The following is a 65,610-nucleotide window of genomic DNA, read 5'->3' as shown; positions in this document are numbered from 1 at the left end:
TAGTAATTTATCCTCTTAAAGGCCTTACCACCCTATTGAAACTTAAAATGAAAAAAGAAGAAAGTAAGAGAAACTAAATAGAAGAACCCAAAAAGAACTTAATGATCACAACTGATCACTACATTTTGTCCTTGATTTTGGAGTTTTTGGAAAAAAAATCAATTTCGAAATATCAGCGCTAATCCTACGAACCACCTCTTCCTTTCACGGAGATGTATATCCGCCAGATATGCCAATGGCAGGATTGCGGAGGCGTGAACGTAATTAGCGGAGGTCGAGGAAACTTGTCCCATTTTCAGGACGCACATTTCAATTCGTGACTAAATTCTGGAAATATATTTGAAATCAACAACTCATATGCTTTCGAACTTGCTTTCAAAGTTTAATTTTACTCATTCTCAAGATTTCCGACGGATTGCTACGGATTAATCCGTCAAGAGCGGATTTCGAGACAGAGATCAGGGTGACGGTGTTGTTTCCATATTTAAGGACTATCCTCACTTAGCACATGCACCTTACTAACTTATGTTTTTGTTTCTGTGAACTCTCGTTTTAAAAAAATGATCACAGGTAGCGAGAAGTGCAATGAAAAATTGAATATAAAATAAATTATTGAGCAAAGAATAACATTTTCTTCCAATTTTTCAATATATCAAAACAAAAGAATCTGGTTCGCTTGTTGACGAAGATTTATGGACGAACAATACGATGATGACTTCAATTTGTCACATGTCATTGTAAAAAAAAAATCAAAAAACGAAACGAGATTGCAGATAAAAGTGAAAATTTTGTCCTTCTCTTCTGCACACCATGTATTTTCCCGGGATTTTTCCCATATAGGTTCCCGGGATTTCTCTTGTCGTTTCATCTCCTCATTTCAGACAACTATCCACACATCCAAAAATGAAATTGCTGAAAAATTTCCATTTTTCCAAAAGTTTTTTTCTCATATGGAAGGAGAGTATATTCGTGATCCAAAAAGAAGAGTACTAGTATATCTAATTACACTAAAATATTAATTTCTCCTATTAATTATTTAAGCTGTTTTAGCTAATGTTAAAATTGAAATTTTGAATTGAAATTAAAATTTGAAATTGAATTTTATTCAAATTTAAGTATAGATAGTTTAAATTATTATGACATATTATTTTAGCAAATATTTTAGCCAATTATTATAAATGTCAACGCATTCACTGAGGTGATTAGAAAAGGTAAGACATCACCCTACGAATCTGAGGTGGTACGGATTTCAGGTCGAGTATTCTTATACGGGGTCGTTAATTAAGGGAGGGGGGTGATTCCGTCCATTTCTTTCGCCGTAAAAAACGGCCCGGAAGATATGGCTTCGAGCGTTCCGGCGCACTATTTTTTTACAACGAGTTCGATTGGGGCGCGCCAGCCTTGCGCACGCGCCACATCTTCCGCGCCGTTTTTTTGCGGCAATTAGGAAGAAATTGACGAAATCACCTCCTCTCCATAATCCACGATCCCGTATACGAATACTCCACCTGAAATCCGTACCACCTCAGATTCGTGGGATGATGCCTTTAAGTTAAGGGTCCCAGAAATAAGAGTTAAAATAACTACTTGAGTTAGGAGGAGTAGTGTGGCCTTGAATGTAATGTAATTGAAAACGATGCACTGATATCCAGGGATTGAGGATCAGACACAAAAAAAACCTTTGTTGACGGTCCGGCACAGAAAATCTTTGTTATATCTATTGCAGGTAGTTCACGAGTTATTTCTATGTGAGATAGGTATTTCAACGCTTTCCAAGAACTTTTCAAGCTTAAAACCTAGAAATATAGGGTCCGGTGGAGAAAAAAGTCAACGAATCACACAGAAAACTCAAACCACTGAGGTATGAGAAACGTACATAGGCGAGGCACCGGTGTCTCACCGTAAATCACCCTTAAATGTACTGGAAAAGTTTGCAATATTTTCTATCCACACATGTTTATCACTAGTGTAGTTTGACAGCTGGTTTTTTCTCGGTAAAAATCTCATACATACACAGGAGAACGCAGATAGATAGTCCTGTCTTAGCCGAGTTTTTCCCGGAAAACTCGGCTTTTTCCCGAAATCACGCCAGTTCTTCGTTGTCCGGGGAACCAATCTGATGGTGCTAAAATAGAAATAGCTGCACTTTTCTATCGAATAGGGGTGAGAAATACTTCGAACCGTCCACGACGTTTGGGGTATTACAGAAAGGAGTTTTTTTTCTGTTTTCAAAACTTTTTCGTATTACGTAACAGTGAACGAAAAGAATTTTTTTTCAGGTGTCATTATCCACTTTTTTTAATGAACGAACAAAAAAAGAACTACTTTAAAAGAAGCGATCTTCGAGTTACATAGTTCAATTACCACTGGGAAATTTCCCAGAGGAAATTTACAAAGAAAGACAGTGGCAGGAAAGAGGGAGAACGAGAGAATGTTCACTGGAAAAAAAAATTGAAGCCATTTCGAAACCAAGCGAAGAACTGCTAGAAATTCTAGGATGAAATAATTAGGAAATTGTAATAAATATAAAAGACGGAATAGGGAAAAAAATCACAGGAGGTGAAGAGACCTCCATTTCTATGGGGATTTATGGATTTGTCGACAATGTGTTAAGAATTTGAAGTGAAAAAATATGGTTCTTCAGAACTTCTCCAGTGAAATCACTTTTTTTTTTCTGAATTCTTCCAACCAATATTCCAGAAAAAAAAGAGAAAAGTAAATAAATAAAAATATTTGACTCAACCGGAACCTGTTTCTCGAAAAGCTTTCAGGGATCACCGAATAACACAGAACACTTCAAGAAAAGCCCACCAACGGAAACTCTGGAATGTCATCTGAATGTGGAAGGGACGTTTCCTTCGGTGGATGGATGGAGGTGAATGGGCGGTGTCAACCTGGACGAGTGCAACCCGACTGAAATGGATCTGAAAATTGTTTCTGCTCGTCGTCGGCGCATAACCTGGTCACATGATAAGCGAAGAAATATTTGCGAGTGAGTGTGTGTGTGAGAGTTAAGCTTGGAGAAGATTACGAGCATCGACGACCACGTGAAAAGGGCTTCGACCACAACAACAAAAGGATGATGATGAGGATAGGAAATAGTAAACGCCCCAACGACGTGAGCGAAGACAATGATTTTATGGGAACGAGGAAAGAAAAGGCAACCTTGTAGAGTAAACACAGAAAATGTGGTTTCAAATTCTAGAAGTTTCCCGGGAAAAAAACACTGTCAGTTTCAGCAAAGAATAAATCCAAAAAGAAGTAAGCGGACTCAAGTCAAAGTGACGATGAGAGAAAGTTCTAGTGAAATTCTTTCTCGTTTTTTTTTTCTCCTACAAACCCTAGGGATTTGCTTGAAAAGAAAATTGTTTCGTGAAAATTCAACGCACCGCTGAATATTCGTCGGGGAATTCAAGTGTTTCCCAGACAGAAAGTGAATGATGAGATTTTTCCCGGAAGGTTCAAGACGCACTCCATATATGAGGTCACGAAGTAGCTATGTGAACTATCGGAACCCATTTTCGAGGAAAAAATGGTTAAACAGAGGTTTGGGCAGGTTTCACAATGTCACCGGAATATTATTCTCAAAAATATTTAGCTGCAATAGTAGACTTAAGGACCCACACCCCCTTATAAATTTAATGCGAAAAAAATGATTGAAACATGAAAATATGATTCCTGCAGTTCCCTTCGACAGGTCCGAATACGAGTTTAGAAAACCTCACAGTTCGACGGCTACATCATCGTTTTAAATACTTTAACGATCATGAAATGCACTTTTTTTCGGAGAAATCCACGTGATTTTGTGATGTTTTTTTTTCCCGAAGAAAAGCTTTTGCCTGTCACTGTGTTAGTGTTGAAAGTTAAAAGAAAAGACTCGCAAGCAAAAAAAAAAGAAAACTCTAGAAGATTTGGAAGGAAAGTATGATTGCTTCGAATCTGCATTAAAGGCAGCGTACCACGAAATTCCCGCGGTTGGAATCTCTGAACGAGTAGATGTGTAGATGTAGGATTAATTTTATGAGTATGAAGGAAATCAGCTTAATTTCCCTCCTCCGTCTCTCGCTGTCCATTTGAAGCCGTCATTTGACATCGGCGATCCAATCAATATAACTCCAATGAGCGAGAAAAGCTACCCCGCCCACCGCATAAACGCGGACGCGTTGCAGTTTGCCTGCCTTTTATCACCCGTAATAAGTCGCATCGTCAGTGAGGGAACAACACACATCGGTACTACATGGATTACAACTGCATAGACATTTTCGGGATTTTGTGAGAAAATTGAGTGAATCCTCCTATAGATATAAATGTAACACAACTGCAACAGAAGTCGTAACATCAAAAATTTCATGAAGCATGAAAACTTTAAAACAGAGAATATGTGGATGCGTTTTTTTCTAGGAAATAAAAACTATTTATAACAATTGTTGTTTCAGGCAGGTTGCATCAAGAAATAAGGTTGTGGGAAGCAATATTTTGGGAGAAAAGGATGAAATGATTGAAATACTATGCGGGGGAAGCACACGGATTCACTTGAGTATGTAACTCCTTCACTTACGAAGCTTACGCGTGTCCGTGCGTAAATTTCCTGTTACTGATTGTTATGAGGCAGATCTACACCTCATCTTTATTCCCAAGAGGAAAATTTTTCTGGAATGGCATCTCCAGAAAGTGGGTGAGTTCCGTGTTGTGCATTGCATATCACAGAACGTGACGAATTCTTCAATTCTCAGGTCCCCTGGATCTCAGGAATTTTAAGTTTAAATTTATTTGTAATTTAGGTTTTTTCAAAATTAAAGGAGAGAAAAAACGAGTTTTTAGGTTTGTACGATGGTAGTAAGTCTCTAATAGGCACAAGATCTTAAAAGCCCTACGTGCCGACTTCCGTAACATCTCATAAATTCATTATTATTCTTATACTATTATATTGATCTAGGCTAGATCACCTTGGTTATTTTTATATTGATCTAAAAATTGGCGGAAGTTAAATCAACATAAAAACCAAAAACAAAAAAAAATTCTAGAGAAACTGCTCTTTTAAATAGCAAGTTACACATTGCTAAACTCTTTTTTATTGCGGGCGAAGTCAAATTTCAAAAAAAAAATCGTTACTTAGGTGTCAATTCTTATACAAGAATTCAGAATCAGACCTTGTATAAGAATTCGGAAAGAGCTGGGAGATCAAGTAGTTCATAAACTAAGATGAGGTCGTGCTTTTAAATAGAGTGCAAATGTTTGGATAAACAATAAAGGCAGTTAATGTCGTACTGTCGGTCTCGGTTCCACTCGGTGACCATGGCTGACCTCGGCAGGTTTTCGTCGGCGTTTTGCGGCCCTGAATCCACGAATTCTCAAACAAATTAGTCGCCGATTAAGATAAGATCGCTGGGCGCTGGAAGTTCTGCTGCAGCGTCGTCGTAAAAAGTATTCCCATCGCATTTTCGAACACGAAAACTGTAATAATTCGGTAGGACAGACAATCCATGGAAAAGACAGTAAGAACGGGAAGACAGTAAGCAAGGAAGACAACCCATGAAAAAGAGGTTCGACAGAGCAAATTACGGTAATCGGGACTATTTCAATGGTAAAGGATCGTCGTTATCGTTACCAGAGGATATATTGGAAAAAAAAGTTGAAGAGGTACCGTATCTTCACAGTAAGCTGGTGTCAGGGACAGGATTCTAAGTTTAATTAGGTGAAAAATACTGTATTTCGAACATTCTTTAGCTTAATTTTCCCTAAGCCTATCAAAAACCTAGGTTCCAATCTTTTGAAAATATTATTTTATTTTATTTCAGTGAAGAAAGTTTCAATTATTATTTTATTTATTATTTCATTATATATTTATTTCATTTCATATTTTATTGATTATTATTCAAATATTACACTATTTCAATTATAATTTCATTTATTATTTATTCAATTATTTCATTTATTCGAAAAAAAATTTCTACAAAAAATTAATTCTCCCATAGTGGTTACGAGAATGGAGCAATGTAGAAAAAGATGTATAGCTATAGAAAATAACCGCCCGGGGCATTCTCTTGCGGTCGTTCCGCAGTTCTTTTGAACTGGAATGTTCTGGAAAAGTAGAAAAAAGTCGAATAATCAAGCAAAATTCTATCGTGTCTTGTTATCATCCATAGCGCTGGGAAGAGAATAGATTTCGCTTGATCATGCGACTTTCTATTTATTATTTTTTCAAGGACACGCCATTACGAAAGAATTTTCTGTTATTTTTCTAGCGTTACGGATCCCATAGCAAGACACAATATAACAGAGAAAAAAATCTACATAACGAATTAACCTATTAACAATCTATGGAAATGAAATAAGTCGATGACATTCTGGAATGTTCCTCGAAAATAGGGAATTCTGAGTGAAAAGGAGCGATAGAACTGTGAAAAGGTGATGAACGATCGCATGTGTTCTGTATTTCTGATAGAACAAGTTTATGTCAACGTCAAATTTTTAAATCGAAAACATTTTAAAGGACGACACATCCATATGTCAATATGGACGCAAAGAACGGCTACTTTCACAGACACGGCTACGATACAGTAATCGTTGCGAACCTTCGCAAGGTATTTACTATTTCTCACAAGGGTATTTTATTTATTTATTTATATTTTTTTAATTTACTATTTCTCATGGAACCAGAACTCTTAGAAAGAATGAAATCTTAGATTCACTAACCGCTCTTAACTCTAGTAGTTTCACGCCGCATGAAGATAGATTAGTTTCTAATTTAAATTTTTAAAATTCAAATTTTAAACTTTTGAATTTTTTTTCTGAAGATTTTGAATTTTTTCCCAAAATACATAAATAATACACCATAAAGTATAAATAACGGGGAGAAGCGAACAATTTTCCGTGAGAATTTAATTTATGAGAAATACACCGTAATCCATCGTCCACCAAAACGTTATCCAACAGAAATTTATCCACCGCTAAAGTTACCAGTTACTCTAAAGTGCCCTGAATTCACTAAATTAAATGCACTTTTCCTTCTGACCTAAAATCCGCGGAATTCATTAAAGTAAGAGCAATGAAACGTAATTCGAAAAAAAAGAAAATCTTGAACTAAGCCGAGCTGAACAGAAACGTCCAGAAACTCGAGAGGAAGGCTGAAGATTCACGGACAACACTCACATTTTCGGAGGAGGACCACGGATTTTACGATGATTACCGCTCGCTCCTAAAAACTTAGAACCAACGAAGCGAACAAGTGACCGGATGGACGGACGGACAGCGACAGGCGCCACATCCTCATCGCAGAAAACATTTGTCGAGCCGAGCTGAGACGAGCTGAGCTGAGCTGAGCTGAGCGCTCGCTCGCTCGCTCATCCACCGATCCCGTAGTGGTTCCGAGCGGCGGCGACAGGCGCCATAGCACGTAAACTTCCACAGATAACATCAGCTCACAGCTGACACTATTTGAATTGATTTTCAGGGGATTAGTAGGGAGTAAATTATTAGCCGCTGTCCTCTAATTTATTCTCACATATACTGGGTTCACCCGGTTTTATTTTTGGAAGTCGGTTTTTTTTTTCGTTTGTTTATTACGTCTCACATGACTCTATGAAATTCCAGAAAGATGGGGATTTTCTCACGAACTTTTCCCAGTGTAACATGTACTATAAACAAATGCAAATAAATGTTTATGGAAAAGAAATAATCATCCTGTCAGTCTTACTATGTACGTATTAGTCACAGACATTTTTGATTCCCATCGAGAAAGAAATTCCGGCAAAAGATTTCCGATCCGCGAAAATCAAGGAAACCGTTACCTGCAACTTAAAACGACACCGCTACTATGTAACTTCTGTCCCAAAATCCGTCACAAACCATCGGAATTTTTGGAAATGGGCAAAATTAAATTTTGAAAATACCATTTGAAAGTAAATGTGCCACTAATTTCAAATATACTTCAAGAATTTAGTTCTGTAAAAATATGTGGCTTGAAAATAGACAAAGTTTTCCCAAGCAATTTTCCCAATCAAAAAATATAATTCTTTTGAATTTTTTGACCATAAAAGTAAATTCGTAACAAGTAAACTTAAAGTTGAAGTTAGTTGCTAGTTGGATAGCTTAGGTGAAAACAATATAGGAAAATAATATTTTAAAAAACAATTAAATAAATAATAATAAGGCAAATAAAATAATAAATCGGTTAAAGGCATCAATCCACGAAACTGTTGTGGTACGGATTTCAGGTGGAGTATTCTTATACGGGACGGTAGATTATGGAGAGGAGGGGATGATTCCGTCCATTTCTTTCTAATTGCCGTAAAAAACGGCCCGGAAGATACGGCTTCGAGCGTTCCAGCGCGCTATTTTCTACAATGAGTTCGATTGGAGCGCGCCAGCGCCTTGTGCACGCGCCGCATCTTCCGGGCCATTTTTTACGGCGATTAGCAAGAAATGCACGGAATCACCCCCCTCTCCGTAGTCTCCCATCCCGTACACGAATACTCCACCTGAAATCTGCACCACCTCAGATTCGTGGGGTGACGCCTTTAATAACTTTCACACCTCCACAATCCTCCCATTGGCATATCCGGCGGATACATTTCGTTGGAAAAAGAGCTCTTCATGGGATTCGCGCTAATTTCTCAAAATTAGACGAAATACTTATTATTTTTGTAATCAGGAGATTATTTAGAAAATTTTGGTAGCACACTTAATATATAGGTTCGAAATTTCCATTCTTTTCGGAAATTGAAGAAAGTGCTGCATTGAAGGTCAATACAAAGGCATACATTGCTGGCTGTGGAAAATCTGCTCGAAAATTTTGAATAATTAACGGAAGTTACGGAAACCTTACCTGTTTTTCAGGCCACACATTTTTCAACATCAAAGTTTTGAAGCACATTTGAAATCAGCAGCTCATTTGGTCTCGAATTATGTTTTTAAAATTTTATTTTGCCCACTTCAAAAAATTTCGATGGTCTCCGACGGATTTTGGGACAGAAGTTAGTAGCGGTGCTAAATTTATTGTTTTTTTATTTACATTACATAAAATAAGTAATAAACATAAACTAACTAGAGAAATAAAAAGTGCCATATAATTAATTTAATTAAATTAAAATTAAATTAAATTAAATTAAATTAAATTTAGTCCTTTATCTGTTTTGCTTGATTTTCTCCTATTTTCTTTTGTTTTTGCTTCACGAAAATCCTAAAACCTCCTAATAATTCTTACTCATATTGAACGGAAATGGAAATTGTTCTCGGTAACAGTTTTGAAGGCTCCAATGGCTGTGAACGAAATCAAAATTTGTCGTTGTCGCGTTCATTTCAGGGAAATTTTTCGGATCGAAAAAAAATCCATGCGCCTGATATTTCCTGTAAAATTTCCTTTCTGTCCATGAAATTCTTCCCAAGAGAAAAAGTTCCAATCAAAACAGGATTGTTGAACTTCTCGTGGCTCACGATGAACGATCGAATCATGAATGTTCGTACTTTGTTGGAATCGAATCAGCGTTGTCCAGCGGTGCGCAAAATGAAGACCGGTTTCCATCACCGACGAATTGATGCATAAAGTTATTCGACTGCCCAAAACTCGGGCAGTATTCTAGGGGATTTCCCGTTATTTTACTCCTTAACCATCTTTAAAGGGATCACCTAACGAATCTGTGGGTGGTAGGATTTTAGGTGGAGAATTCGTATACGGGATCGTAGATTATGGAGAGGGGGGTGATTCCGTCCACTTGTTCCTAATTCCCATAAAAAATGGCCTAGAAGATCCGGGGCGTGCACACAGCTGGCGCGCTCCAATCGAACTCGTTGTACAACACCGCAGCGCCGGAACGCCCGAAGCCGCATCTTCCGAGCCGTTTTTTACGGGAATTAGGAAGAAATGGACGGAATCACGATCCCGTATACGAATACTCCAAATGAAATTCGTACCACTTCAGATTCGTGGGGTGATGCCTTTAACCGAGTTATTATTTTATTTACCTTATTATTATTTATTTAATTATTTTATTTAATATCATTTTCCTATGCTTCTTTAACTAAATTTAATTTTGTTTGTTACTAATTTACTTCTGTGATCAAAAAATTCAGAAGAAAGATATTTTCTGATGAAGGAATGGTGTTTTCAACAAGCAACCCACTACTTTTAGTAAATGCAGCTAAAAGTAAGATGAAGATGAATATGTATTAGGAAAAGATTATCAGTTGGATACTGTAGCCGAGAAGAAACGGCGAGAAGCCATAAAAATGGATTTAGCAAACGTGAAACAACTACGGAGTTGATTGAAAGAAACCACAAAAGAAATTATTATTCTGACTAATCACTGAGATTAACTGAGGATTGAATCTTGGCACACAGTGTCGAATGGAGGCCTTATTTTCAAGAAATTCGGACAAAATTCTCCAATTTAGCTATGCTGGAGAATTTTTCTGGAACAAAAATTTGATTCTATGCGTTCTTTTTTCAACAATTAAGCTCTGACCGAACTTTTTTTCTATGTCTTGACTACCATAAATAGATATCTTCTTTGTTTACACATTAAAATTTATTCAGAATAAAAAAGACAATTGTAAAAAAGTCTTAGGTATTGTAAATGAACAAACTTCAAGCGTTAAATTGCGTCGTCTTCGAAAAATCAACGAATTAATCAATGTTTTGAAATGTTTTTTTTTTGTTTTCCTAAAAGGAAATAAATGTTCAAAAAAGAAATAAAGAGAACGATTTATGATAGGTGACAAAATACTTTTGATATACCAGGAATATTAAAAGAAGTATGCGATTGGATTCATCTTCAAAAAAGAGAAACATTCAAGTGCAAGGGGATGTGGAAAAGGCTTTTTTTTAAAGAAAAATTATTGTTGTAGAAACGTCTTCAGTTACAAAGTCGCTTGCCTCAAATTTCAGTCAATTCTGATAAAAAAAAATTGAATAAAAAAGTACAACGACAGGGCAAACAGAAAAAGAATTTATAGTTGGTGAAAACTGCAAAAACCTTTCCAACACGCATTCGTTCTTTTACGTTGAAGAATATCGTCCGCAAAGCGAATTATTTTTTGGTGAAATTTGTGAGAATTCTCATTTTTTGGCCTCATTCTGTGAGGAAGATCAAATTCTGGAGAAAAAAGGATCAAAGTTGATTCAAAATAACTTCACATAATCTGGTACAATTGCGCCAGCGGCACAATGGAGACAGCGGTTGCGATCGCGTTGGGACCGCACCGGTAGCTTTCCAGTCAGAGTGAAATTAAAGGCATCACCCCACGAATCTGAGGCGGACTACTCGTATACGGGGTCGTAGATTATGGAAAGAAAGGTGATTCCGTCCATTTCTTCCTAATTGCCGTAGAAGACGGCCAGGAAGATGCTGCGCGTGCACAAGGCTGGCGCGCTACTTTCTAGGACGAGTTCGATTGGGGCGCGCCAGCCGTGTGCACACGCCGCATCTTCCAAGGCAATTAGGAAGAAATGGAAGGGATCAGTCACCTTCCATAATCTACGATCCCGTACACGAATACTCCACCTGAAATCCGCACCACCTCAGATTCGTGGAGTGATGCCTTTAACAACAGTTCCCAGCTTGACCACACATCCGGTGGCTACACGGCGGGGCCGCGAGCGCTGCTGCTTACGTAACTGCACCAGGATTCAGTCGTTTTGACACGATTATGAGATGTTTAGTCGTTTTTTTATCTCCGAACTCTTTTTTTTCGAATGATTTCCGATGCTCAGCTCAGCTGATCAGAAATATTCAATAACAAGAAAAAACCATGGAACTACCATGAACCAGTTCTATTACTCAGTAACACTGGCGCTCGTTCGGAAAAAAAGCAAGGACATCATTGGAGAAAAAAAAGCTGGAAAAGGTCGCCTGTCAAAGACAATTAATTCCTCGTCCATTTTTTTCTTCGAGTGAAGAAAAAAAACCTCAGCAGAGTAGAAAAAATCCAAATGATGAAGTTAAGTCGCGAGTGCTTTTTGGCTGCATGGGCTAAATGACGTTAGGTCCCACGTGATTAGAGCGAAGCTGAGGCTCAGACTGAGACCCAGGACGGTTCCACGTCCTCCAAGGACAACAGTCCTATGGCTTAGTGGATTTCCAGGAATTTTTGCCTGGATGACGTTAGGTCCCACGTGATTAGAGCGAAGCTGAGGCTCAGACTGAGACCCAGGTCGAGTCCACGTCCTCCAAGGACAACAGTCCTACGGCTTAGTGGATTTCCAGGAATTTTTGCCGCTGCCGCCTACACGGACCTCTAATGCTTGTGGGAAATAATGGGTGATACGGTAGTAGCGAATGCTAATGCACTCAACGACCCGTGGTTTGATCAAAGGGGAATTCCAGCAGAAATCAGATCCATGTAGTGACTAGACGGCTCGTTCTTTAAATTTAAATTTATCATCAAAAATCCAATTCAAAATAAAATCGAAGAGTGGTCGGCTTAAAGAACCATTGGAGTTACCTAGAAGCAGAGCTAGAATGGTCCCAGTGCATTGAGTAACTTGGGAAAAATATCTCCACATCCACACATTACAAATTTCATAGAAAAAACGAAAAAAAAGCGTCTTCAAGCATTTTTCTTCTCGAAAACACTCTCATTAAGCATAATCCGGATGTTGGAAATCACTGAGAAAAAACTGGGTAAATTTTTTGAGTACAAAGTGAATTAAGCTGAAACTGCGTATGTAAAAATTTTTTATAATACTGCTTCCGAAAGTATTATTTTCTGATTCCTTTGACAAAGTGTCACAGACGTCACAGTCGTTCCCAGTAAAATATTTCCAGCTGGACAAGAATGTCCTAACGGAGAAACGTGCCTTGGTTAGATACATTGCTATCCAATAAAAATTTGTCCGCAAGCAAACGCATCACATGAAGTGGAGATACGTTTCCGCTCGTCTTAGCACTGGAAATGTTCGTGCACAAGAACGTGCCAGGACCCGCAGCGAATGGTCCTTGCAGCCGAGTTTGCGCCAGCAAAATAACCAAATATTATTGGATAGCACGATTGGACAGGGAACTCATCGATGTTTTAATTCCCACAGTATTTATCCTCCAGAGGACAACTATATTGAATACGAGATCAAGGCTGTGACACTGTGCTGCGCGAAAAAAAACACCTCGTTTTGCATTTACTGCAAAGCATGAGGGAAAAGGTCCCCTGATTTCATGTACTAACCACTCAAGACTTCTAGATGTCTTCACCTCTCCAGTAAAGAGGCTTGTACGGGAGCAGTTCCTCACGAAGGAAGAAAAAATTCGAGGAAAATTCTACTCAAAGTTACACATTTCATAGCAACAGTACCGGTTATTGTACCTGCCTCGATGACGGCTCCTACTGTAGATTTGTGAAGTATTCGGACGAGCTACACCGTATAACTGTGCAAGCTAGATAGCTCGTTGGTCTCCGGATCAGATGACTATATGTTTGTTTAATGCGAACAGAACCACCACAAACCGGTGGCGACACCGAATACAGGTAGCAATCAGGCTCAAGTCCACTGTAACTACTGTAGGTACTGTAAATTTCAGAAAAAAGTTTCAGAAAAAAAAAGAAATTTTATTAGTTTTTTCCACCTCGGAATATCAGGAATTTTCGTATTCCGGTGGTCAAATCCAATAATCGAATAGATTTAGGTGAGCAATTTTAAACACAGTTTTTAATTTTTTGACATTTTTTATTCCAAGTTTTTAAAGTAATTTTGTTCACCGCACACAGGTACATAGTAATCAACTCACTCTCTCCCACTACAAGTACTGTAATTACTGTAATTTTCCGGAAAAAAAGTCTTAATCAATCATTTTTTGAGTGAATAATTTTCCTAGAAGTGATGGCATCAAGAATTTTCCAGAGTCATCGAGTCAGATAAAATTCTCCAAATCGATATCCCCGTTACAGTAAACCTTTGAGATCAGCGCCTTTTCTACCATTCTACATTAAGTGCTCTTAAATCCATTAACGTCGGTGCTTACTCGATTCGATTAAAGTAGGAATCCTTCCTCCTCCCGAAAATGTGCCAAAATTAGCTCCGTTTTTCAGGATTCAAGCATTTTTTTTCGTTTTTAAGTTCCTTGCTACCATTTTCTTATGAATACCAGTCTAAGCGGAAACTACAAGTACTGTAAACACTGGAAATTCCAGAAAAGAAATAATTACTCAATTTCTGAGCGAAAATTTCCCTATACAGTGATTTCTAAACAACTTTTGAAAAATTAATAAGAAAATCACATTTTCATGTACTTACTGCTGCCGACAACTGCAATTACGGTAGCAACAGTTAACTGCACAATTGCCGTATAAATTGACTTTGATCTCTCGGTAAGTTTTAATGGTCAGAGATTTTGATTACTCTGAAGTAATCAAGAGTCATATTCACTACAAGTATGTACTGTAAGTACCGTAAATTTCAGAAGAAGAGTAAATCAATCAATTTTTGAGCGAAGATCTCCCTAGACGTGATGATATCGAGAATTTTCTCGGTTCTGGCCATCAAATCAGATAAAATTATCCAAATCGATATCACTGTTACAGTAAACCTTTGAGTTTGAGAAAAAAAAGAGTATGTACACTCATTCCCTGCATAGATTACAAATAAATCGACTAACGATTTTTTTTAAAACAGTCCTTCATGCTTCCAAATCCAACAATGTGTCAAATTCAATTTTTTGCGTCTCAAAGGTTTTAGGTGCTGAAGATGAGCTCAGAGCGAAAAGTTCAAAGAAAATAACGCGCTCCAATGATAGATTGATGGCACGGAAACTCACACGACTTTGCCGAAGGACGATCGTAATGAAGCAGTGACGGCGGCCAAGGCGAACGAGGGAACTAGTCAGGATGAATAGCAATTATTCGTGATCATAGGGAATTATGGGCCGGACGGACTTTTCGACAAATTCCAACATTAACGTGGTGGCACTAAAAGCGTTTATGACTGGAAACTCTCTGAAACGCTTAGGGCCACCAGGAACAGAACTAAGGAAGGATAGGAAATCCAAAGAAGAAATTTCAGGATTTGAAGCTAATGCGAAACCTAAACCACCGAATAAAAATTTCTAATTACACAATTCTCCAGAAAAAAAGGACACATTTTCTGTTTTCGCTCAAATTCTCCAGTAATTTAACCCAATTTATTAGGACGTTCGGATAGGAATGGGACTTTTGTAGTTAAGCCCATTACGCAAGACAAAAAAAAATCGTGAAATGGTTTAACAGTAGAGTTTTTTTGGAAAGATTTAGATTCTTGCAAAGTGGCTACTGATTTTGTGTGAAATTTGAAAATTTTTGGATAAAAAGCCGGATTTCTATCCAAACATCCTAATAGATAAATCGTCAAGGTGAAGGTTTGGAAGAAAAATTTCTCCTAAATATTTCAAATTGCTTTCTCGTATATTCGAAAATCAAAATCATACTTACTTGAGAATTTGAACTTGGAGAAAAAAGCTTTTTTGTGTTGTGTTCCGCTTTTTTTTGGGTTACTCTGCTTTTTGGGTCATGCTAATCTTCCCAATTTTTAAGGACCTCTCTAATCTCTACTCTTTGATTCGCTAATTTTTTTTGCTCGATTTTTTGTCTGATATTTTCCGGCCTCTTTAATTTTAAGGAACTAGTTTTTCTGGCACCATGAACAACATAATGAAGTGAAATGAATGGATGAAGTGAAATGAATGGATGATAATGAAGTGATTAGAACGAAAAAAGGATGGTTTCATTAAAATCATGAAGCGAACCTGAGCTTTGAGGAAAAAAAAAAAGATTTTCAAGAGGAAAAAGAAAAAGAAGAAAAAAGAATAATCAGATTAGGAAGAATGATGGATTATTTCGGAAAAAAATCTTAAGTCGATTTATTCGTAATGTATGTAGGCAATCAGACCGCAAATGTTTCTTAAAAATTCTAGATAATTGATATTTGTGACCTGACACTTACCGAGAGATCACAGCCACTTATACGGTAATTGCACAGTCAACTGTAGGTACCGTAATTTGCAGTTGCTGACAGCCGTAAACACACGAAAATGCCAATTTCTGAGGAACTTCTTAATAACCGTTCAGAAATCATGGCGGTATTTTCCGTAAAGGCTCGCATTCATGAGAAAACGAATAACAAGGAACACAGAAACGACAAAAATGCTCGAATCCTGAGAAGCTGAGCTAATTTTAAGGAATCCAAGACAGATGAGAAATGAACGTCAAATCGAAGGAAAAATTGGCTGCGGTACTAATTCGTAAATCCAATCGAATAGAGTTAATGCAAAGTGAAAAAGCAAAAAGTCCTATTTGATCTGATTTACTGAGAGCAAAAATTTTATTTAAAAAAACTTTTCATGAACAACAACAACATCACTTTGCAATATAAAATTTCACATTTTACATCATCGCGAATTCTTCAATTCCATATTTTAATTTGTTTCATAGTCTAATTTTCTAAATCTAGCTACATACTCAACGCTTCTTTTCCCAGTCATTCTAAAATTCTTTTTCTGAGATGAGGAAAGAGGAAAAAACCGGAGAAAAGGATAAATAATTCGTATCTTATTTTAAAAAAATCCATTATAAATTATTTCACTGAAGCATCACATTACTGAAATATGGAAACATGCATATTGTAAACATGCACAGCCAAAATAAGGAAGAAAATATTAGATATAAAAAAAAATTAAAAAAAAACAGCACGTCAATGTATAGAAGATTTATATCGTTATATTTATATTTATTTATTATTTATGTTTATCTGTATCTTCACATATGATTTATGTAAGTCGTATAACCGAAGCTAACAATTTTTTGGGATCAAAGTCCTATTAGAAAACTCTACGGGAAATGATTAGTTCATTCAGTCTTCGCACATCCTGCCTTATGTGCACTATGGGTGTTATTTTTCAAAATAAAAGAAAAAAATCCGTAATAAGCTCTCCCAAAAACTGTTGAGTTTAAACTTAAGAAAGGGTTAGAATAAATAAAAGTTTACAGAGCCAGAATTTTACGGTTGAAACAACCCTGGAAAAAAAATTAGATTTACTATACAAATAGGAGAATGATCCCAACTACGTAGCCTGATAAAAATACCTTAACTCCCTTCCCAAATCAGAAATAAATTAGTAAAAGAATAAAAATATAATAAAGTAATTTAATTTTCGTAATTTAAAAGGACAGAGCAATTAAATAATTGGAGTAAATTTAAAGGCATCACTTCACGAATCTGTGCTGGTCCGGGTTTCAGGTGGGTTATGCCTATATGGTCCGGGTTTCAGGTGGGTTATGCCTATGTTTATGGTCGTAGATTATGGAGAGGGGAGTGATTCCGTTCATTTCTTCCCAATTGTCGTAAAAAAACGGCCCGTAAGATACGGCGTGTGCACAGGGCGCTGGCGCACTCCAATCGAACTCGTCGTAGAAAATAGCGCCTCGGAACGTCCGGAGGCCGCCTCTTTCGGGCCGTTTTTTACGGAAATTAGGAAGAAATAGACGGATCACCCTTCTCCTCCTAATCTACGACCCCATAGAGGCCACATGAAACCCACCTGAAACCGGCACCACCCTCAAATTCGTGGGCTGTTGCCTTTAAAGAAAACACCAACAGCATTTTTCCTTCTGTATTCTTCATTTTTCCCCCTCTTTCTTTCGTCCAGCATAATTCGGAGAGCTTAGATTAAATAGATTAGATCAAATAAATGCAAATAAGTCTCTCGCTCGTTGCTCGCTTATGTAAATAATATCACTAATAATTTACATAATGTTTCGAATGATTCAATCATTCAATTAATCATTGAACCACTTATTCCTATGTGATTCCCGGAGAAGAAAAAAAAAACGAAGAATAATTTCAAGAGAAAAAAAACCACTGAAAGAGACGTAACGTGAAGAAACTCCGAAGGCTACTAATATTTGCTATTTGCGAGCTGTACATGCTCTATTCGACGGGAAGTAGTAAACAAGTATGCCGCTCTTTGTTTGTTTTGATCAGAATCGCTATCGATCCAGGAATGGCCCCCATACATGTTCATCATACACATACACACACTAAAATTGGAAAGAGCAACGTCTCGAGATTACCGAGGGCTAAAAGAGAAGCAAAAAAAGCCAGGATGTAAAAAGGAGAAAAAAAAGAAAATTTAGGATAAGAAATAACTTGGCACTTTAGATTACTTTTTTAGTTTATCCATTCTTTATCTAATATATCTGGAAATAAATAAATAGGTTGTTTAATTTTTGCGCTAGGATTTCCATAGGAATTTCGGGAATTTCATACGAGAGAGGCAAAAAGGAAAGAAAAAAAAACTTTTTAAGGAGATGGATGAAGTAAGAGAGGAGGGGAGAAAAAGTAAAAAAAAATCCAGGATAAGGGAATCCTAATTTGTCTGAAAAAAATGAGTAGATCATTCGATCGTTGCGCTAGAAAATTGATCAAACAGCAGTGAGGCAACGCGACAAGAAAAAAAAATAGGAGTAAGAGAAGAGGAAGAGAAAAAGAGAAAATTTCAGGATAAGCGGATCATAATTTATCCGAGGGAAAAAAATGAATAGACGGTTTGATCGTCGTTGCGCTAGGAACCCATCAACGAAAGTTTTCAGATCAGATCAAAGCGGCACGAATTCATCTCGATGTCCATAAATCATCGGAGCCGACAGACACAATCAGGTGTCCTTGAGCGGCGACGCGAGATTAATGCGTCGAAGGACACGCATGCGTAACTGCAAGCGGATCGCAGTCGTTGCAGAACCAGGGCGATAAATTATAAAGATAGTACCATTGCATCATGAATACGATGGAGAAGCTTTTTTTTCTCTCAAGAAAAGGAAAAGAAAGACATTTCGCGATGTCTTTGAATTCATATTGCATTTCCAGTCAGAAGCGATTTTTTGGGGACTGGGTATTGTGGGTCCCGTACAATATATTTATGATTGGTGTCGCCTTTTCTGGTGTGATGCTTCTCCTATCAATCATTTTTGTTATTTGATTGTCTCTTCGCTTTTTTTTGAGAAAAAGGAAGCAAATTTTTTTTTTAACAAAAAGATTTTATTTTAGGATATCACATAGTGAGGAAATGTTTTATGAACTTTTTTGCGGAAAACAGAGTTGAAGGAAAACAAATACCGTGAATTTCAATGAAGAAAATTAATTGGAAACATGGGATTTTTGACGACGGTGAACAACAGAATGTCAGAAATAGGAATCTTTGTAGATCAAATCACGCCACTGTGAGTACAGCACGAGCATGATCGATATAATCGATACAAATCGATGACCTGTATGTAAATGATGAATAGGTAAATGAGTACATGTTAAAATAAATAAATAATTGTGTTCATGTAGTTTATTATAAATAGGTAGATAAATAAAGAGATAAATAAGATAAATAAATAAATTAGTAAATAAATAAATAAACAAGTAAATAAATAAATAAATTGGCAAATAAATAAACAAATAAATAAGTAAATAAATAAATAATGTGCGTATAACGCGGAAGAACACTTGAAATTTTGCGAATTGAACTTTTTGATGATTTGGGCAGTGTACTGGACGAATAATAATGTGTGTAGAAAAAAAAAATAAATTAACTAAATAAATGAAATAAAAAGTGTGTGAATAAAAATAGAAATTAGTATTAGGATTGAAATAAACGGAATTTTTTTCTTGAAATTATCAAATTTCACATTGTTTCGCATCCTTAACCAATTTTGGCAAATATTCAAACGAGAATCACATAGTAGTGGGCAAAAGCAAACAAAAAGTGAATTTCCTTTCAAATTTGAAAAATACTCGAATAATCCGCAAAAAAAAAAATTCGGAAAATCCTTTGGAAAAAGGACTTTTAATGGGAAGTGTGAAATTTAATTTAATGGGTCAGAGGTTCGGATTAGAAATCCAAGCACGCCGCGACTGATTCGAGTATGTACAAGAAGATTGAAATTCTAGGAATGTTTTAGAATTTCAACTCTTAAACACTTTGAATGAAATAAAATTTAATATAAATAAATTAAATAATTTAATAAAAATATATAAATAAGTTAAATAATTCAATAAAACTATAGAAACATGGATTTTGACACAGCGTCCAGCCTCCAGCTGTTCCTGAATCCTGACCAACAATTAGAAAACATGAGAAACCACAGAAATGGAATCAAAACAAACTATTAGAACGAATTTCTATTTTTTAAAATAATATTTTGCTTTATTTCTCTCGATTTACTAAGGAAACAGTACAAATGGTTGAACAATTCATTAATTCAAAAAAAGATTATATTCAAAAATTATGCAGCTCATCATCTCTGAGCTTAAACAGTTCTTGTAGCCTTTTTTAAAGTTGCCTGCCTGACAACAAAGAGAACAACGAAAGCCAAAGGTGTTTTTTCGAATTTTTAAATAAACTTTTAATTTCTGAATTTATGCAGTTGTTTTTCAGGGGAATGTTCGCATAAAAATAACCGAAAGTCACTGAAAAATCGAAAATCCGAGGTGCGTGCGTTTCACTTTGAAAATCGTCGGCGCAACTGCGAGTGTTGCGAGAATTTATTGCGTAGCGGTGTTTGTTCGAAGATCACATGAACGCAGACCTCAGTACGTGACGGTAAACAACAAACAACACTGCCGAATTCAACGATTTCGGTACATACCATAAAAATTCCCGTTCCACCTTCATATCTGGAACGGTATTCCGTCAAAATTCATAGTTACATACTTCCGAGAAACTCCGAAGTCTGTGTATCAACTGGAAATGGATCGAGAAGCTGTGTGTTTGTGGATAACGGAGAAAATGTTCCCATTGTTTCAGAGAATGTTATGTTTCAGAGGTTCAATTATTTTCTCCTTTTTTTGCAGAAAAAATGCTGCACTTGTTTTCTGCGCCAATAAAAGTCGGAAGATTTCATTTATTTATCGACTCGAATAAATAGAAATGTGTTTCCGAGTAGAGGAGGAAACTTTCCTATTGTTTCGGAGACATTTAGCTATTTTTTTCGACAGGTCATCGTCAAAAAATATCTTACAGCTATTTTTTTTGCATAAAAAGAAAACTGGGAATTTCCATCAACTAGAATGTATGGAAGAGTTTTTTTTTTCGGAGAAAACTTCTCTACTGTTTCAGAGATACAGTTATTTTTTTACAGAAAAAATGTCTTATAGCTACTTTTTGTGCGAAAAAATGATGCTTCATCGCAATTCAGGGCGTAACATAAGCAATAACAATAAATAAATTGTAGCTTAAGATAAAAATAGGACCGAGACCGCTGAAATGTGAAAATTAAGTGTTTTTTTCACATCAGATACATCTAAACGCGAAATTGTACTTTGTGTGAAAAAAACGCTATTCTAAGAAATTTATGATATTTAAATGTTTCGGAAACCACAAATAGAATTGAGAATTGAAAAGAAAACGAACGAATCTTCGAAAAAAAAATGTTTCAAAGCTCAAAATTTCAATTCAACCATGCTTTTTTGATCTGTTTCTATTATTCCACCTTTTTTTATTGTAATTGTATGCTACAATTAACAAGTTGTAAATAAATAACTCATGGATGATAAGTAAGCAATAGCGTAAACATAAATAAATATGTCAGCCTAGTAGCTAGCGTTAAAAAAGATATCAATGAGAGCAAAGATCAGTGAGAAATTTCCCGAAATTATTTATTCCAGTAGTTGTACATTGAGAAGCTCGAATACCCCCAGAATAAATACGGATATGCGCAGGATTTCGAGTCAATGATCTTGATGATCTTAGGAAAAGCGAAAAAACTTGTTTTAAGTGAATATGGAAAAAAATTAATCAATTGCTTCTCATTTTGCACTCCAATGCCATTCTCCTTCAAACGCATCCCAAACAAAGTGCCGTAAATCTCCACATTTTTTTCTTGAAGATGCGCTCGAATTACAGCTACAGTACATTAATACTTTCAATGAACTAACATCGCCAGCGAATGTATCAATTCCATCGACAATTAGTCTCGAAGGTGAAGGCTCGATTAAAAAAATACCATATGACTCGACAAATGGTAGAAAACTAAAAAGTTGATATACGGACCTGTTACTCTAACAGAGGCTATAAAAAAGAAAGATGGACAAATACAAATTGCCGGCAGATTGTTCCAGAAATAACTGGTGTAATCGATCCAGTGCAAAAACTGCGGAAGCAAATAGATGTTCAGGAATTGTGGAAAAATATGATGCCAGTGGTAATTAAACAGAGCAACCATTGTTGTTGTAAACAATCGTCGATTTTTCTCAGTGTCAAGTTCGAAGAGGAAATGTGAACGGTGTGAAGTTTACTCTCGAGCTATGCCTGGATAAACAAAGATAACAGCAATTTTTTTTTCCGATTTTTCTCCACAAATTATGCGTGTTGAGGAAAATCGAGGAAAGAAACGAATAGAATAATCTTTTCGAGAGATTTTGGAAATGAAATGGGACCCTGGTGAGGTTTTGCGAAAAGAAGAGATTTGTGTTCAGTAGGAAAGATAGGTATCAGTCACGGTTCTCGCATAAATGAACATTGGGCCTCTACTCTGGTGGTCTTAATGAAGTCGAGCGTGAATGAATGATGTTTGGTAACGCAACTGTCATTTTTGATGCCATCTAATGAATCAAAAATTGCCTTGTTTGTGTTTGCCGCAGCGAACGCACTTTCTCCACACAACTAGCACTATTCTTGAGAGGCAAGAAAAGTGTTTAGTACACTAATTTAAAGGCAGCGTATCACGAAACGACGCGCTTCGGAAAACGCGGGGAACTCGTAGAGTTCGGGTTGAAGATTATTCAATCCAACGTGGCTCCGCTCAACTTCCTCTAATCGTCGTGAAAAACGGTGCGTTTGTTTCGAGGAGGTACGTACGAACACGTTCCCCTGCAGACATTCGGGTCCCCTCAGTGACCCATTCATTGGTTTTAGTTGAATAAGTTGGCTGGATGCATAATTGTTCTTCGACCGCTCGTTCATGGACGTGGAGAGTGCACAGAGGAGGTGCCTCCCAACTTACCTCATAGGAAGAACACCGTCTCTACACCGTTTTTCAGGACGATTAGGGGAAGTGGGGTGGAGCCACCTTTGGTCCCGTAGCACAAACTCTACGGGTTCCCTGGAACTTCCGTACTTCGTCCGTAACTTACGTCAATTTCGCGATACGCTGCCTTCAATGAAATTTGATGGTCTAAGTCATGTACAGGGCAGGTATGACGTAGTCGGTAAGAAGTTCGGCTGCAGTTGCATTGCCGTTTGTTTGAAAGTTCGTTTCTCCTAAGCTAGCCAAGCCTTTCTTCCTTCCGAAGTTGATAAGTACCAAACGTGTCTGGGAGGGAAATACTGACTTGATACATCGACTCCGCTTGTCGTATCTAACCCATACGCGTTCAGAAATCTTAAATGGGACGTGTCGTGCTACTGACGTAGCGTGGAAACCTGATGGAAAAAATAGAGTTCAGGGTGTAGATTACGAATATGGACGTGGCTCTGCTCAATTTCTTCTAATCGCCTCAAAAAGCGGCGCGGGAAACGGTGTTCGTTGTTACGAGTTAGGTTAGAACGCGTCAGAATTGTGCACGCGCCGCATCCACGAGCGAGCGGTCGAGGATCAATGAGGTCTCCTCAGCGGCCTATTCCTATGTTCCCCTGTTAAAGGAATGACTAGCCTGCTGAGACAAGCTAACTATGCTTAAGTGTATCGCGCTCTATCGTACCCCCTAGGGACAAACGCCATTCTCACGCCGTTTTTTTTTTCGAAGATTAGAAGAAATTGAGCGGTGGAACGCTTATATTCGCAATTTACACCCAAAAATCTATGTTTTCTATTGGGTTTCTACACTATGTCGAATTCGTGATAGTCAAGTACCTTTAAACGATTCGGAGTTGAAATCGAGCTTGTTGGCGCATCCGGAAGCGGAATGATTAAAGCCAGACCGTTGACCTTTCATTCTTTAAGTTCTTTGTCAACTTTGATTAATTAGAGATGGGTTAGTACTGAATTCGTGGAACTAATGCTAACAGTCATTGGGAAAATGAGAAAATTGGGAAAATTACATACTAAAAAATATGCGAATTAGGGTGCACGATGAATTAAGTTCAACCGGCAAAAATTGTCAAAAATCATCAATTATATATCAAAATTGAGGATCATCATAGAGATCCAAATGGAAAAGATGATACTCAAGGTTTAAATTAAATTTTACCATCAATCAGAATCCTTCTTGTTCTTGCTTCGTTCGCATTCATTGATTAATCAAAATCAAAATTTGTAGAAATTTCTGCAAATTTTTGCTCCAGAATTGAATTTGTCTCCTTCCAACAGCGTTTTTCCGCCTTTTTTCCAAAAGATGTTCAAGCGTTAATGAAAGATTTAGTAGTTTTCCTTCTAAAAAGGTCAGTGCTTGACTTTGAGAGTATTTAAACTTGATTTTACACCTACATTCTTTCTCTATCGTTCACAATTTGGAAACAATATTCGAATTATTAGATATTTTCGTCCTTTTCTCCAGCAGTTAATACAGTATGATGTGCCAACGTCTAATGACGTGAACGTCGTCATCATAGTGACATAGTTAGGGTTCTACGTAAGATCAAGTAATCTGTCAGCTGCTATTTAAACAGTTGTTTGTATGCAATTTTCCAATTTCTGAAAAAGGTTGTTTCCAACCTGAAGCAAACGAGGAGAGGAATAAACATGCGGAATAATGCAAGGGATGAAACGCAACACATGCAGTTCTCACGGTAATGAAAAGACATTTATTTTTCAACAAATTCACTTGGAATTATTGCTCGGTACTATGAGCCATTAATTGCGCTGATTCCAGTTTTTGCACCGTCGCGCCATCTGTGCAATTCCCAGGTGTCGGCGCACCAATTCCACGCCATCCGCGACCCATATCACCACATTTTATCGGCGTCTGGCTCCGGTGCACCAATTCGACACCGTAGGAACCGTCTCTCTGTTGTCTGGAGTTTTGATTCATACAAATACATGCACACACCTATACAGACTTAAATAGTCTGTTAGTATACAGATATTCCTTGCTTTTATACGGCTGTAGCATCGAAGCTTTTCTTAACTTCTTTCCCAACAATTGAAATGGTATGATAGTGCTAAATAAAGTTAAAGTCATCACCATACTGACAAAAGCAAGAATCTTATGTCAGATCACGTAAACAGCTAGCTCCTACCAAAGCGGATTTATGTATGCGTGGAAAAATTCTGAAGAAATGGAGGGATATGAGTGTAACACAGAGAGGAGTGCACATACGTGGTACATTTCGACAATTAGGGCCGCAGGAAACCCTTCTCACTTCATTATTCCCGCCACCCCCTTCCCGCTCCACTTCCTTCTACTACTCATTGGTACCGGCGCATCTACTTGATGCCGTGGGATACGTTCTGCTATCTTCTGGGCCAGTGTGCCTGAGTGGGGTATAGAACAATAACCACATCCTTTTGCCTTCTGACATAGGCACATCTATCTGACACTAAGCAATCTCTTCTTTCTTTCCCTTCCTTCTCTCTTCTCTTCCGAAGAATAGCTAACACAACTGAACCACCTACCCGCCTTTTTTACTTGTCATCTTCTTTATGAAGCATTGAGCTGATTTCGCTTTCAGATTGCGAATGGAATTTTATGAATAAGCAATCTGTCCCACCCATCTTTGCTCCTTTCCAGGAGCACAATCTGATGTTGTGCGACTCGTGCAGACTGCTTCAGCATTGTAAAACTCGCCTTTTGGCACCAACCTGATCACTTGACGTCGTTGGATCTGTGCTTCCTCGATCTCACTTTTCTGGGACCAAAACATGTTCAAAATCTTACCTTAGACATCACGAAGAAAAAAAGATCAAGAAACGAAAGTTTAGATTACGACTTTTTCTTTTCACAACAACATGAAAGCTGGAACAGCGAAAAATTTGTAATTCTTGGCAACAAAAAAAAAACAAACACACACAGAACAAAGTAGCAAGCATAATCCATATGGAAAAAACTACCAAAGAAGCACACACAAACAAACAAACGCATACACACATGGACTGAGCACGTTATTATCTAGCATGATATTATTATTACATTACTACATTAAGAAGTCATCGCTAAGACCAACTGCATCAAAAATCGAACCATAAAGTTAGCGAGAAGAACAGAATCAGCCAAAAAAAATGGTTTTAAAAAAGTGGCTTACCCTGCTGTCTACCCGGGTAACTAGTATTGGTGATTACTGTCAAAAACGGGATTTTGTCTCATTTTTTCAGACCACCAATGGTCTACGAATGATGAATCTGACATTCTGTCAGTTCTTTGCAGCATGTTGGATTCGTGACGAGAAAATTGCCTCCCGAATAAGAGGCAGTGTAGGATTGAGCGTTAGTGAGTGTGTGACAGAGCGAAACTGGTTTGAGGGAGAAACTGTGTGGAGTACATTCCCAGTGGTGAAAATAGTTTGGGTCAAAGGTTTTAGGAAAAAAAAGGTTCCGCCGAGGGTTTAAGAGAAACACAGTCGTGGGTGACAGTGAAATGTGCCAAATACTGAAAAGTAATTGGGAGATTAAAATTATTGTTTATTCAAGTGCCTTGACAACGCGAAGCGCTTTCCGTAAAAAACAATTAGGAAGGCACCCGTTACTTCTCCATTTCGTAAAATAATTCCGAATAACATGGAAAACTAGGTCTTACGAAGAGTCTTACGAAAAGAAACTGGGTCTTACGAAGATTTAGGCAAGTAGAGACCTCGAATGAGTGATTAAAAAGTAGAGGATAAAGTCAATGACGTATCAATCCTGTTTGGATGTTTTTTAATCGTTGAGGTTTTGGAACGCGTGTTGTCCTATATAAGGGGGGCCAAACGTTGATCAAGTCAGTTTTTTTCTCCTCCTAGACAGGTCTGGTACCAATTTATCGACCGATTAAGAAGGAATGAAGGGGTCGGTTTGCACTCGGGCGATTTCGAACCATGGACCGTGTGGACGCGTGTACAGCGGACCTTTGACCGACTTCGCCACATCCGCCCTTTGGAACAAGTGATTAGCAAGAGAATATGACAACCGTTGTTTTACTGTAGGGTTTGGGATTTGGGGAAATGATCTCGCGTGAAAATTCCCCACCTTCATCTGCAGTACGAGAATGGCTAGTCAACCAAAATACAGTGTGCTATGTAACTCCAACCTTGTTGTATACAACTTGGGCGAATTTTTAGTGAGCTCCGCTCTACTTTGCTTCTTTTTTATGGCATATCTACACTTTCCAAACAAATAAATAAATGTAACCTCTAGAGTTGGGCTGAAACCAATTTATTGTTTTGCAAACTAGTTCAGTGTTACATCAACAGTAAAAAAAAGCTAAACGAATGGGACACTGTATTTTGGTTGGCTTGGGACACAAATCATCCATGCGCAATATAGTTAATCTGGTTTTCTTTTATAGAACAGGGTCCCGGACTGATTAATAAATCATGGCAAGCGTTCTACAATGGATCACTAACCAAACTAAAACGAGTATTCCGCAAAGCATAGGATCCCAATTAGATCGTTTTCAAAATCAGACCATCTAAGACTACGTACATCATACGTTTTATAACAGCAGTGTGTGTCCTCAAATGTGAGAAAAGTCCCAAACAAAAAACAAAAAGTTCTTGAAAAATTACAGTTTATGCTACACTCCTTGAAGTTTCCCGTGCTTTCTCGTGAATTCTCGTGCTTTGCAGATGAACATGACCCAGACGGATTGATCAACGCTAAGTACTTTACCTTTTCACCTTTCTTGACCTTCATAGCCCAAGATTTTTGGCAGAATTTTTTATCCGGGGAACTTCAAGGCAATTTCTCAAGAACTTTTTCTTGTTTGTTTGGGATCACTCTCACACCCGTGCATTTATGAAAGCGTATGCATTCCGATACGACTAGCGGAGTCGATGTATCAAGTCAGTGTTTCCCACCCAGAGAAGTCTGGTACCAATTTATGAACAACTAGGCTTCGCCATTCATTTCGCAAAAAGCAGCGTGTCACGAAACTGACCTGTTACGGAAGCTCCAGGGAACCCGTACAGTTCGGTTTGTAGATCATGGAACCCAGCGTGCCTTCGCTAAACTTGCTTTAATCGTCATAATAACGACGGTGTGAAACACGGTGTTCCTCCCTACGAGGTAATTTGAAACGCACCACTCTGTGCATGCTCTGCGTCCGTGAACGAGCGGTCGAATATCGATGATGCCTCCTCACATTCTGTTCAAGTAAAACCAATGAGAAGACGGCCGAGGGGACCAGAACGTGTGCAGGGGACGTGTTCTAACGTACCTCGTCGGAAAAAATCCCGTTCTCAGGCCGCATTTTACGACGACTAGGGGAAGTTGAGCGGAGCTACCCTGAGTTCCGTAGTCTAACCCGAATTCTACGAGTTTCCTGCGGTTTCCGGACTACGTCAATCTCGTCCCTTTAAATTACGGCACTTGCCTCTCAAGAATAGTGCTAGTTGGGTGGAGAAAGTGCATTCGATGCGGCAAACATGAATTTGGAGATTTTTGATCTATTAGATGGCATCAAAAATGACAGTGAAGGTGTTGCGTTACCAAACATCATTCATTCACGCTCGACTTCATTAAGACCACCAGAGTAGAGGCCCAATGTTCATTTATGCGAGAACCGTGACTGATACCTATATGTCCTACTGAACACAAATCTCTTCTTTTCGCAAAGCCTCACCAGGGTCCCATTTCATTTCCAAAATCTCTCGAAAAGATTATTCTATTCGTTTCTTTCCTCGATTTTCCTCAACACGCATAATTTGTAGAGAAAAATCGGAAAAAAATTGCTGTTATCTTTGTTTATCCAGGCATAGCTCGAGAGTAAACTTCACACCGTTCACATTTCCTCTTCGAACTTGACACTGAGAAAAATCGACGATCGTTTACAACAACAATGGGTGTTTTGTTTAATTACCGCTGGCATCATATTTTTCCACTACTCCTGAACATCTATTACCTTCCGCAGTTTTTGCACGGGATCGATTACACCAGCTATTTCTGGAACAATCTGCGGACAATTTATATTCGTCTGCCATTCCTTTTTGTCGCCTGTGTAAGAGTAACAGGTCCGTATATCAACTTTTTAGTTTCCTACCATTGGTCGAGTCATATGGCATTTTTTCGTCGATTCTTCACCATCGAGACTAATTTCCAATGGGATAGATATATTTGCTGCTCAAAAATAACAGATTTACGGCGCTTTGATAGGGATGTGTGGAGAGAATGGTATTGAAGTGCAAAATAACAAGCAACAAAGAGTGATTATTTTTTGCACACTTTCACTTTGAACAGATTTTTTCAATCTTTTTCGTAGATCGCTAACATCGTTAAATTCAAATCCTACCCATATCCATATTTTTTCTGATTGCATTCGACCCTTCCAAGGAAAAACCGTTAATATAAATACAATTTCGAATAATATAATTTCGAATAATAAAAGTCTTTTTTTTTTGCCAGCCACTTTTGCTCACCCTGACATCCTTTTTTAATGCTAGTCTTACATATTTATTTACTATAATTTACTATAATCATCTACAATTAACTTACTAATTATCATTAACTAATTATGTAGTCTATAATTTACTTATTATTTATCCTTTTTGATAGTACTATACGACGAATTATAATAAAAAAGGTGGAAGTGCTGAACAGCTGAAGTGAAAAAAAAGGTTTAATCGAAATCTTGTGCTCGAATCTTCAGTTTTTCTTTTGGAGATACGTTTAATTTCAACTCATTCCCCCGATTATTCTCCATCGATTGCATGCTTCCGCAGGAGTTGCATTAAAATTCCACAAATCATAAATTTCTTAAACTTTTTAGAACGTTTTTCACACAAAGTTCATTTTTGCATTTCATTTTGCAGAAAAAAAAAACATTTAACGTTCAAATTGCAACCGTCTCCTTGTCATTTTTATTTCTAGCTACAATTTATTTATTGTTATTGCATAGATTGTGCCGTGGAAAGCAATGAAACTTTATTTTCTCGAGAAAAAATAGGACAGTTCTTCTGCAAAACAATAACTTTATCTCTGAGACCGTAAGAAAATTTTCAGCTCTTTTCAGGGACATATTTACATTCATTCGTTCGAGTTCATACATAAACGGAACTTTCTGACTTTTTTAATGTGTAGAAAACAACTACAGGATTTTTCATCAGTGAAAGATGGAGAAAATAACTGAACAACTCTACAACAATGAGGACGTTTTCTCCATTATCCACAAATATATAGCTCCTTGATCCATTCCAGTTGATTTCTTCCAGTTGATATTGTCTAGCTGTCTTTTATGCACGATTTTGTTCGAAGTTATTTTGTCAAACAGATCAAGAAGGCAAAAAATTATTTGCTACTTTCTGATGAGGGCATCTAACGAACGATTCGACCGAGTTGTGGAGGTCGATGTAATTTGCTAAGCACCCTATCGTTCTTTCATCACAAAAAATCAAATTCTTCCGAAAAAATGAAAAAACTCAACTTCAATGCCGTATGACGAGATGTTGCCCTACATCTCGTCATTCAAATAGGTGCACAACACATGCATGCACACATTACTATCCATAAAAAGAAGGAGATCCTGACTCATACCATTCAATGCAAAGTCATGATATGAGCAATGATGACTAATGTGTTCTATATAAAGTCGGGAATCACCCGTTATTTTCGTAATTTTGAGGATGTTGCACTTTGTGTTTCGGCTTTTCCTTCTCTTTGCTGTTCTCGCTTCCGTGCAAGCTTGCGATTGCAGCAACCTGAAACCAGGTAACGACCATTTCTTTTTGAGCAGAATTAAACATATTAGTGACTGCAGGGGAATTATGACCACTTTCTGCTTTTCACGACTTGTTGCCAAGCCTCTTACTGTTTCTCATTCAGACTCATTTTAGGTAAATGTTGCACTAACTGGCGTGGACAATCGTGCTGCCATTTCCGAAAGAGGAGAGCCGTAGAGGATGTGTATGGCAAACGCTTCGAAGAGCTGCGTTACGCGCAAGAAACAGATCCAGACGAAAACTAATTGAATTTTTCCCTTCCCCAATAAATTCTAATTGTATGAACAAACACAGACATAGCCTTAGAAGTCTCTGTTACCCCTCTGTTACTGGAGAATCTCATATAATTTGCATATTTCGGAACTATCTCGATTGATTTGGGTCCTTAGGTTTTGGAGTTGGAGGAGGAAGGTCTTGGCATCAACAATTTAAGTTACCCCCTGAGCAACCTGAGATTTGATCCCCTCCCATCGGTTGCAATACCTTCCGACGTCTGAGACGGCAGGGTCCAGTGTGCAGGCTACTGAGGCAATAAATATGCTGGAGTGGCGCGAAGATTTTTCTCCAAAACTAAGCAGCCCTGCATTGCGAGCATACCTTCCACCACTGGATCAGGGAGCGATCTTGCGACATTTTGCTGAGAAAAAAATGTTGGTGAATCTTAACAGTGGTTTACTCTTAGCTAGCGTTCTGAGTGGGAAAAGCCGAAATGTCGGCCTAGTCTGGCGCCAATTAATCCACCTCGGAGGGATAAAAGCCTTGGTTAGCACTAGGGTTGGCACATCTATGGTTCATCCACAGCATTCTTTTCGAACGCTACTCGTGCTATGCTCACCTCTAATTCATCATTTTTATTAAGAATACTGAAAAGTTGGTTTTCCCCTTAAAAGTAGGATTTTGTTGCAATTTTTTCGTTTTGGAAGTTAATCCAAAGTCAAGTCTTCGTAACAAGAAAGTATGGTCTTCTCCGCATTCGACACAATGATCTTTTCACCGCTAATGGATCATGTCATCCCAGAAAATACAGTCTTTTGCTGCATAGAATCAATCTACGGTCGATTCTATGACATGATCGATCACAGACCTTTTTGTGGGCGCGAGGAGGATGACAACGATCTCGGTCGATTATGTCTACCGTTTTTCTCTTCTGCCAATCATTCTGCTAGCGATAATTTTAATATGGATATTTACTGAAGGTGGCGTTGCAGTGCAGTCGGTAAGGGGTTTAGCTGCGGCTCCAGCATGATCGATCGGAGGTTTGATTCCGCCGTAGTGCCAACGAAACCTTTCTTCCTTCCGAGGTCGATAAATTGGTACCTTGGATTCTTGGACTTGTCTGGGAGGATAGAAGCACTGACTTGACACATCGGCTAGCCCCGCAAGTCATTATATAGATCAGTTACACGTTCGTAAACCTCAAATGCTTGAAGTGAACGAGGTGACGCATCCCATGCGGATTGATTAACGCCAGACACTTCATATATTACTTATTGATCTAATTGATTTTAAAGGTTCCCCTCTGAAGCTGAGTCCAAACAGTCGCTTACGATATGATGATTCATAATGATCATGAAAATAAAAAAATAAACCACTGCTAAGATTCACCAACATTTTTTTCTCAGCAAAATGTCGCACGTTCGCTCTCTGATCCAGTGGTGGAAGCTATGCTCGCAATGCAGGGCTGCTTAGTTTTGGAGAAAAATCTTCGCGCCACTCCAGCATATTCACTGCCTCATTAGCCTGCACACCGGACCCTGCCGTCTCAGACGTCGGAAGGTATTGCAACCGATGGGAGGGGATCAAATCTCAGGTTGCTCAGATCTTGCTGGGTAACTTAAATTGTTGATGCCAAGACCTTCCTCCTCCAACTCCAAAACCTAAGGACCCAAATCAATCGAGATAGTTCCGAAATATGCAAATTATATGAGATTCTCCAGTAACAGAGGGGTAACAGAGACTTCTAAGGCTATGTCTGTGTTTGTTCATACAATTAGAATTTATTGGGGAAGGGAAAAATTCAATTAGTTTTCGTCTGGATCTGTTTCTTGCGCGTAACGCAGCTCTTCGAAGCGTTTGCCATACACATCCTCTACGGCTCTCCTCTTTCGGAAATGGCAGCACGATTGTCCACGCCAGTTAGTGCAACATTTACCTAAAATGAGTCTGAATGAGAAACAGTAAGAGGCTTGGCAACAAGTCGTGAAAAGCAGAAAGTGGTCATAATTCCCCTGCAGTCACTAATATGTTTAATTCTGCTCAAAAAGAAATGGTCGTTACCTGGTTTCAGGTTGCTGCAATCGCAAGCTTGTACGGAAGCGAGAACAGCAAAGAGAAGGAAAAGCCGAAACACAAAGTGCAACATCCTCAAAATTGAAAATAACGGGTGACTCCTGACTTTATATAGAACACATTAGTCATCATTGCTCATATCATGACTTTGCATTGAATGGTGTGAGTCAGGATCTCCTTCTTTTTATGGATAATGATGTGTGCATGTATGTATTCTGCACCTATTTGAATACGAGATGTAGGAAAACATCTCGTTATACGGCATTGAAGTCGACCTTTTTTCATTTTTTCGGAAGAATTTGATTTTTTGTGATGAAAGAACGATAGGGTGCTTAACAAATTATATTGACCTCCACATCTCGGTCGAAGGCACGTATTCATATGTTCAAGATGCCGCGTGACGTCAAGAATAATAATCGAGGTAAAAGAACATTCAAACTCTCGATGCAGTGATCTAGAAACGGTTAGAATATTGTGTTTGATTGTTTTGTTTGATTTTCTGTAGAATTTCTGTAATAATAATGTGTTCCAAGTAGCTCGTGTGGAGATGTTGAACGGTGTAGTGGGAAGACAACACAGAAAGATGTTTATTGGACCTTACATATCTATCTATCTAATTAATCTAACAAACGCTTACAATTTTCTATTTCGAGCAGCAAGGACCTCGAGCGAAGAGACAGCTCGATTAGCTCCACATGTTGCTGGAGTTCACGGTCACATTCCTTTGCCCTCTTCGTCTCACAGCGAAAATCTGAGCAAAAATGATGATGATAGCAGAAAACATAGCGTGTGTAGTGTAATCAAAACAAAAGATCCGAGTGTTGCGATACGCCGTGCATAGGATTGATCCGAGAGTGCAGCTTTCGTCGTCGTAGGTGGAGAAGTGAGCCATGCATCTCTCAACTGTTTTTTCTTTGCCAGCCACTTGGCTGAAGTCCTTGGTTCGGAGTTAATCTCATTAAACGTATAAAACTCTTCTCAGTAGATAGGGCGGAAATATCGTGATACAAATGTAAATACTGCAATTAGTTAAGTGTTAAATAGAAGATCAGAAGCATTTGTTAGATAGATTCAGATTTAGATAGATAAATGGTTATCATTAGGCGAGAAGATTAAAAGACGTGTCAAGATAATAAAGAAAGACGAACTAGAAGGCAGTCAGATTGTCAAAGATGCTACGGGTAGGCCGCAACCCATATCACATTGGCTACTCACCAAGAATATCCTCCAGGTATATTTGCTCGGATTAGTACGAGGTATACACTACTGCAAGAATTAGAAGTGTGTCAGTACATATGTAGACATATAATTTGAAAAGATGAGTGAGCTCTCAATGGCATTCGGCAACACAATTGTAGTGTTTGACATTGATAAAGAGATGACCATAACTTCAATCACGAAATTTTTCTATCTTTGCAAATGGAAAAAACAAATGATGCCAACGCAGATCACATCCTGAAAGCATTTCCTCACTATTTTCTACATTCTACACACAATTTCACTCACTGACAGTGATTACAGACGATAAATAGTTCGATCCCACCGGAATCTAGATTTTTGCATTACCGAAAAAGAATCATTGAGATGAACGTTTCACCGGCAGTTTTTTGAAATTGTATTCGGAGCACTGTTTGCCACATATAAGTGTTATATAGAAGTTGTTTTAGCTATTAGAACCAGGCCTTAATTGGAAATTACTGCTGGACAGGTCGGATTTTGTTAGCTTGAAATAAACATGAATAATGAAATAATGAAGAGACGGAAGAAGACAAAAGTGGCTGTGTTCTGTAAAGGAAGATTTGCGCTATGAATGGTTAAAAATTCTTTTTCAGAGACCGTCTGGTTTTTTTTTGAAACCTAGTTGAGAATGAAAACTACCTGTAAAAGAAGTAAAAACAAATTATGATAGCAAAAATCTTCCTCTATAACAAACTTCAAACCGAATTCGTCTTTATAAACTGCGACCTGAGTTACTGGAATTTGTTTGAATTCATACAGATTTTGACGCGTTGCCGAAAATCTGAGATTCTTCACTTTTTACCATTGTGAGATCACCGTAGCGCCGTTGAAAAATTCAAGGAAACCCGTTAACTGCAAGTTTTGGTTTCTGTAGGTGTTCTGGTTCTCTCTAAAGCTAGTTGAGAAAAACTTGAAAATTTGAGCAAAAAGCAAAAAATGGGGTTTTTCGCAACTAGGTTTCAAAAAGACTAGGAAAGCTAGAGGCACCAAACTTTGCAGAAATATAGTAGAAGTCTCTCCTCCTACAGTTCGCAGCCAGGTTTAGTGCATGAAACTCACTTTGGGCGTCGATATTTGGAAACTCGTGGAGCCTACTTTGTACTAATTTTAACTCTAACCGCGCCTGTGGATGTCTTTTTTTTTCTGCTCAGGAGCAGCATCAAAATTGCCTTTTCTAGTAAAAGTAAGAAATTCATCCCTGTCGGATGAGAAATGAGCTCTTTGAATTCTTTTACGCTAAATGCAAAAATATCCCTTTTGACAGGGATTCCTGACCGTCACATTAAAAATAACGAGACATCGCATCGCGTCACCAAACCCCCACTTGATCTCTCATCATGCCTTTTTCAAAATACGGAATAGCCAATTAACAGATGTCCTTATCTAAATCTTTGTAATCGCGCATAAATATACGATCGATGGGGAAAGATCGCGCATGAAACACCTTATCTGCACTACATTTACCAACTTGAGGCAGCGTACTTACTTTTCATTATGCTATTATGCTTCTACTTTTACTTAGTGCTCTTATACTTCTGCTAGCTTCTAAAGACGTCGTTTGTCATCAAGTTTGTCATCCGTTCCTAAGCGAATTTTCGACGCTACGTTTCCGAACAACTGCTCATCTTCAATATATTGAATTGGCTGCAACGGAAGAGTGCCGCACTGTTGAAGCTATGAATGAACCCTCCTATGGTCTCTTAGTACTCAATACGAAGTTACCCCTGGTTGGTCTCATTTCTTTCATACAAAGTAGTAACACACAATTTTGTAGTGCTTAGCTTTGATAACAAGTCGATTTTTTGAAGGGATCAGAACTTCTAGGCAGCAAATTGCATTTAAAATGATTGGTTTTCTATTTCACCACCACAACTTTTTATCACGTTATTTATTATGCATCACATTTATTCAGAATTTTAATTGTTTTTGCTAATTCAAAAGTAACCGAGAGACTTGTCCATAGAAATCTTGATGTATCAGAATGGATGCTATTTCCACCGGTACGCTTCTTTTGTCTACGAACGTTTCGTTCAGGAAATGTGAACTACCTTATCGCCTTGCACGTACGACGACATATGATTTTGCACGGTTTGAGCCAGCGAAGCGACTCCGCTCAAGTCATCAAGCTTAAACTAAGGCAACAATAAAATTCTAAGTCGTCAGTTTTCGAGATTGGCTCAAAAAGCACACTAGTTTTATTACCAGAATTATGAAGAACTAATTTTCTAAGAATCATTTTGTGGTTTGTGTACCCTCTTTTTAGTTTAGTTGTTTATGCTACAATATTCTTCCTCAACCGCTTCTTCGAGTCTTCTTCAATCGTTTATTCAAATATTAGACGAATTTATTTCGAACTCAAGTACTGAATATGCATAATTAACGTTTTTTCTTCCTTGAGACAACTCCTCCACTTTTTAGTCGCAGATATCGGGATCTGAAAAAACTCGGAGTATGTTTCAGTTGTGATTATCTTCTGATATGCGGTGAAAACATGCCATTCACTGCTGATCCTCCTTCAACAGCACTACGTCTGAAAAAAAGGCTGTTTTCAATTTTGTTTTTCTGCTCAATGTTGTATACCTAAATTACATTAAATTTTGTACGCCTTAATACGTGTTTATTTAAAATCGACAATCCCGTCTTCTTTTTCTCTTTGCTCCTTTCATTTTTGTCTGATTTTCTGACAACTACTCTAATTTTTTTCCCAATTTTTCGACCCTCTCTTACGACACCCCACCCCTCCCCCCCCCTGTTGAAAAATCCTCAACACACGCTTGACCCTGGTTGTGACTGCGATGGTTGATAGGTCGGAACCGCTCTAGTAACAACCAAGCCTTTCGTCCTTCAAGGTTGCACAGATATATTTTGGTGCAGGATTTGTCTGGGAGGATAAAAACACTGACTTGACCATCTGTTTCATATTTTCTATTTTCAGGATAACAATGTTTTGTTGCTTCTGCGCACAGCAAATAATACAACAGTGTAAATATCATAGTACAGAGGAGAGACTGAAAATTCGGAGCTCCTCACGCACACGACAAAAACTTCGAAAATTATAGGACCAAGATTTCATGGAAATTCACATTCTTTCTCCAATTTTTGGATATTTATAGGAACAACAATGAAGTTCATATTAGAGGAACTCCTTCTTGGAATTACTCGACTAAGCTTTCGTCAATCGGAGCAACATTGCTGCTCACTCCAAACCTTCGATGAGAAAAAATGAGGATAAAGGAGAAAAATTTATTGCAATGATTATTATTTTGAGCAAAACAAAAACAAGTCACCATGATGTGCAGAAAAAACCAGAACCATTGTGCAAAATATATAGCAAAGATCAAAAGGTCAATAAGTTATCATGGCACGAGCATAACTCAAAGAAACTCAAAGAAACATAACTCAAAGAAAGATCCGATGAACACGCTCAAAATTCGGAAAGAGCTTCTAAATGGAAAAATCGCATCATTATGACCTAAGAAAACGAAAACAAAAAGAAAAATAAACCTAAAATACCGGTGTATGAGAAAGACACGAATTTAAAGACGGTGAATACTTTTGGCACGAGGAGGAACGGATAAATTTACTACTACGGTAACGTCACCGTGGTTGCATCGTAGGATTATGGTAGCAATACTCGGCTTCACGATCGGCAGCGGCCGTATGCGCTTCACGAATCCTCGGATACTTCTTAAGACGTGCGCGCATCGGATACGGTGGCGCTGCTTCGTGATAGTCAGGCGGACGGCCGAGGTCTTTTCCGTATTCCAGATAGGCGAGCGGATAGTCAGATGGTGGGAATTTGATTAGATCCGGGTTCGAGAGGTATTTTATCGGTGGCGACGCGTTCGAGGACGCCGCGGACGATGAAGCGGTCTTCGTATCGGTTTTGGTCGTTTTGCTCTCGTCGTCGTCGTCGCCGATGCTACCGGAACAATGGAACATCGTTAAAAGTACGGGTAGGATGACAAGACCATGAAGAACGCCTGAAGAACGGGGATTATAGATCATTTTCCGTTTAGTTTCGAAAAATTACGCACATTTCCACTTACCCAACAAAATTACCAGAAAGATTGTTTTCAGGAAGCTCCTGAAAACGTAGGATTCGGCTGAGGCTAGGAACGACACGCCGAGAATAGTGGATGTGGCACTTTGTAGGATCGGAGCACCTACAGCGTAGAGTGCGTTGCGCATACGATCCGACGCTGGGAGGTTCTTACCCTGAAAGTAGCAAATTTATGAATTCATGAATTCCCAATTTATTGTGGAGCAACAAGTCGCAAAGGAGAGGAGGGCCCCAAAGTCATATAAGCTAATTTAATTTCAAAAAAAGTAGGGCAGTTTTGAAGTTAAGACACGTTCCAGTTATGAAGTGTTCTTACCTTAGCGAAATTATAGGCTAGATGAGCAGCGAAATCCACACAGAACCCGATTGACATCACGATTGTGACCATACTGATAAAATCCAAGCGAACATTCCAGAACGTCATAAAACCAAGGATTCCAACGTTGATTGAAATGATCGAAAAGGACACCTAAAATTGTGTAGTTGAAGAGTTTTTGGATGAAAAAAAGTGGATTTCGTCCGACGTCAAACATTAAGAACAATGATGTTTGGTGGGATCGCAATTTTGCATGATTTTCCATAAATTATTGTTGTTTCGCAAATGTTGGTCCTAAAAATGTCAGGATGAATGGTGTTCGACCTTGCAGACATCTACGATAGTACGGCGAAGGATCAACAGTACTTCCCCATGCTCTCCATGATATTGATTGATTTCGTGGATCATTATTACTGCGAAAATTATCTTCGAAATTTGTAGTTTTAGCAGTCGATCCCCAATTCCCGCAAGAACTTCAAAATTAATTCATACGCTTCCGACGTTATCGATAGGAATGAAGATATTCTAAAGGGGTATCCATAGGCGGGAACCTAAAGCCGTAGTAAAAGATGAACACTTCCGGGACAGTTCTACAGTCTCTGTTCATCTATGTACGCACCATGAGTTCCGCAATCGATACAAGATCTGCTAGAATTTTGCGTACCGTAAAGAGAACCTACACTTTCTACTAAACTTCGGATTTCCTATACATTCGTTAGTCTTTTTTTTATTTTTCTCTCATATTTTCCCGAAGACTTTTCAAGTCGAACAAGTTCGACACTGCACATTTCTCAAGTGCGGCCAACGTTTTCACTAATCTGATCGTTTTTGGTAAAAATATGGAAAAAATAGAAAAAAAACTAGAAAAAAAATATCCAGCCGAGACAGGAAAAACGCGCTCGAATTTTAAATTTTTCCACAGATATAATTATTTTATGCTGCTCAGCCTAGAGAGATTTGTTAGGCGCAGAATAAATTTAGGTAAAGTGAACGATACAGTACTTCCACTTTCCTTGTGCAAGATTCAGGTCTAATCTATGTATTTTAGAATAACCTTAAGGCGATATTTTTGTAGTGAAACTGTATTTAAATCTCTCGCTCACCCATAGACTGGCCACTGGTTCAGGGATCAACAACAGAGAAACGATCACCACTGCTCCTCCTGCATAGGCAATAGAAGACAATGTTCCGGGTAGAACGGCGTTATATTGCTCAGCAAACTGAAACATTTCGAATGAGAATGCGCTCGGATACGGTAACTATAGGTAGAATACGGTAGTTCCAGTGCGCACCTGGAAAAAGTCCGCATAGACTCCGGTGGGGATTTCACTGGTCTCAGCTAGTCTTCTGAACAGATGCATTGCTCTGCTTTGGTTCGCTGATCCAACATGTCTGAGTTGGACTGGGACTCGTGAGGCATACAATGAGGCGCTGCGTTCGTCAAAGACAACGTCGCTGAAAACAAAAGAAACCCTTCGGATGTACTCGGAAAATATAGATATAAGAATTAGAAGATACATGATGACTGTAGATTTGTGAAAATTTAGCCTCAAAAATCCAGGAAAAATTGATAGTGATTTGACTAGGTTGTAGTCGAATAAGAGCAAAATAATTACAATTTACGCTCCGATAAAATCAAACTAGAGCCGTATAGATTCTAGAAGAATAAAAAAAGAAAAGCGTTTTAAGAAAAAACACTGAATACTCTGTCGAATGACTTTAGGTGAAGTGATTACTGTAGATTTGTGAAAATTTAGCCTAAAAATCCTGGAAAAATTGATTATGATTTGACTAGGTTGTAGTCGAATAAGAGCAAAATAATTACAGTTTACGCTCCGATAAAAAAAAAAAACTAGAGCCGTGTAGATTCCGTGCCGTGTAGATTGTAGAAAAATAAAAAAAATAAGTAAAAAAATGGTCTTCTGAACAGATACACTTTGTCGAAAATTTTACTTGAAACCCCGTAAAGTATGAATAAACTTTTTTAATTCTACTCGTACATTATAACCTACAACTTTAGCTAATTTACGCTATTTTCGTTAGAGACTTAGACATGAGTAGGAAGAAGTTTCCTAATTTACAACACCCTAATTCTCTACTTCTACTTTTAACGAAATATTAGGATTGTGTGCTTAGTTCTAGGAAAATTATTCAATAGTGAAGAAGCGATCAGTTTTATTCCTGAAAGCTTCTGCTTTTTTCACGAGAAAAGTAGAGGTTGCTTCGATTTTTAAATTATGCATGCGTAGCTTTGTTTCCTCCTTAAGGTAACCTCTCGTTTTTTTCAAAAAGGCAGAAGCTTTTCTCCCATACAGCAGAAAAAACTACACTCCTACTTTTTTTGGCGTTTCTTACGTTTAAACAAAGCTACGCATAGCGGGTGAAGTGCACAAAATGATAGTCGCCACCTTATTGAAGTAATATTCGGGGAAAAATTATTCAATTATTTCGGTAAAATACTTTTTTTTTCTGTTTTAAACCAATTTCTGTTTCTATTTTTAGGGTCTCTTAAAATATATGATTAAAAAATCTTTCTGTACGTTTTTTATAACACTCATAAGAAGTGTGTTTTGTTCTGGTCCTTACTCGTATATGCCTTTATCCTGAATATTCTACTCTTATTATCCAAGCATAAATGTTTTAAGATCTAAAAGTTGGGCGCTTTGCAGCAATTTTGGCTTTTAGTTGTGTTGCTATTCAATTATTAAAACCCAGAAAAAAAGAAAAAGAAAGAAAAAGAAAAAGGAAAAGAAAAGAGGGAACCCCAGGCTAACACCAAATTCGTAAAATAATTACTCTAACATCTTATTTTCTAGGCTATTCTTGTGTAATATTTCTAGTCTATTTTTATATATTATTCATTTTCGCTTTAATTGCTCTGTACTGGTTAGGTTCCCCACCAAGTCTGTCTGCTGATGAAGTACGTACGACTATGGGACCTACATGGTAATTAAAAGGTCCCATCCCTGGGAACCCCAGACTAACACCAAATTCGTGAAATGATTCATGAAATATCACACATACCGCCGATATTTGCCAAACTGCGGCTGAGCCAAGAAGACATTCCGAAGAATGTACACGAAATTGTCCTGAGTAAGAAGGAGTCCGGATTGCTTGATGAAAGCGAGAAAAGTCCGAAGCCTGCAAAAAATGACAGCTAACTAGGTGAACGGTAGAAAAAAATCCCGAAAACGCGGAAGAACTTCGGCGTACTGTAGCTTCGAATTCCTGCAATTGCACGACCTTACCAAGAATCAGCTTCGCCACTGAACTCCGTATGCTCATAGAGTTCAATTTCTTTGTTCAACACCATCCACATTCGTCGTGTACCGTAGTCGACTTTTGAGAGATTATACATCCACACATGTAGACTGCTACCGTAATCTGAAACTTGGTGAAGTGGAAAAAGTAGAAATGCGTATAGCAGCACGTTGTAATACCGTATTCACCTGAAAAGTACTTCTCCGCAAGTTGTAGCGTTCGTTTCCCGTACGAGTTATCCGGGAGTAGGTCGTTCGGTTCGAGTCCGAGTTTCACTTCTGTGCATCCCCAGGTGGCTATGGCCTAGACAAATGAACAGTTTCACTGGGAATGACGTCATTTTTTTCGGGTATGGTTTATTCTATCGACATTGCTTCATTGATTGGTATTTTATTGATTTTTGCGTTGTCATCAAAGTATTATGAATTGAACACTATTAAGTAAAATAGGTGTAAATAAATTAAATAATGAATGACTAAATATAGAATAAATGAATCGTTAAATTATAAACAATAAATATTACGAAACAAATAAGTGAACAACAGTTCGTGTTTCTGATATAACATGAAAATCAAAGTGGGATTTTCTTAAGAAAAAACTTTTCTTACCAAGTATCCTAGAAAAGTTATAATTATCAGTGCTCTGACGAAAGGATTCAACAACATATCCGAATAGGTGGTGCGGAAGAACTGCGACAATACGTGATTCTTCTCGAAACTTCGATCTTCACCTACTTTCGTCCAATCTAAATATTTTTTTTGTTTGAACTTCTTTAGATTGATTTCAAACATTTTTTTTGGGGAAAAATTACCTGTCTCTTTTTTAATTTTTCGAAATGTTAAACAATTTCTGTTGTCCATTTCTCTCCTATTCGTGTAGACCATGATCCCAGCGAAGAACGTCAACTGATAGATGTAGGTGAACACCACAGCAGTGACAGCATACGCACAGAACATCTTGAAAAAACGGAAAAATCACTGTCGAATTGGATTATTGATTTTTTTTTGTCAATTCATGGAAAGTGAACCTATTCCATTTGTAGTATGAAATGTGGATATTAATATTCTGAAGTGATTGGTAACTTCGATTCGAAGAATTTCCTTTCCAATTTCCAAGAATTTCCAGAGGCAGATTCGATTCGAAGAATTTCCTTGCTTACATTCGGAAAGTTTCCTTTCAATTTTTTCTTTTTGTAAGGAACATGGATCTTCTTAAGAAGGTAACGGTCTCGGGAATAAAATGATCCTACTGGTGAGAATATAATTCTATTAGTCTATTTTATCTCTTTTCATATCTTCTTACTAGTGCTTCTTAATAGTGCCGCTGGGCAGATTTTGAGGGATTTCGCAGTTATTTTAATTTGTTTATTATTATTTTTTTTATTTGTTTCTTCTTAGCAACTTATTGCTCCGTTCGTCTTGAATTAAGTCTAGTTTTGATTTAGATGATTTTTATCATTTTCTTTATATACTCCAACTATATTTATTTATTAATTCGAAGGCAAAAAATTCATCGACTTCACCGTTTCAAAAAGTGCAGAAATGGAAGGAAATGTTGATCTCCTGTTTTTCTTTACGTTTGTGCAGTATTTGTGTGGAAAAAAAGAGAAAAAAGTGGAATTCAAGGACGAACGACAGAGGGAAAAGTGGTGGTGGTCAGTTTTTTTGTATCATAGTGCATATTTTCGTATTAAAGGAAAGGAAATAAGCAATTGTGTATGACGGTGCTGTAGATAATACCGTATAAATAGAGAAGTTTGACTGGCTATTCCCAAAAATCCCTCTACGTTAAGTAAATGACGTTCAAAGCTAAATTTCTGGTGAAATTTGAACAATAGATGCATAGAGACGTATAAAAATAAAGGAAGTACTAATTTTATTCCATTCAAGATTTCAAGGACGTCTATTAAATGCTCAGGTAGGCTAAAAAAATAGGGGTCTAGGGAACACCTCGTGAAAAATGAAGGCTCTGGGTACGGAGACGAGGTTCCCTTGTTCCCTGTTCCCGAATTAATTCTCTTGTGAATCTTTACCCAGGTCCGCGAGCAGGAAAGTTCTACACTGTTTGTAAATGTATAGTCATTATAATATTTATTTTCGTTATACTTTATTATATTTTCATCCACTATTCATTCATTCATTCATTCATTCATTTTATATTTCCGCTATACATATATTATTTCTTTATTAGACCTACTATTTTCATATTTTTTTTTGAAAATTTTGATTTCAACAATGTAGATAATTTTTGATTCCGCCTATACATTCCCCAATTATTTCGAATTGGAATTGTTATGAAAGTTCTGTCATACTCTCGTAACTCAACAAATTTCTAGTTGGATTTCCTCAGTTTCTTGGCGACTATACTCCTCATTGGAAATAACGGGAAAAGTTAAGAAAGCGGTTCAGAATCGTTACCTGGACACTCGGAAACGGAGTGGCACATCCGACGGCGAAGGAAATAAAATCGGTTAACGACGTGACCGTAATTGAGACTCCAGCATCAGCGAACGTCTCCTCCATTCGTTTCTCCAATGACGCTTGTGATGGCGATGATCGCCATGCCGACAGCAGTATAAACACGTTATCGACGCCAACAGCTAAAAAAAATAGGAAAAAATTCCAGAATTTAGAAATTATCTGGATCTGAATTTTATTCAGAACTAAGTCACAGTAGTTCCACGTATAGATCGCCTTGTCCTTGTTTCCCACTGTTCTGGACTTTATGCTCTTTTTTGTTCATGTATGATTCATATTTGGAAAAAATGAAGGATTTTGGTGGATTTCTGGAATAAATCATCAGAACCTCCAAGAAGTCCCCAATGTTTGCCATAAAGGTGGAGACTGCCTTGAACTGGCCCCGTTGTGGCAAAAGTTGTTTATTTGACGAGCATCTACGACCGCAACTACGATCTTCTTTCATCCTGTTTACCGTACAGATCACCTTCTCGCCACATAGTGATCGCATAACTATACGAATTTGTTTACATACGTTGCAACCACCCACGCAAAAGAAGAACAAGGTTAGCGCAGCCGCGAGCCGCCTAACACCTTCTCAAGTGCTCGTTTGACCGGTCCAACAGCAGGCTGGTCGCGAAATTAGTGGTCCGAGCAGGTTTCGTTCCACCACCACTACGCCCGGGAAATATTTTCTCCACGAATGCACCCACCTAGGGTGATCTCGGAGATGAACTCGTTGTGGTCACGCCAAACGAGGAGCACAAACAACGGTCATCTCCGATTTCAACTATCGTGATCTGATGCTCAAAAAGAGTGAGATCGAGATCAGAGAGTAGCTCGTTCACAGGATACGGTAGTCAAACCGCACGTTTGTAAGCGTGTTTTATGTGGTGTGACCAGAAGACTGAGACCTTCTACACACTTCGAAGTTTAGTAACCATACAGCGCTAGAGCCGAACCAGAAATGGACTTCCTACTTTGAGCAGGAACACGAGGTCCCATAGGTACAGCTTATTTGATAGATTGTCAGTTACAGTTAAAGTTACATCGCGCACAACGCAAATTTCGCCTAGAATTTCCTCGACCAAATCCGTGACTGGATGATTTTGATCCTTCACCACGTGATCGTGATCCAAGCAAGGAATCCATTCCTGATAGGGCTACTAGCAACGGATAAAATAGTAGTTGGTAGAGGAGAAATACAGAAATCGACGGCACAGCGAGGTGTGACAGTGATAATTTCAGTGAAAAACTCAGACAACATGGGCGTAGTGATGCTCATCCTCTTCACGGATTAATCTTCAAAAATCTGGAACCTTTTTGTTTGCAGAAAAATTCCCACGCGTGCTTTTAACATTTATGGTAACCAATGAAAGAACAGCTGCCTTCCGGTTTTTTATTCTTCGTAAAAATAAAGTTTGACTGTTTAACCGTGTATTTTGATCAAAAATTATGTCACTGTTAAACTTTTCCGGAATGATATGGAAACTACAAAAAAATACAACAAATCCTTTCTAAATAAAAAAAAATACAGATTTTGATAGCAGCATACTTGAATAACAACTTTTCTAACTTTTGTTTCTGCTGTTCTGTTTCTCTCCAAGACCATGTGTTTTCGAATAACAATGGATTTCAATAGAAAGAGGCCAAAAATGTTGAGAAGAAGTTTTTTTTTTCTCCTCCACTAATGACTTCCCTGAAGATTTCTTCCTTCCTTCAAAAAAAAAAAAATTCTGTCTCAAAAAAAATTCACCGAACGCCTTTTTCTCACTTCCTCAACGGTATTTCTAAAGAGTTTTTCTTCTTCTTTTTTCCAAAAAAAAGTAAAACAGATCAATATTTCTAAACGAAACTCACAAAACACGATAAAAGGCATCGAATAAGCGACGCTGGTCATTCCGAATCCTAGAAGGAGCAGTAAACCGACGGCCGAGGAGATCGCAAGTGCGGCGGAAATCACACCACCAATTGCCAACCTACGGAATAAATATTAATATAAATAATATAATCATATAATAATAAAATATAGTGATATAAAATAATAATACAGGAATATTAAGAATAATAATAATATAAAAGTATCAAGATTTTGGAAAAAAAAACTAGGAATTTCGATGGATTCCCGAAAACAATTACCACGGACGTGATCGTCGCCATGAACACACGCAACACATCGCAATGGTGAACAACGATACAGCGACGAAGCATGGACCGAGCATACTGAATCGGTGAAAGAAGTTTATTAGTGGATTTTTTAATTTTATAGGAAATTTTTATTGGGTATTATTATTATTTAATCGATTTTCTATTGGCTGTATTTCTTGAAAAAAAAACGACCACAAATAATTAGAATTTGATATTTCTAGTCAAAATCTTTCGAGAAAATACAGACAAGAAATGAGAAAATGAAAATTTCTGAAAAAGTGAATGATTGCGGAAATTTATGAACGCTTAATATAGGAAATTTTTTTTTTTGAAAAATGAAACGAATGTGTAGAACCTTCCACAGATGTCTTTTCTACATCTGTTTAACATCAGAAAAAAAATAGTTAATTGTTTTGTCAGAACACTGCTATTTTTAGCAGCAACAGAAAAAAATTACTGTGTACAGTAAATAGTAAATCCTGGAAGAGAAGTCACTGTTTTCCTCCTCGAAAAATCTGACAAAATATCATTTGGAATCCTATTTTTTTGTGGTTAATTGAAAGAGTTTAGTCCATTAAAATATAGTTGATCCCATGCTTAACTCTTGGATTGACTCCAGAATGTTCCAGGATTTTGCAGGGTAACTCATGCGCTGTGTGGCTTTTTATGTAACCAAATCACATTTTGGTTGGTTTTCACGTAAAGGTTTACTAAAGTAAAGAACAAGGAAATTCAAAACCATAGCCCCACCAAATATTTTCCACTTTTTCCATGATTTTCGCCCACTTTTCGAACTCTTCTCACCTGATAAGCTGATTACGGTCTCTTGCACTTTCAGCAGCTAACGTCTCGTATGTCCACCAGCTGGCACGAATCACCGGTGAGTCGTACTGAAATACTTCCGGATAAACGTCAAATAATTTCCGTAGGCAGGTAAGTGCGAAAAAAAAATGCAATTTTAGGAATATGAATGGTTAAATATTAGAGTGTAAGGCGCAAGGCGTTTAATCCCTTTGGGTCCCCTACGCATTCGACTTGTGTTAACTATTCGAAATTATGACAAATTCCAACCATTCAAAATTTAACAAAAAAAAAGTTTTTAGAAAAGTGCTAATATACCGAAAAAAAACCGAAGACGTTACACTTTCCTTCCTATTCTTGCCCTAACTAAGCTTGCGCTTTCGTTAAAAAAAAATACGATTAAAAAATGGGAAAAATTACGAAAAGTACAATTGCGGGAGATGAGAAATGAACTGCAAGAAAGAAGCCTCTTTTTCTTAGAGAAAAATTGAGAAGATTTTCGTACAGTGTCTCAATCAAACATTTGAACATCTGGATGCTTCCTACGAAACGCAAAGAAAAATACAAATTGCATAGTTTTTTTTGAAGAGAAAAAAAGTTGGGAAAATAGACGAGCACCAGTTCTCGCCTGGGTCTTTCATAGAGTTAATAGGTGCATGAAAAAGAAGAAAATCCAGAAGAGTGTTTTGGAACTGTGCCAAAGAACGGGGACGAACACTTACGTCTAGAAGGAAATCGGCAAGTCGAAGTTCCCATTGTTCCGCCAGCCAATCTTCACTTTGAGAAGAATGACGTAATGCATACGGTAACATCATGGCTTTGGCACCTAAACGAAGAATGTTACGGTAATGTTGTGTGTGTGGAATTACGTGGGAGTAAACTTGGAATGAAAAACAAATGTTAGGTTGGTTTCAGAGAGGAATAACAACATTTTTTTTCTCAAAACGAACAAGATTACTAAAAAGTATAAGAAAACATAAGAAGAAAGCTGTTATTTCGTATCTTTTATTTTATATACATTACTTATTTTATTTATTTATTACATACGTCATTCACATTCCTTTTTCTAAACACTCCCTTGCATTACTTTTTATTTTTCACAGACTATGTACGTCAAAAAAATAAAAAATAATAATTACAAAACAAAGAAAAAATAACAATAAATATAATATATACAAATAACAAAATAATAATTAAGAAACATCCTGGGAACGTGCTGCCCGTCCCTCTTACCAGCCACTCTCTTCTGATCATCGAGCGTTACTCCGCCAAGCAGATTCGTCATACCACCAGAATCGAATTGAAACGCATCCGTAAGTTGTCCCAAAGTGATCTCATCAACGGATCGATTTAGAAACGATCGATCCGAGATCAGGAACAGTTTGAACATTTCCACCAACGGATTCGATACGCAAATTTGATCCGGTCTGAAATCGTGTGTATTTCTTTTACCCTAAGCAGGAAAAAAAAAGTTTTTTTTCTTCGAGAATCCCATCAAAATCCATTCCTTTAACCTTAAGAAGAAGAAAAAGCTTTTTTTTGTGAAAGTCCCATCAAAATCTGCAATCGTTCCGCATGGACGCGATTGAATTCTCCGTTGAACACTTGAACGGATCGAATTTCTTTAAAGAGCAATAGCTGGCGGGAAAAATAGTGTAAATACGGTCAACGCTCCGGCGCCGTTCCCCCCTAAGAACATGCAACCGGACATGCGATGAACGGCGAATCAGATTTCGGCGACGACAGTTCTCACCGGTGTCGAAGCGCTTTTCGTGGAAATATGAGCAATCAACGTTCTTTTTTTTTGGAAGCTTCGAAAAGTGGACAATGTTTGCTGGGAATACATTGGATTGCAAGCGTTGCAATCTATTTCCGCATTGAACCGGAACAGCAGAAAAATAGTCCTCTCCTATCTCGACAAATTCATAAATCATTATACACATTTTTAAATATTTTCACAAATACATACAAGGTATGGTACTTATGTTGTCACGAGCAACCGCAACGTAACGCAACGCAAACCGATTACCATAACATTCTGCGTGATTGTTAGGAGGCTAACGAGAAGAAAATAAGTTGAAAAGTTGAAAAAAGTCAGAAAATCCGGAAAGGATTGTAATAGAGTTGATACAGCCGACGTGCGCTGCGGTCATCTGTATCAACATAAGTACCTATACGTCGGATTGAAATTTTTTTAGATCTTATTCTGGATTATCATCTCAGCTCAGCTTTTTAGTACATTCGTACAATTTGATATTTTTAAAGGATTTTTCTTCTAAAAAAAGCTAGAGTGAAGTTAACAAAGTAGTTGGAAGTCATCTAGCAGATTCTAACAGATTGATTGGTTGCACTGGAAATTTCTGGAGAAATCCTTGCCAAATGTATTAGCACTGTGTTATACTCTACAAATTAGCATTAATGAGCATAGGTTCAGGTTTTTTCTTTTATATTAAAATTAATTAATTAATTAATTAATTAATTAATTTCAGTCCGTTTAATACCGCAGCAAATCTAACGGATAGGAAAGTTGGAAAGCAAAAAAAAATTATGCATAAAAAATTTAATAAAATAAGCTTGAAAAATATAACATGAAGCAAATTAATGCATTTCATGAGAAGCGCGTGAAATTTTTAAGAGGTTTCCCATGCAGAATGAGAAGAATTTCCGGAAGAGGAAAAAAAGAGAAGAAGAGATTTTTTTTTGACAGCGACATCCTCAAATGTTTATGTGGACGTGCCGCTAAAAGAATGGAAACGGTATTGATTAGTATCCACATATTGATTATTTATGCCGATGTGTTGGAAAAAGGTCATAGAATCACCACAATTACTAACAAGGACACGCCGCTTCAATAAAATTCCTAAAGTGGCAGAAATTACCGGTTATCGATTGGTTATCGATCATGAGAGGTCAAATCGTGCTTATTCCCATTGGTTTCTTGTCCAGTACCATCAGAAACATTATTTACTCTATAGGTGGCATGACGTCACGTGTTTTTGTTTTATTTTTTCTTTATTTTTGCTATGTATATCTTAAATCGGGACAAATGGAGGTTCAACTAGCGCCCACTCGAACAGTTCTAAGCACAACCGATGTACACACGATCCAGGTAACTTATTTTATTCTATTTTATGTATTTTACGGAGTTACACATGTGCTTATGCGTTCAGATGATTTCATTCGATGTTTTTCTGCTCGGATCAATGATCTAAAATCTTTCGAGAATCACGTTTTGTAATCTCATCATGAACAGAAATTAATTATCAAGGGGCTTAGCAAAAAATAATTGATCGATCCACTTGTGGAGTAGGATTTGTTTCAGTAAAACGCTGAACCTTGCCCTACTCAGGAAATTCAACACCTCCACATATTCTAGTATTTTCCTCTGCATTTCCGTAGGTTCTGGATCAGAATGGTTGCGAGGAGAAGGCACTATAGTATGATATTAAGAAATTTCTGCTCAGATTTTTCTCCTGCGCCAAGTCCATACTAAAGTGAGAGGTGATCCCTCTAGGACCTTAATCGATCCTCAACCGGGCGCTCCAAACGAGTTCGACTTCAATTCAGAGCCGTTTGAGGTCTGTGAAGCCTTTGCAATGATTTGGAGCGAGTGCTGTTACCTGTCAAGGCTTTTATTCTGCCACACACGTGTGGTACCAATTTATTAGCCGCGTAGCAATAAAAAAAACTTAGTTGGCCCCATGACGGTTTCGAACTATCGACCGCGCAGTCGCGGTCGTGACAGGTCATACCTCGGTCGCATCGCAAGGTGAGTGAAGTAGCTGATCCCGAGTTCTTTCACTATCGAATGATCTCAGTCTAAATTAGTCCACAAATGAAGAGGAGGTGAGCTCTTTGAGCCGCCACCTTGAGAGCTCGTCGTTCGAGCTGTCAAGAGCTTTTCGCCATACGTTTGTCTTTGAATATGCGCGAAGCGTCAACCGACGACGACGTTCCACGTGCAAATACAAATGAAATCAAAATCGAAATCGACACACACTCACACACACACGAAACGAGTCATCCGAACTTTTCAAGGACAATGCCCATGTTCAACTGTCTTTAAATCTCGGCATGTTGAAACGTAGTTTTTAATTGAAGTTTGCCTACCGTTTGGATGCTTTCTGTAGGGTGATGAGGCGTTTGAGGGGATAAATTACTAATGGCTTTGAATTTTCCAGGCTCTGACAAAGGCGATAACGCCGAAACGTTAGCTGTTGTTTAATAAAGACGATCAATACCAATCTTGGCTACAGCTCAAGAAAATCAATTAAGCTGAACTTATTTTTTTCAACGTACAAAGGTTATAGTTAAAGTACAACGAAAGAAAATATTTTTTTCCTGATCCAGATTTTGATCAGAGCGGCATAACCGCTAACCCTTCAGGATTTCTCGACGTCATCCCGGGTAGGCGGGTGCTGACCAACACTTTTTCCAGAAGGAATCGACGGAAAGAATTTCGATTTCCTTCTTTTCTTCATTTTCCTTCAATTTTCAGTTTTCGTGCAGTTTTTAGTTTTCGAGCTCCCTTTGCAAGTAAAACCATGCAGAACTTACTTTTCCTTCAAGGTGCAATGGTTACAGTTAAAGTACAACAAAAGAAAATATTTCTCCCAGAAATCCACACAACTCTTCCTTCTCCTCTCCAAAAATTCCTAGTCACGACCGTGTCAGATCAAAGTCTGACGGCTTTGTAACATTATACTAAAAATCCTTAGTTCCGTGTAGTGTACAACATTGCTGACCGACGTTGGTGATTGTTTGTTGAAATACGCGCCAGAGAGTCACAGTTGGTCGCAGTCGCAACAACGGGATTACCGGCAGGATTAGCAGTTGCTGAACAAACACACACAGCGAATCGTCGTGCGTACGCCCGTACGAGACGCGCGACGATCCGTCAAGAGTGCGGTGTGAGTACGTTAGCGGTGGTGGTGGTGGTGGTGGTCGTCGTCGTGTAACAAGCGAACATCGCCAAAAAAAAATCAAAAAAAGTGCTGGTCCTGACCGGAACGTGTCGAGAAAAAACTGTGTACTAAGCAAAAAAAAAGCACTCAACGTCCAACACTTCAGAATGTGCTCAGGTTTTTGTTATTGAAGTGTCTTAAATGTCCTCTGAGAATAGTTTGGGAAAAAACGGGAAAGCCAGAAAAGTGATGAACAGCTCGAGAAATCCAAAGAAAAGATGGAAGCATAAGTTTGGTGACCCATGGGAAAATACTTCCACTTCAAGCAGAACCCACTCGCAAAGTGGTATCGTTTCTAAGAAGAAAAGAATATTTTTGAACAGCAGCTAAAAAAAATGTGATTAGAAATAATTCCCTGTAGAAAAAAAAAACTCACGTGGTCATATTTGGACTGAAGAGTGAATGCAGCGTTTTACTGAATTCGGGTGGAATTGGAAATTTCACACATATCCCTGGATAGTTAATCCGGCGGTCGTTCCGATCTTCTACTGTCAATGACTGAAATTTACTGAGAAATAAGGACCGGAAACTGAATAGGAGAAATAGGATACATTTTTGTACTTAGAAAATTATTTGTAATAAATAAAAAATAAAAATCATATTGATAAAAATATTTTGGAACAAAAAGTGACCAAAAAAATTGGGGAAGAAGCTTTATAAATGAAAAAATAATAGAAATCACGATGATCAAAATGTTCTTGTCGAAAACAAATGTCCAAGAAAAAATGTCAAAAATGTCAAAATATTTTGGAAGAAAAATTTACTAAAAAATTGGTGAGGAAACTTTATAAATAAAAATAATAGAAAATACGACAATCAAAATGTTCTTCTCAAAAAATAAATGTCAAAAAAGTCAAGGATAAAATCTGGAAAAAGACTTTCTAAAAAAAAGCAGCACAGACCTGAACAATACTCCACAGCTGCATAGCTGCTTGCATCACAAGCGGATTCAGTATGTCCTCATCCTCTTCCCTATGAGTGACGATAATGTAACCTGCTCGTTTGATGTCGTACCTGAATGCATCACGTCCCGTTTGTACGTCATTGGACGAGTTTTCATTGCACTCTCCACCTGTGGTTCAAATGAGGTGAAACAACCCATATTGACTGGAATTTCGCCCAGTACTATGCATATTCGATTCCAGTGAAGTGTTTTCTTTGAGAAAGTCATTGAATCATTTCAGTTCAATTCCAGCCTGATCAGCTTTGAAAAAAAAGATTTTTTAAATGATTTTCTTGAAAAGAGCTCTTTTTTTGAGCCCAACTAGGATTCGCCATGTTCGACTGTGTCCTTGAATCTTCCCATGTTGAATACGTAGCTTTGTACTGATCTGTTCGAACTGTAGGTTTTCATTGATTTGCTTGAGCTGTAGTTTTTTTTATTAACTGGCTTGAACTGCAACTCTTTATTGATTTACTTGAGCTGTAACGAATCGGAAAACGCCGAAACGTTAGCTGTTAATAGTTGTCAATTAATAAAAAGAACCAAGATTGTTATCGATCTTTATTCCGGCTAAGGTTTTAGTGTCGTCGTTTTCGTTGTAACCTGGAAAATCGAAGGGATGTGTGTTTTTTTTCACTTCAAATACTACGGCAGCTGGATAAATCGCTCTAAGAACGAGGAACGGCCGTGCACCACGAAGCTACCAAATGCCACCAAGTCTTGCGATGTTAGAACTAAGTGACTTTTCCATAAACATGTATCTTTTTTTCCTCATTTACTTTTAAAAAGAAAATTTCTAATGTTTTTGAAGATTCGAAAGGTTCGGAGGATTATTATCAGAATCAGGACAGAATGTTGAATTTGTGTTTTGAAGATGCATTTCCGGTAGTTTTTCCTTCGTTTGCTTTTCTTCTATTCAAACGTTGTGATTCACGGTCGACATTTCGAATGATTCGTTGACATTCGACTCATTCGAAGTGCTGTTACTCGTCTAATCTCTCATCCATTCAACGTATTGGGCTATTCCCTGTATTCCACACAGGCTATTCTTTTCGTAAAAATAAATTTTTAAAAGAAAAATGGTGGTGAACACTAAAAGGGCAAAGTAGGTCATTTCTGCTTTCCTCCCTTACTTGTGATAAATCTAAGAAAAACTCCAATTTACGGGAGAAAAATCTCGAAAGTTATAGAAAAATCTCTTCTCTTCCTTCTTTTCTTTTCTCTTTTCTTCATTTTCTTCTCTTCCTCCTCCTATATTTACACACATCACACTAATTGAGAGAAATAGGGAAATTCGATACTTTTACTGTTTACTGCGTTAGTTATTGTGTTCTCAAACGTACTCAAAGTCAACATAGCTGGCACGTTCCGACATTTTGCACGCGATTCTCAAGAGTCACTTAAGTGGATGGATACTCTGGTCGAGCTCATCAAAAAATCAGAATTCAAAAGCTAAGGAATTTAGGAATGGATTCGATTGCTCATTGGGAACAGAATCAACGTTGAGGAAAAAAGAGACAAATTAAACAGCAAGCAAAAGGGCAAAGTGGGCCATTTTATTATTTCTTCCTCTTATTTTATAATAAATCCGAGATAAACCGATAAAAAATCTCTAGCTGCGCTTCAAAAGGACTTTTACAGTGTATTATCGACGGCATTTTTTTAGTTTTTTGTCACTGATCTGTTTTTTTTAAATTCTATCCATCGTCAATGTTAATTTTTTTATCTGCTTTTTTAAAATTCTTTCATCGTCAATGTTAATTTTTTTCTAAGAAATTTATTGTAAGTCTTGATTTTTTCAAGGGGAATTGTTATGGATCCATTGCAAGAATCCCCCCCCCCTCAATAGTGGCATTTGGCGGGAACGTCCTGCTTTATTTTTTGATTTGTTTTTTTTCCTTCTTTTTTTGCTTAACTATACTTGCAATATTACTTTGTTCAAGAACCGAAATTCGAGAGTTTCTATCATTCACTTATCATTCACTGTTCGTTTGCTTGGAAGGCATTAAGTAAATAAAAATAATAGTAACTAAATGAAGTAAGAAGTAAATAAAACTCTATTGATTAAATTCCCGAACCTCCGCGTAGCATAGAACGGATCCGAATCGTTTATGTGAAACAGTGCATCAAGATCACGTAATTCGATGCGGGCCTGAGCATCAGTAGGAGTGTAGAGCTCGAGCTCATCCTGAAAAAAAAAAACCCTTTCACCATGATTATTCTCACCAAAAAAATCGAATGCCTCATTCGAATTACATTTGGAATGAATAGTTTGAGCGCTCGAACAACTCGAACCCAAATTGTTCATTAAAGTCGAGTTATTCGAGTAAAATCTCGCAAAAAGACAACAAAATTATTATTGAAATGCCAGAAGACATTATAATTGTACAATTGCTTTTGCGAATTTACAATTAAGATCAGAAAAAAAGAAAAAAAGCTAAGGATAGTCAGAAAAAAAGTAAACAGAAGAGAAAACTGTTTACTATAGCATCTGTAAATAACTAACCTTCATAAACGCTTGACCATGCCATACTAACCCAGTCGACAGGCCAATGGTTATCAAAACCGGAATGACAATGAACGGTAGGGGACAGAGAACGACTAGACCACTGAAACACAAACTTTTATGGATTTTTTCATTAGCATAATTCAAAAAATTGATTTTTAAAGACAAAAATTCGACAAAAGTAGGAGTTGAGTCACCTGTAATAACCGAACGCTCTAGCTAACCGCTTTTCCAGACAGTCTATACGCATTTCATTGACATCAAGGAGCTACGATCACCTTTCGGATCAGACACGGATTCGTTTTTTTTTCGCCTGTCTAAATGAAAATTCCGAGAAAATATCAATTATTTAAAAACAAATAAGGTTCGAAATAGAAAACGTAGGGAACGAAAATGTGACTGGAACATAAACGCTGACCGGAGGGGGCGAAATTAACAATAAATTGAAATTTCCACTCTTACGGTAACGAGATCCCGCAAAGGAAACTAGAAAGACGAGAAATTTTTTTTTTTTGAAATGACGGCATTACGTGAAAAAAAATGTGGAGAGCAGTAAAAAGAGGGTTGCTGATTGGTTGAACAGAGCAGAAGAGTTTCAGAAATTAGGAAAAGGAAAAAAGGAAAGATAGAATTCCCAGACAGTAAACAGTAAAAATCCTCGTGAAGGTACCATTAATAATTTTTGAGACAGGAGCAAAATTTTATAGCAAGCATTCAAGAAATAACCAGAGACGTACGGCCATTGACCATTGGCAAACTTGGTAGAAAAAATCCACAATTATTCCCAGATTTTGATAGGAATATAGGAGGAATATCGAAGAAATGACCCAAAGAATAAATCAACTAGAAAAGTGGAGGTATGTGCGCTGTTAAGTCCGCGCCGCTGGACGAAATACGTCTCGGATCTCTCGTTGCTCACTTTCTCGTCAATCCCCTTCCTCGCTTGGGAAATTTTAAGGAAAACCACTGAGAGATGAAATTTGTACATGTGATAAGCCTGCAGTATTGTTGGTGGTAAGTAAAAATAAGTAAACGTTTAAGATCAAGTAGTCCGGTAAGCCTAAAAATTCCATTCATAAATCCAAAAAAAAACAGAATAAAGTTAATTATAGTTGGAATGTATAGTTAAGTTTATCATTATTTTTATTTTATTATTATTACGGGGGTGGGCGCATTAAGTCAAACCAACTTCCCTCCGGGGTCGATAAATGGTACCAGACTTGTCTTGGAGGATAAAAAACGATTTGATCATCGGCTGGCCCCCGCAAGTCATTGTATAGGCTAACACGCGTTCCAAAACCTCAACGATTATGAATTCCAGTAAAACGCGTTGGCGCATCCCAAGTGGATTGATACGCCAGTGACTTTATCCTTTATTTTTATTATTATTACTTTTATTAAATTATTCCATGTGTTTATAATAGTATAATAGTGGTAATGATTCTTGAAATAAATAATTCTCATGGATTTTTTTTTACAATTTTTTGAGGAGCTGCTATCTCGTGTACGAAGTGTTTGAACAGCGTTCAAGTGCTAATTTTTTCAATTATTTCTATTGAGAGTACAATAAATTGAGCAATATAGCTAAATCACGAATTTTCAATCGGATCGAAGGATTCTTTCTGATCCAAAGGAAAGGAAATCCAAGGATCTCAGGAATTCGTTTTAAAAGACATGTATTGGCGATCGATACGGATGTAAAGGTGAACGAAAAAAAAACGCGCCATCAGGAATGGAACATAAACATTTACATAGATAAATTCCAAGAAAAGTGAGGGAAAGCTCCGGAGAACTTCAGCGAACAGTTTCATCAGAAATCGGACGAGAAGCGCTTAAGGATCCTATTTAGGAGAGAATTATGTTCTTGATGGAGAAATTCTCCCCAAAAACATTCAATATTTGAAGAAAAACGGAAGTTCGATTTTGTATCATTCCATAAAATTTCTCTCTGTTGTTCAGAACCCAGAATTTCCCTTTCAAGAAAATTTTCATCCGACCAAAGGAACCATGAAAACATTTCTTGCAAAAACTTTGAGGCACAAGTTAATTCCTGAGCTATTTTCCAAAGTAAATAACAGATGTTTGACCGCGTAGGGTGGCATATTTTTTTGATTTCTTAAGAATCTCACTTAGGAATCTAGATTGAAAACTTATAGTAAAGTTCATAACTTATAATAATTATAATAGTTACTTATAATAACTTATAATACTAAATACTTGTGGATCAGGATTCACAATTAATATGCTAAGGAAATTTCGCGGCACCTAGTGCTCTACACGATAAAGCAGTTGTAGTTCCCCTCAAATAACAAAAACAGGGAGAAAGCTGGAACAAAGAGAATTTTTGCGCGTAAACCTACCATCAGGAACACTGAATGAGGTACACACGGCAAAAGTTCAGAAGTTGATAACAAATACATTGCGAAAAGTGAAAGGTAGTATTTAACGAAATTGACGATTTATAGATGATTGTTTGATTGTTTGGATCACTCCACGAATACACAGAGGCAAGTATATAGTTAACGACTATGAACGTACTATCGCGGACACGTTGCGGATTTCGCTCGTTCTATATTATCTGTAATAAGTTGCATCGTTGGGGACACGGGATTACTCAGAAGTTTCACCAGAAAAAAGGCTGTGAGACCACCTCCGGTGATGCTATCTCTATTACGATGCAGCTTTTTACGCAGCAGAGTGCGGCCAACTCTGTTCTCATCCAACATTCGCAGTCCAACTAAAATAACTCGTATAAGAGGCAAAAAAAACTGCCACAACCTGTTCACATCGTGGACACTTTGCGGAACGCTCCCTTTTTAATTACCTGTAATAAGTTGCATCGTTGGGAAGAAAGAATCACACAGTAGTTTCGCAGTCCATTTTTCGGAATCATTAAGTGGAAATGAGCGTGATCATACAATCATAGTCGCTAATTAAAGCTCTACATCTAATTATTCGTGAACAGATCCCAAAATCGTCAAATTTCTTTTGCGTTTCCTTTTAAAGTAGGAAGGTTGTGTATTTGTCCACCGTTCCTTAGAGAAAATCTTGCTTAACCCCCATCATAGTTCACACTACAGAATCCTTTACCTAAGTAAGGCCGTACCCATCAGAACCTACCTGAACACAAGAACTGTCCGAAATCACTTGAAGAAGGAAGGAAGAAACAGAGAAAAATTTGAGAAATTCTTAGAAAAAAACAAACTTTTTTTTTGGAGCAGTCTAAATTCCTTCTCATTCCCTTAATTGTTTGTTAAGAGTTTTAATGCTCAACTTTTAAAAATTAGACAACGAAAAATGCAAGGGAAATTTCAAAAAAAAAACATGCTAAGATTTTTTCCTAGTTCCCCTCTGGTTTCTGGTTTCTCTTTTTCAATGCATCATATATGTTATAAATTATGATAGTGATACGAATGAAAAGCAGAGACTAATGCAAAGATCCAGTTTCCTTCCGTATTTTGGATCTTGTGGGCAAATCTCTCGGGCCTCAAAGAGGGAATAAATCTGAAAAACTACAAAATTTATGTTACACTGCTACTAAACTCTAACTAAATGATGACGGTATTAGCCAATTTTTTTTTTGAAATCCATAGAATAGGAGTTCAATTGTAGTAAGTTATTTCTTATTGGAGTTTACAAACGCTTGAAGACAAAATGATGGAAAAAAGCGATTATTATGAAGTAACTATAATTTTTCCACGAAAGAAATGCCCACATTGGCTTTATTACTGCAGTTCTCTTTAAAACAAAGTAAAAAAAAAGCTCAAAGAGGGACAAGACTGGAACGGGGGATCTTCTCGCTTCTGGCCAAACGACCCACGGTCACTTTCCTCTGAGGCTCTTCAGTGGGAAGAGGAAGCTGATACTAAATAAACCAAGTAAATCTAATTGTATCATAAAGGTGATAATTATTGAAGAAAGATTTTTCAATGAAAAAAAATGGGAAAAACATAACAAACAATTTGAAACGACGTTTAAGTAATCAATATTTAAATAACTTTCTGTATCAAATTCAATTTCCTTGGAGAAGAAGAGAAAATTTTTAAGCTTTAATTTATGTGGATCACCCTGGAAATAATCCGGATAGGCAGAAAAAAAACGAAACATCTACATATCAGCAGAAATGAAATAGAAAGAATTTCATATTTTTACTGGATCTACACATTGATCCAGCTTAGAAGAGGTTACTAGACGGATAACAGAGGAAGAAAAATTGAACAAAATATTTCAAGGGAGGGGAAGGAAGAAGGGAAGAGGGAAATAGGGAAAGGGAGAAATACAAAAATACAAAAAATATTCGTGTAACGTACGAGGAAAAAAAGGTATTTTCCGGGAAAATTCTTTACTGTCAACGGTTCGGGACCTCACTAAACTCCATCAATGAGAGTGAATGTGAACGGTCAGTTAGGTAAATACTGTCAATAAGCTCGAGTCATGAAATCCGCTGTTTATTTCGTAGTGAACAAAAGCAGATGCTGAGTTGCTGTCATCTGCTGTCAACGGATTGTGCTGCTCAACAAATGGGCGGAACCGCCCTGGCGACGAACGACGAGTGGAAACGACAACGGTGACAGGTCGGTCACGAACGATCGCGAAGATATTGTGATGCGTGAAGATGCACAGAGCTGGTCCTCCTCAAAGGAGAAAAATGTCCAGAGATGAAAAAAAACGAGGAGACGTATCTTCTGAGAGTTTAAACACAGACTAAGAAACCAAAACCGAAATAAGAAACGAAGTGGTTCGGTGCGTTTTGAACATGGATTTTGCATTTCTGCTAAGTGACCTCACATTTAATCATTAAATTAATTAAAATTAAAAATTAATTAAAGCAATTCATTAAAAGTAAAAGCTACGTTCTCCTTTGATTGATAAGCTCGTATAAATAAAAACAAAATAAAGGAAAATAGGAAGGATAGTCTAACGGCTGAAAAAATAATATGCGAATTCCAGAAGCTAAGAAGCTCAAAGGCAAAAAATCATAAAATTACAGTCCAAAAAAAGTCGAGAAAAACCGTCTTCGGGTGTATCGTCAGCAACTTTTACGGAAGAAGCATATTTTGAAGAGAACATTTAGCATATCCATGGCGTACGACCACTAAAAACGCAACCTCGGGGGAGACTCCATTATTCTTTCCAGATAAGCAAAATTCCCCTTAAATTTAATTTAATTTAAAATTCCAAATCATCAGAGTCAGCGTAGAAGCACGAAATAGAAGTTGAAATCTTTGAACGATTATGTAGCGACAGGTAAGTTCACTAGCATGAGCTCAATCACCTTTCCCTTCCCCTTTGTAAACCGAAAAAAACCGTATGTGGAAAATTTTCGCGCGATCCCGTCTCCCCAACGACGCACCTTATTACGGACGAGGAGAAGAGGGCCACAGTTAGTTAGTTTATAGTTACACGCCTACGATTGCGCGAATTAGACAGCTTCTGGAACCTGTTTGAATTGAATCACTTGAATTGTGAAGCTTAGCGGACGACGAAGTTCCTCGCAGTCTATCATGTAGTCAGTAGCATCGTTGGGGAAACAGAATCACACAATCAGGCACAGGCCTATTTCTGGACAACTTGTTGCAATTGAGCGTAATCACACTAACAGTCGTCATCTACACTTTTCTCTTCATCTCTTCTTGTAAAGATCACAACAACAAGAAGTTCTTCACACGCTGGGTTCATGGTGAACAAAGTTTGAACAAAAATTTTAATGTTCCCACAGACTGAAAAAGAAATTGTGAGAAAGGAGTACGATAAAGTATAATGATAAAGTAGTTCCTTATAAAAGCTGTACGATGATAATGTAAACAACCCAGGTAAATAAAGATGAAAAAACTAACCAAGCATAAATTTAAACTTTGCAATTTTAGATTTTTGTTCGACTTGTTTGTTATTGTTGTTGTTTGTGATATTGTCAAGGCTAAGAAGTCACAAAAGATTTGAAAAAAGAAGAAAACGGATTTTGCTGAATGAATGAGCATCTTCCATCCGAATTTAACTTCAAAAAATCTGTTTTTACTAACTTCTTATCCGATTATGTTGATAATAAAATGAGTTTAAGTGTTTTAAAGCCAAACTGTCGTTTTTAAAATAATCTGCTTTATCTCCGTTGAAAAACAGTTTGGGGCAAGCTTCCGGAAAAACGGAAAAAATTTGCCAGATTTACATTTTCAATTCTGGTTCCATTTTTATAAATGTTTGCATTTTCATCCAGCATGGGAAATCACAGCTATTGATCTCTTAAGGAATCCATACAGAAATTTCATTTGCGTTCAAAAATGGAATCGTTCATAGTTAAATTATCTAAATAGTTGTTACTACTACTATTTAATTTTATTAAGTCAAATGCTCCGTTGTTCAAAATTAAATCTATTGATTAAAAATAAAACTGTAATTGTAAATAAATTCTGAACTGAAGTGAAACTGACGTTCAAATTCATAAGGTTTGAGACTTGAAGCACCTTTAGCAACTCGTTTTCAAAGCAGAGATAAATTATTTAAGATCAATTTTACTAAGGTGATTAATGATTACAAAAATTTATGTAGGTATACGATAGGATATGCATGAATGTATAGATCTAGGCATATGTAGATAGTTTTAAATAAACTAACAGTTGAAGTGAATATCTTGAACAAATGACTCGTAGTTTTATGAGAAGAAGTCAGTAGAATTCGAAGATGCACATAAATTCCTGCATATACAGTTTTATATTTTATATTTACATATATTTTGCTACATGGCATATGGTAAATATATGTAGGTGTATTTAGATATATTTTATATATGTGGGTATAAGGTAGGTAATAACAATTGTTACGACAACGTAATTTAGATCTAGGAGAGAAAAGACCCAAAACAATGTACATACACCGCACAGATACTGAAGAAACGACGTATCTTTTTTTTTACTTCCGGAATTTATAAGTCTTTAAGACAGGAATTCCTAACATTAACATTATTACCATTTATTTCTCATTTATTTAGATTAACATTTATTTCACGGGTTTTTCGTTTGAGAAAAACATTTTCATGACTTTGTTTTTCTTAGACCTCTCCGATAATCATTGGAGATCCGGAATTAGTCACATATGTACATATTATTTCTTAACTAAATGATATTTATTGCCTTAAAGAAATTCAAAAAAGGTCTAGGTGATGTAATCAATAGTATTTTTATCGGTATATATGTAAATTTATATTTTCATTTCACAAAATCTGTTAATAAGGAAGTAAAAAATTTTAAAAAATGAAGAAGAAATGAATAAAAATATTTGAGAATAGGCTTTTTGCGACGTGAACATTTCAAGGAAAGAGTTTTCGAAATTTGAAGGAGTTTGAAGAAATGTGAAAGAGTTTTTTTTTTTTGAAATTTTGCATAACTTTTCCTTACAGAGGTGAAAGGTGAAACAAAAGAGAACATCGTACTCGAAAAAAAAAACTCGGACATGTATGGATAACGTGCACGGAAAATAACCATCACTGATCGACATAACGCTTCACTGGAGATCGCCAAAAATCGTGGTTATGGTCGGGCAATCACAGGTCAAATCCGGATCTCTATACCAGCGACGCGCTAAATTTTACGACCTTTTTACAATAAGGATCCCGTAGAGAATGAACTTTCAGCACGAAGGGAACAACGGAAAACTTCCTCCCGTGATACGTGAGATGAATAAACTGAATTTCTGTAATGCGGGTAAGAAAAAGGAAGAAAAACAGGAGAAAAAAATCAGATAAGTGTCAACTTGACCAGAGTGGCTCAACGACAATGTAATAGAATAGCAATGTTTGCTCACCGCGATTGCTGACCGAGAACGCAAGTGACGAGGAAACGTTGTGAAGATTCACTGAGGCGAAAAAGGGCGGCGCCTCGACACCGCAATTCCACATTTCTTTGAGGTCGTGTCGTTTCAGTTTATGAATTTGACCTAATCTAAATAATTCATCAAGGATTAAGCACAAGATAAACGAAAAAAGATGACAATGATAAATCCTACACTTTTGATGGAACTGAAGGGAACTACGATGTCTGTCCTTTCATCGTTGTTCGCAAGGAGATAGAATTTTTTTGAGATCCTAATTTTCTAAACGGACGATTGTGGCACAGTTGGTTAGAGGTCCATGGTACCCACAGCCGGTCGATGGTTCAAAACCTACCTAGTGCCAACCAAGCCTTTCATCCCTCCAAGGTCGATAAATTGGTGTCAGACTTGTCTGAGAGGATGAAAACACTGACTTGATTATCGGCTGACCTCCGCAAGTCATTGTATAGGCCAACACGCGTTCCAAAACCTTAACGATCACGAATCGCAATAAATTGCGTTTGCGGATCCTAAGTGGATTGATACGCCAGTGACTTTTAGTTTCCCAAACAATGGTCTTTACAGAACATTTTTTTTCGAAAAAACACCGTCTGAAAAAGGGGAGAATTCTCTTAGAAGCAGTGCATTCTTGAATTGACTTCTTTTCGAAAATTATTGAATTCTTGAATCCCTCCAGGAAAGATAGGGTTATTGGTGTACATTTACGAGCATGAATGTGAGATCATAAAGATAAAGATGAAAGTCATTCTCAATTCCCTCCAATTAATCTAAAAATGGCGTGAGAAACTGCTCGCTCGTGCGAATTCTCCTACGAGGCACCTTGTAACGCCCCGTCCCTGGACGGAGATAATCGATGGGGCTTCCTTAGCGGACTACTCAAGTAAAGCCAACGTACTGCTAAGGAGACTGTCACACGTACAGAGCTATTGCGTTAATATTTGACTCGTAAGAGAAATCGCACGAAAAAAGCTGTTCCCTATATCGGTTTCCATTACAACTAGGAGGAGCTGAATGTGATCAAGTTCGTACTTAAAACCTACGTCCATATAACATTATTTTTTTGTAGAGAGATCCCAACATTCCCAATTTCATGGTAAACTCCCTTTAAAGGCAGTGAGTATTTTTTAAGTGAGTATTTTTAAATTGACGCTCCTGTCCCAGTTTTCCAGAAAGTAGAGTGAAACAGCTAATGTCATCCTGTTTCCTCAGAAACCCATGCCTCTTATTACGCGATAGAATAAAACATAAATAGCAGTGCAGCAGAAACACGCCTCAACTGTATAATCCAGAGCACGCTGCAAATTCCCGGTCGTTCTTTTCTATTCTATCTGTTATACGTTGAGGAAATGAAGTCATAGTCAGAACTACTTTACACGCCTTTTTTCTGGATAACTATCGGAAACTGAGCGTGGCCAAATTCATACATGTATACTAATTCATGTATAAGTGAACTATATCTCTACCCCCATCTATCCGCAGGAAGATCCCAGGATCTTCAATTTCGTGATATCGTGACCTATCTTTAATCCCACAGCTACGTTGCAAAATCGATTAGTTCTGAGGTTACGGGAGGTTCCAATCATTCATTCATTCATTCATTCATTCATTCATTCATTCATTCATTCATTCATTCATTCATTCATTCATTCATTCATTCATTCATTCATTCATTCATTCATTCATTCACTCATTCATTCATTCGTTCATTCATTCATTCATTCATTCATTCATTCACTCATTCATTCATTCGTTCATTCATTCATTCATTCATTCCATTTCCCATTCAAACTGCCTATCATCACGTGCATTTGCTCGATTTGGTGAGTGTTTGTCAGCAAAGTGTGAAGTGGCACTCAATTGACTTCCTCACCACTACGATGGCTGAGACTACAAAGCATCGAATGAACACGAAATTAAACTGTCCCTATTCGCAAATGTATTGCACTTAGTGAAAGCCGAGAGAAAATTGGCTAATGGACTTTAGAGGAACTAATATTAGCGGAGAAATATTGATCAGTGTATAAAGTATTTGCACACGTTCTAATTGGAACTCACTTTCTGCAATCGAAGAATTC

The 65,610-nt window shown here is 37.5% G+C and overlaps 4 protein-coding genes across 5 annotated transcripts; 2 read left to right on the top strand and 2 right to left on the bottom strand.

Moving 5' to 3' along the window:
- Positions 1–30,632: 30,632 nt before the first annotated feature.
- On the top strand, positions 30,633–30,973 carry RB195_011748 (uncharacterized protein; the record flags this gene model as incomplete). The annotated part of the gene is made up of 2 exons (XM_064193296.1): positions 30,633–30,717; positions 30,843–30,973. 2 exons carry the CDS (start codon positions 30,633–30,635, stop codon positions 30,971–30,973), a joined length of 216 nt encoding a protein of 71 aa, XP_064050879.1.
- A 1,776-nt stretch (positions 30,974–32,749) lies between these two features.
- Positions 32,750–33,090, bottom strand: RB195_011747 (uncharacterized protein; the record flags this gene model as incomplete). The annotated part of the gene is made up of 2 exons (XM_013441177.2): positions 32,750–32,880; positions 33,006–33,090. 2 exons carry the CDS (start codon positions 33,088–33,090, stop codon positions 32,750–32,752), a joined length of 216 nt encoding a protein of 71 aa, XP_013296631.2.
- A 2,668-nt stretch (positions 33,091–35,758) lies between these two features.
- On the top strand, positions 35,759–36,299 carry RB195_011746 (uncharacterized protein; the record flags this gene model as incomplete). Its single annotated transcript, XM_064193295.1, has 2 exons — positions 35,759–35,983; positions 36,237–36,299. 2 exons carry the CDS (start codon positions 35,759–35,761, stop codon positions 36,297–36,299), a joined length of 288 nt encoding a protein of 95 aa, XP_064050878.1.
- A 1,554-nt stretch (positions 36,300–37,853) lies between these two features.
- RB195_011745 (uncharacterized protein) lies at positions 37,854–63,892 on the bottom strand (the record flags this gene model as incomplete). Of its 2 annotated transcripts, XM_064193293.1 has the most annotated exons (23): positions 37,854–38,239; positions 38,306–38,474; positions 38,636–38,788; positions 39,739–39,855; positions 39,928–40,090; positions 41,660–41,776; positions 41,884–42,019; positions 42,085–42,199; positions 42,505–42,641; positions 42,708–42,852; positions 44,314–44,495; positions 46,213–46,331; positions 47,305–47,390; positions 48,024–48,127; positions 48,535–48,728; positions 52,642–52,763; positions 53,168–53,279; positions 55,287–55,396; positions 55,715–55,817; positions 58,253–58,451; positions 61,315–61,434; positions 63,509–63,645; positions 63,870–63,892. In XM_064193293.1, the coding sequence occupies 23 exons, from the start codon at positions 63,890–63,892 to the stop codon at positions 37,854–37,856; spliced, it is 3,249 nt and encodes a 1,082-aa protein (XP_064050876.1). The 2 variants fall into 2 exon arrangements, with proteins under 2 accessions (XP_064050876.1, XP_064050877.1); XM_064193294.1 differs by lacking the exons at positions 58,253–58,451; positions 61,315–61,434; positions 63,509–63,645; positions 63,870–63,892 and adding an exon at positions 55,912–55,964.
- Between the last annotated feature and the right edge of the window lie 1,718 nt (positions 63,893–65,610).

This window comes from Necator americanus, chromosome III, assembly GCF_031761385.1.
Source record: "Necator americanus strain Aroian chromosome III, whole genome shotgun sequence".
Taxonomy (NCBI): domain Eukaryota; kingdom Metazoa; phylum Nematoda; class Chromadorea; order Rhabditida; family Ancylostomatidae; genus Necator; species Necator americanus.
The sequence above is the reverse complement of the archived record's forward strand: the minus strand, read 5'-3'. Positions and strand labels throughout refer to the sequence as shown.